The 72,089-nt window shown below is 34.4% G+C and overlaps 1 long non-coding RNA gene and 2 pseudogenes across 1 annotated transcript; 2 read left to right on the forward strand and 1 right to left on the reverse strand.

Moving 5' to 3' along the window:
• Nucleotides 1-746: 746 nt before the first annotated feature.
• LOC120193042 lies at nucleotides 747-20,792 on the forward strand. The gene is made up of 3 exons (XR_005522821.1): nucleotides 747-757; nucleotides 17,642-17,645; nucleotides 20,397-20,792. It is a non-coding gene; the product is annotated as an uncharacterized LOC120193042 (long non-coding RNA).
• Nucleotides 20,793-23,525: 2,733 nt separating this feature from the next.
• On the reverse strand, nucleotides 23,526-28,254 carry LOC120193029 (annotated as a pseudogene).
• Nucleotides 28,255-38,383: 10,129 nt separating this feature from the next.
• On the forward strand, nucleotides 38,384-42,034 carry LOC120192981 (annotated as a pseudogene).
• Nucleotides 42,035-72,089: the final 30,055 nt, after the last annotated feature.

The following is a 72,089-nucleotide window of genomic DNA, read 5'->3' on the forward strand; positions in this document are numbered from 1 at the left end:
CTTAGTTCAAGATTGAATTATCTAAGGGAAATTACATAGCCTAGAAAGTATGTCTTTCCTTCTCATTCCATTCAAAACTTTAAGGATTTAATTGAGTTAATTCTTGAGAAATTGGATTATTGAATAAATTTAAATTTTTGGCTTGTATGATACTATAGATTATGGTGGTCATGTTGAGTTAGATTTAAGTGATAAAGAACCTTGTTAAGTTGGGTAAAGTGTGAGATATCACCTTAAGGGTGATAATCGAAATAATTGTGCATGCATGTGACAAAATTAAGAAATACGAAAGGTTGTGTACTAAATTAGAACAATATATGTAGGATAAAGTTGCTGTAAATTTAAATTTATTAAAGATTTATGCTTTAAACAAGAGCAAATACTGTAAATTTTTAAGAATTTGACCTTAAAGTGAAACTAGTCACAATTGTTGCTATAGATCGATTAAGGATTGTTTTGAACAAGATAAGAAAATTAGGGATCCAATTGGACATAAATAAAAATTTGTAATGCTATATAAAAATAGGTTAGAGACTGAAATGAATGTAAAATAAATTGTAAGGCTTAAATTATAGAGGAATTGGTAGTTTGTAAATGGTATATTGGCAAAAAAAGGTAAAATTGTACAGTTCTGGATAATCTGTAAATTGGAGGACTTAATTGGAACAATAAAGGCAAAATTTGATATGAAAATACATGGAAAGGATGAAAATAAGAAACAGTAAGAATAGCTAAAACAAATTGATAAGAATTCTAGGTGAAGTAGTTCACCAAAGTGCATCGAATTGCAAGAGTGACAGATTGGTCACTGTAAAATTGTCAAACTTCAATTGTAAAATTGTAATTGTATATAACAAATTAAAATACAAACCATACATGGTTTGAAAAATAATTGAATTATATTTCTAAGTGTATAGATAAATTGAAAATCTGATGAGTAAATTAAAAATTATGATAAGATTTTTACAAGGTGTACAATCTGCCAAAATAGAATCTATTTAGTGTCAAATAGCTAATTGAGATAGAATTTCTATTGTATTGATTATAATAACCTCCCTATGTTGTGTATAAATTGATAGAGTAAGTAATTGAGGAAGTTTCTGAAGGAACTAAGGGAGGATCCACCAAAGATAGACTAAAAGGAATAGTAATTTAAGGCTAACTTGGAGTAATGTGAGCGTAACTATACTGGGTTGGGAATTAGGTCCCAACCACCGTTTATTTTTTTTATATGTTCAATTGTTTACAAAATAAGTATGCTAATAATAAAAATTAATCCATACTAGAACTTTAAATTAAGGTAAAGAGAGATTAATTAAAGGCTATAAGTTATTGAGTGCCATATGAAGTTAATTAGTAAATTGGTTACTGCTTCTTGTCTTGATTTAAATTGAATTAGTTTGTGAATTAATACATGTTATCATGATCTAATTGAATTGATATGTGAATAAATGTATGTTACCATGATCAAATCAAGTTGAATGGTGAATTATGGTATACTACCATGGTCGAATCATATTGAATGCTGAAGTATTGTATGCTGCCATGATTGAATTGAATTGACTGGTAAATTATTGCATGCTACCATGATCGAATCAAGTTGAATGATGAACTATTGTATGCTGCCATGATTGAATTGAATTGAATGGGGAATTATTGCATGCTACCATGATCGAATCAACTTAAATGATGAACTATTGTATGATGCCATGATTGAATTGAATCGAATGGTGAATTATTGAATGCTACCATGATCTACTCAAGTTGAATGATGAACTATTGCATACTTCCAAGACTGAACTTGATTGAATTAAAACATTGAATGAACAAATTGTTTCTTGCTTCCATGATCAAGTTGAAATTTAATGAATAATCTTGATATGGAATAATCCTTGATGGCAATGTTATGAAAAACAAAATAATGATTTCTTGGAAAATAAGATTCAATGTCCTTGGTTAATAGTTTATAAGATATGAGGGCATGACTTAGAGTCTAGAGCTCAATTGTGTATGGGGGACTACAGTCCAACACTACGGTGTTTATTGGCTACAGCCGGAGGGTACGTTATGTGGTCTTTAGCGACAGTAGAAGGGTTTACCAGCACTACGGTATGATTAAAGTGTATTGCGACAGTGGTTAGGACTTGATTATCTAGACCGAACTAGAAACCAAGGCTTAAATTGAATGATAAGATTAAATCGGAAGAATTATAATAATTACATGAATTGCATAGTTCGATTATACATATATATGTACGCATGTGGTGAAATGTTCTTGTTCGAAAATAGGGAAGAATATTATACATATTGAATTGTTTAATCCGAATGCCATATAGATTGCATGAGTACAAATGTGGTGAAAATTGTTCTAGTTCTAATGGAGGAAAGATTGAAATGTATGATTGCTTGGTTAGATTGATTGCTAAATTACATTTATATGATTATGATTTTTTTCTTATTGTTCGAAATTGATGCAAGATTAATTTGGAATGTTTTAAATTGAATGTGAATCTAGTAGATTGTATTGTGACTTATGAAACCAAAATGATAATTGAATGTTAAAGATAAATTAAATTTCGAAGGTCTAATAGAATTAAGTGTTAACTCACTAAGTACTTTATGTACTTATCACTCTTGTTATTTTCTTTCCCATACCATAGGCTCTAGAGTAGTCGAAGCTCCACCTCAATAGTTAATCAACCCAAAGGAAGAATTCAAGTATGGCTTATTTTGTTATCCTTATACTCCTAGTTGGTGGCTTATTTTTTAGTATAATAATTCAAATTTCGTGCATAGGGTAGGTAATTAAGTTGTATATAAAAATGTACCTAAAAACCTAATGAAATAGTATAGTCTATAGAGTTAATGGACCCTAATGTATAATCGTTAATGGCTCTTTTAGAATGTATATAACTTACTAGTATGTCATTTGGTATAATCCATTAAGGGTTTCTTTTGTAATATAAATGATCAGCCTGTTACTTCTCCTGTTGTACCAAATAAGGCTCATATCGACAAGCTGGCCCAACACGTGACATATACTTTCATTGGTGCCAATGAAGATAAACCCGAAGAGGTCTGGTATTGGCCTTATACTACCACCCAAATTCTGAATAAGCAATTGCAATGTTCGGTTGAGCATAAACTCGAGTGTGTTGTGGCCCTGTTGGCAAATGAGGCACTGAGTTGGTGGGAAACCACTGCCCTTACTGCTTCTAATGAATCCATTACTTGGAAGTTCTTTGTAGTAGAGTTTAACATGAAATATATTAGTGAGCAGTATTTGGCTGAACGTAAGAAGCGATTCTTGTACCTTAAATATGGTAGCTGACCCATCAAGCAGTATGTGAGTGACTTCTGCAAATATTGCAAGTACGGGTCAGAATACATCAAGAAGGAAAGCGAAAAATGTTGAATGTTTATCAACGGGCAAAATAACGAGCTAAATCCTGTATTTACTGTCCTAGATATTACCGAATTTCAGAGCTTGGTGAACTGAGCAAACGTTATTGAGGAGAAGATGAAAGCTTCTAAGAAACGCAAGAGTTACAATTCCTAGAAAAATAAACGATCTAGGAATGACGACAAGCCCCATTGGCAGTCCAAAAAATCCAAATACAGCCGGGAAAACTCGTCCAATTGAATTTCTACTCAGAAGAGCAACTATATTTCAAAGACTCATTCAGTTTCTAAGCCTGCAGTTCTGTTGTTTCTGAAGATACTATTTTTTTCTCCATTTTCTATTATTATTTATAATTATTATTATTATTTTATATATTATTATTATTATTATTTTATTTATTATTATTAAAATTATTATTATTACAAACAGGCCAAGTCCGGCCCAACCCAGACGAGCCCAGTTACAAGAGACCAGACCCAAACTTAGATGGCCCAACAGTAACCCTAAACCCATCTAGGATTTGTATCATCACCAGCAGCCGCCTCCACCTCAACCGTTGGATCTGGTAAGATCCAACGGTCCAGAAGCTTCCAGAGGAAACCCTAGGGTATCAAAACCCTAGGGCCACGTCCCAGCCGCCGCTGCTTCCAGAAGACCCCAGTTGTCGCCTCCAGATGTTTTCAGCCACCCCACATCGACGTTCCAGCTGCCGCCGCCCTCAAAGAAGCCTCCAGAAGTGCCACTGAGCCATCCACGTTGCTACCCTATGGTGAGTCACCACCATATTTCGGTGACTCACTGAGGGCCATTCCATTACCCGGTCCGATGAACGTCTCGACAAGGCTATAAAGCCTCGGTTCGCCTGAAAACAGAGGAGGAGAGCAAGAACAGAGAACAAAAAAGGGGGAAAATAGAAAGCAAACCACAAAACAAAAAGAGAAGAGCGAGAGAAACTTACAGGGGAAGACAACACCTCGATCGGAGTCACCACCGGCCTCCAAGCGTCACCAAAAACCTTCGAAAACAGAAGGTATTTTCCTAGATTTGCTCCGATCGGGAGCTATTTAAGAGAAAGGAACACCGAAACCGTCATTAGGACGGTCCGGTGGCCGGCGGTGGGGATTACGGCGGCAGACGGCTGCCGGCCGATGACCGGCTTCCCTCTGGTGAGGGAAGCTAGAGAGAGGCGAGAGAGAATTCTCTTATCTCTCAGTTAGAGAGAGAAGAGAAAGAAGAGAAATGGAAACGCTGGCCCTACGGGCCAGCTGGAAGGGGAGTATATACCCCTTCCCAAACGATGTCGTTTTGGAAAGGGGTATATCTGTAATTTCACTTTTGGCCAAACCCTTTCCGCAACCATCTTAGTTTTGTAACATTCCATTTTAGTCACTGAAATCAAATTCTAAATGTTTTAATTTGGTCTTCTAATTTTGTTTACTTTATAATTTAATCACTAATATATTTATATAAATATTTTAGATAAAATACAGATTTAGTCCTTTAATTTTAATAATTAATATTTTAATCCCGAGTACATATTTTTAATTTATTTTAATCTGATATTCGAATTTAATATAATTTTATTTTAGTCACCAAATTAATAAATGGATAAAATAACATGTTTAATCCCTGTAATTTTAAATAATTAATTACGAATTGGGTATTTAATTCTATTAAGTTATAATTTAGTCACTAATTTCAATTTTTATAAGTTTTATTTATTTTAAATATATAGTTTTAATTTTGTTCATTATATGTTAATTTTATATGTTTACTTTTAATTATTATTACTATTATTATTATTTAGCCATAAATATATATATATTTATAATATTTATTTTATTTATTAAAATCTTATTTAATTACTTTTAACTTATTTTAATATTGTTTTAATATTTATTTATTTTTCAATATTAAGAAAGGGCAGTCTTAAAACAACTGGATGTCCATTTTCTAATATTTTTAAATAAATAAATATCCTATTTTATAAATTATATATTAATTATTTTAATTATTTATTTATTTTTTAATATCGAGGAAAATAGCTATCTTAAGGCACCTAGAAGTCTTTTTCTGATATTTCTAAATAAATAAATATTTTATTTATAAATATATAAATTAATATATATTTTTCATAATTATAATTTTAAAATAATAGGATTATAAATTAAATATATTTTGAATTTTTAATTTCTAATAATAAGAGACAATTTATAATTAAAAAGTACCAATTTTGGGCGTTGTTGGGGTTCTAATCCTTCCCTAAACGTAACCGACCACGAATCCCTTTTTATTATTAAAAGAATGAATTTTTAGTTAAAACGCAGATCAGTTTATCTTTTAATCGATGTTTTCTTAAAAACTCTTTTAAAAGATGGTTTTTTAGGTATTCGACCTACCTAACCCAAAAGGCCGATGTCGACTCCCAAAATATTTTTTTTAAAAAAATCAAAATCATTAATTTATTCACATCACTTTTCCCGCCAAGTAAAAATTCGTGCCCGGACGAAAACCGGTTACGACAGCTTGGCGACTCCGCTGGGGATTGGTTAAACTTTAAAATCAATTATAAATTGTCTCTATTAATTATAAATTAAAAATTCATATATTTAATTTATAATTCTTTCTTTTCAAAATTTTTATATATATACTTATTATTTTCATAATATTTATATGTTATTTAATGCTTTATTTTCAAATATTAAATTTTATTATTTATTTGTTAGAGGTTTGAACATTTCTCCTCACACACAACACTTGCATTGAATAACATAAAGCTCTATAATTGAGTTTGTCCCTTTTAAGTGGGAGTGAAAGCGACGTATTCGTGAGAATTTATTCTCCGTGTCAGACCTAGCAAATAACTTTCGGGGTTCATATGCTCTATGTCTTCATGAGAATTTATTCTCCGTGTCATTCATAGAGAAATATGTCCCCTCGAATTGAACTCGATCCTCTTAAGTCTGTAATGGACTAGGGTTGAGGGTTTGACAGCCCAAGGGGGCATCAACAAGGACAGTTCGAGTACCTTTACTCCTAGAACTGAAAACCTGCATATAATAAACCCTAGAAATTCACCTGATCTAAGATAGTACTGAACCTCTGTTCATAGGTGTACACAAAGGAGAAATGAGTTTTAATTTTTTGTCTTTTAATGAATGCATGCGAACTAGAAATCATGCGGTTAGGTTAAATTTTCCAAACAAAGCATGGAACTAGAAAGCATGAGGTTAGGATTTATACCTTGATAAATAGAATTTTTCTTTCCATTAATTATTCTATTTTTGTTTTCTTATTTTTCCATGCATGTTATATTGTTCTAATTTGTTTATATTTCTTTTGTCTGCATTACATAATCATGACATAATCATGACATAATCATGACATAATCAAAAGGTGATCACTTGAAAGACTGTTCATCAAATTGGAAAGAAATCGTAAATGGACAAAAAGTTTTATGATCAAACAAAATATGATGCGGCCAAGGAAAGACATCCTGAGGAAACTTCGAGGATGGAAGCGAGCAATGCACACAGAGATCCTGTTATATTAATACCAAAAGTATTACACAAAGATCCTGCCAGATTGATACCAAAAGCAGTTTATGGTAAGAACATCAGTCAGGGCATTCAGAGTAATGGAGGTTTTTATGAAGCTCAAGCATGTTATTTGAAGGACTTGAACGACCAAAATAAGAAATTGAGCACAGAAATGAAAACCATGCATGAAGATTTTCAGAAGATCAGTCAAACTTTTCAAAATGCTGGCCTAGGAAGTACCCCAGAAGAGTGGATAACAAGGGTCACCAAGCTGAAAAAGAGCTGCAACATATATGAGGATCTTGTTCAAGAACTTCTTGGACAAAAAGGTTCTCTTACAAGGGAAAATGAGCAACTCCGAGAAATGACACAGAAGATGAAAGAGAATGTCATGGAAGAATTTGCAGTCCAGGCAAGCAATACGGTTCTTAAATAATAGATTTAGCTGATTTTACAAAGAGATAAAGCAGACTGAAGACTCAATTTTTTAGCATGAATGGAAACTAACTGGGCTTTGGAGAAGTTAGAAGTGAAAGATATCCTTATATGTAAAGTTTTGTTTGATGTACCGAAACTTTTGTGTTCAATGAAATCTGTTCTAAGATGATCACTCTTGAGTAAACACCTTTTCATACATGTATTTGCATTTTGCATCTTTGCATTTTTCATTGTGCATTTATACTTTTATATCTATTTTTGTACTATACAATTTGCATTTTTATTGTTACATTCACATATTTACATTTGCATTTGCATTTTGCATATTTGCATTTTTACGTTTGTATTTACATTTTCATGTTTGCATTTGCATCTTTGCATAATTACATTTCATTTTAAACTATCTTTCATGCATTTAATCATGACAACGTGGAATAATTCGTGGAGAATTCCATGACAGAATTTTTGAAATCAAAGTGGAGCTAACTTGGTCTTCCTAAAGAAGGATAATAGCCATGAATGAGATTTTAGCAAGGGTTGGTAGAATTAAGAAATTACAAGAGCAACTTATCAAGACTCAACAAGGAATGACTGATCATGCAAAAAAGTTTCAGGATGATTCAAAAGAGTAAATGACCAAGCTGATGAACCTGATGAATGTTGTGATACATGGAGAGAAACCCTTAGAGGATCTGGTTGTGAAAGATTTGAATAGGATTATGAATAATGTAGATGATACAATGGAAACAAATAACCAAAACTTTGCCAAGGAATGTGGAAATTCGATAAATCTCCAAAAATTGGGTATGACCCCAGAAGATGAGACAAAGATCAAGTTGAAGAGAAACATAGAAGAAATTTCAGTACCATTGAAGAAAGTTAAACAAAGCAAACATCTAGATCGTAAGTCACAAGGTCTTCAAGAAAGGAAAGAAAATAATTGTAATGTGACAGTGATGTCAGGGGAAATTCTACCCAAGTTTCCTTCAGTTTTATGCAGCAGGTTATATCCTGAGTTACTCAAAGCCCATCTTATTGGCCCATGTCAGGCTAAGCCTTTGTTACCTCCTTACCCGAGATGGTATAATGAGAAAGTCTTTTGTGAATATCATGCTGGAATCCGAGGACACTCCATCGAGAATTGTGGTAACTTCAAAAGACAAGTTCAAGACCTTTTGGTTCATAAAATCATAAGAGTGGATGTTAACAGTCAATCCATTTTGATCAAACAACCGGGATTCAAACCCCAAAATGAAATTAACATGGTCAAGGCAAATGAAGATCATACAGAAGAAGATATTGAAAAGGAAAAAGGCAAAATTAAGGAATATGAAGTATGTATGACAGATTCAACTCCTGATACTTCTCTGATACTAAAGAATGAAAAAGAAATGAGAAGAGATGTAATTCGAGATTGGCCCACCAGTTTAAGAATGAATGGGAAAAATGTAACTCTGAAGAAACCTCAAACATATGTATCATATGTTCTGAGGACAAGTGAAGCAATGGGAAATATAAAGAGTCTAGTGAATACTACTCCAATCACAGCTACAAGATGCATTCAGAATCAAAACAAAACTTTCATCACCAAAGGAAGCTGTTATGAATATAAAATTGAGCCCAATTTCCACTCGGGGAAGAAGAAGATGATGATAGAGAATGATCAGGAAGAAGCAAAGATTTGTGCATTTAAGAGTTTATACAAAGAATTTGACACAAAAGATGATCAAGAAATGGGGGGAAAATGAGGACAAAAAAACCTTAGTCCTATTACACACCTAACATTATAATGAGGGATGATAGATAAGCAAGTGGAAGACCACTGTAGTACCTTTCTACTTTCAGCATATTGTTTAAACTTGTTTTTTGTTCCTTTTCTACGCCCTTTGTACAATAAATAAATGTGTGTTGCTTTTATGGTTATGAGCAAGTAATTAAGTTTTAATCTTGAGATTATTGAGTATCAAGTAGATTAAATATTCTTTTAAAGTTTCAAGAGTTATAAATCTTTGGCAACTGGTAAAATTACATCTTCCATATCTCATTCAACGCCAATTACTCGACCCTTACCAAAACCAAATCCTGACACTACATTTATCTGAGACTCTGAAGTAATGTCTCCACCTGTTTTTGAGAGAGATCAACGTGAGCAATAGAATGAATCTGGGATGGTGAAGTTCTAACTTGTCTACCTTAGAGATAAGGAGTGAGTTTCAAACGACTAATAGGGATAGATGCTAGAGTAGGAGAAACAACGTCTATAGTTAATATCGAGAGGTATTAACATAGCAACCTTCCGAGAATACCTAGTAATCTTGTCGGGCAGCTTAGTATGTCATAATAATTCATTCTGGGCTTAAAATAATTGTTGCTAATATAATAGTTTAGCATCATATCTCTGTGGCACGTCTGAATATGTGAGGTTGTTTGCATTATATTTAAACCAATATTTATTTTATTTTGTTTATCAGACTGCATATTTTCTTTGTCTTGACCACACTTTTTTGAGATCATTGAATCTTTATTCTTAGCTCTTTAATATTAGTTCTTAGGTCCATTACTTCGTAGAATTTAGTTGGTGACATTAATCCTAGTTGTGGTGAAAATATATTTCTAATCCAATTTCTGTGGAGACGATACTCACTCACTACTATATTACTTGCATCGATTGTGTATACTTGCATAGATTTTCTTGCCTTAGCATATACATTTACAAGCGATCAGGTACACTCACATCAATGTCCGTCAGAATGATTTGAGCGATCTAAAAGAGATTTAGGGAAAGTGGAAAGCATCTAATAAGTAATTTTTTATCAAATCTATGGGGACATTCGTATCTCTTAGATGTTCCAATTGACTAAAATATATTTAGAGCTCTGGCATAGTTCTGGAACCCCGCCTATAGCTGTTTCACTTTTGGCCGAGTCGACATGACAACTACCATAGAGGAATATCGCGCTTTGATTCCATGTCCAAGATTCCAAGCAGACAAGGTGTACACCAAGCTGCAAAATACTCATTCCTTCAAGAAGAAGTTGTTTTTGATGACCGGAATGAGTGAAGAGTGGGTCCTAAGAGGCATAAAAAAAGGGAGATAGTGAGTGCATTACCTGGACCACTATGAGAGAAGTGAGCGAACATCATCCCAACATTAGAAAGAAAATTGACCTGTTTGCTTTGGGTATTTATGGGCTAGTCATATTCCCAAAGGTTCTGGGCATGTTGATGTATCAGTGGTTAACTTGTTTGAGAGACTAAACAGACATGGGGATCCTGTTTCGGCTAACTTGGAAGAAACCTTTCATTCCCTGAACTCTTACAGATGAGAAGGAGAAGGATACTTCATAGGGTGTGCACAGCTGTTGCTGGTCTAGATCCTCAATCACTTCAAACACGTCAAAAGGCCACCAGTTGAGTCTTCTTAGAAGAATTTCCTTTCTCAAGGGTGGCCTGGGGGTTTCACTGAGGATAAGTGGATGGTTATTTTTAAATACATCCGAGATAGTGATATATTATGGCACGCTTCATGGAATATTTCTTCGGACATACTTTATAGGTGCGGAGAAAGAGATTAGGTTTCGTTGCCAAGCATATGGGATTTTGTAAGGTATGCTCTGTTACTGGTTTTCAAGAAGAATGGATCGAGATAGTTTATTCTGGCAACATGGGATTTATTCAGGTCTAAGTTCGCATTTAGATGGGACCAGTATAAGAATAAAGTAAAAATGTTATCGATGCATAAAAGCATACTCGTAGAGTAAATCTCTTTACCTTTGACTTGAGGTTCTCATGAGAGTACTAGAAATGGAGAAGCAACAGAGTTAATTATAATATCTCGATGGTTAACCCTTAAAATACTCAACCTATGGAAGAACATCTTAGAGTGGTACCATCTCTGCTAGAACAAGCCATACTTGATTTTGAGGCTGAGAGGAAACAGTGGAAGGAGACGTTATAAAGATTGGAGGATGAGTCATACTAGAGAAGCTTAGTTATTGATATCTAAAAGGTTCAAGCTGAATGGATCGAAAAAGTAGACAATCAGCTCAGATTGGACTTTGATGACCTCCAATTTTCTTACCAACGAATGGTAAAAACTCAGGTGGCCACTAGCTCAAGTAAGTCTCCGGCTAAATGGAGACAGGAGGTGGCGAGTTTAAAAACAGATGTTGGGGAAAATAGTGAATAACTTAAGTAGAGTAGACATCGGGCAAAGCTACTTTTAAAATAAAATAGTGCATTAGAGCAATAGCTACAAGGGAGGTAGGCCTAGAATGAGAAATTGAAAGGCCAAATCTTGAATTTAGAGACAATTTTGTGACAGTACCAAAATTGAGAAAGCAGTTCAAATTGTGCGGAAGTCGAAAACATGAAGAAACGTGTGAATGAACTTGAAGCTATGGTTCAAAATTTTTAGAGAATGGAAAATGTGTTGCTGATAGTCTCCTATAAAAGAGTTATACAGTGGAGCCATCGTTGGGAATAGACTCAGTGGAGGGTTAAGCAAAGGATGACATCATCGCGAGCTACCTGCAGCATGCTCAACGAGTGGCTCAGCACTTGGTTGACTTATCACATGAAGTTGATGCTATAAGAGAAAGGTTGGAGTCCGAGACTGGAGAAGCTCAGAGGATTTTAGATTTATTGGGGCACATACAACAATTAAGAGAGATAGCTCAGATTTATCTATGATATGTTGAAGCCTTGTAACCGAACTTTATTTCTAATATAAAAAGTTATTCTAATGAATCATTCCATAATCATCACCATGCATTGTATTTACATTGCATTTACATGACATTTACTTTTTGCATTGCATTTTAATCATTAATAGTCATATTTTTCACATTCATTAATAAAAGGATATTGTGGAAGTGTTTCTGAAAGCCAATTAAAGTTATTGGGGGATGCTTCTAGAAAGATCGAAAATGATGAATGAAGTATTAACACGTGTTAGTAGGATCGAGAGAATCCATGAGCAATTCGTAAAGACAACAAGAAATGATTGATGAAACAAGAAAGTTCCAAGTTGAATCCAGGGAACAAATGTCCAAGTTGATGAGAATGATGATTACAATAATATATGGGGAGAAATCGTTAGAGGACCTTTTTATGTAAGAAAAGATTAAGACTTCGAGTGAAAATCTTAATGTTTGTAGTGCAGCCAATGCAGTGACAGAAAATGACAAAGAACATGTTGGGGAATGTGGTAATCCAAGTGAACTCCAAAAATACACGATTCCAGAAAATGTGAAAGAGATCATGCTGGGAAAAGTAAAAAATTGAGGGTGAAACTTCTAATACAAAAGTTGAGCCTGACTCAAAGAAAATAGGCATAGAGGAAGTTCAAATGCCAGTAAACAAGGCTAAAAAGAATAAAAAGAAAAAGAAGAGGAAACATTTTATTCTGATTCTAAGCTCATATTCAGACTTGTTACCCTTTATCTTTGAAAGTGGCCTCCTAACACCTATTCCTCCAAGGCCTAACACTTATTTATGTCCAGATTAGCTAGGTGTAAAGAATTCAAACGGCTATCATTTTGGAGATTTTAGCCACTCTACGGAAAGTTATGTGGTCATGAGATTAAAATCTCAAAACCTCATCACGGAAGGTTGTTATGCTTTAAAGATGGAAAACCTAAGCACCTCAAAAGCTAAAATCTTGTCGATAAAGTGAGATTTGAAAACCAATGTATCTTCCAATATATTAGATAAAAGTTAAACCTTAAAAACGAATATCTTGATGATTGGTCATAAGGTCTTCAAGATGGTCATAATAATGGCAAGGAGAAAGTGATGTCAAAAAAGCTTCTACTCAATTTTCCTTCATTTTTGTACAGCAAGTTATATCTCAAGTTTCTCAAAGCCCAATTAATTACTCTATGTCTAGCTAAGCTTCTGCTGCCCCCTTATCTAAGTTGGTATAATGAGAAAGTTTCCTGTGAATATAACGCCGGAGCCCGAGGACACTCCATCAAGAATTGTGGTAACTTCAAATGACAAGTCTAAGACCTTTTGGATCATGGAATTATAGAGGTGGATGTTAACAATCAGTTAGTTTTGGTCAGACAGTTGGGAATCAGATCCCATAATGGAGTAAGTGAGGTCGAAACAAATGATGTGTATACTGAAGAGGACGTGAAGAAATAAAAGAGCATAATCAAGGAAAGCGAGGTATGTGAGGCAGAGTTAAAGGATTCAACTTTTGAGAATTATCTGACGCTAAAAAAGAGAAAGAGGTGGGAAATGATGAGAAAAAAGTTAAAGGAGAGCTAATTCGAGACTGAATGCAAAACATGACTTGGAAAAATACGACCCTCAAGGTTTTTCAAGTGCCCATTTCTAACTTGTTATCCCCTTTAATCAAGAGTAAACACCTCACTCCAAGGCCTTTGAGCATGAAGACTAGCTCATTTACTTATGGCTATGACCCGAATAGTGCTTGTGATTTTCGTCTGGGGGCATTGGGCAATCACACTACAAGTGCATACAATTGATGGGAGAGATAGAAAAACTTGTTAATAAAGGAGTCCTGACAAAAGAAATGATCGAGAGATAGGGAGTAAGTGAGGGTAAAGACCCTAATATAATTGGAACCCACCATTCTAGGAGAAATAGGACATTCTGGCTGAACAAGTGAAGGTTGTGCTCCACCATAGTCACACTTTATGTTTTCAACATCTTGTTTGATATGTTTTTTGTATTTTCACAGCTTTCTTTTTGTAAGGATATTTAAATGAATATATGCTACTTTAAAAATAATGAACATTGAACCAAATTTGTAATCTTGAAATTCTTTGAATATCAACTAAACTAAAATCTCTTTAAACGATTAGAGTTATGGATCTTTGACAAAATGACAAGATTAAAAACTGATAAAACAAGGACCATTGACCTTATCCCAGAAGATACACTCGAATATCATACCCTTCTCTTGCAAGGACCAAGCTAGCATTCTCTCCACATTAAGGGACAATTAAGGGCTTGGAATTCATGTACGCAAGGATGTGGACAAATTGTTTCATCTTGTACATGAGATTGCAAAGTTGATTGGTTTCTACTTTTGTTAATGACATTCAATGATGATCATAATCTTCACATATGGAATAGTCGAGTAGGAGAATCTAGTTTAGGTCAGTTGCTTGGAAATTGAACTCTAAGGATGAGATTTTCTAACTTTCAACAACACCTGGACTATAACAGATTCTTCTTGACAAGCTTAAGAAATTAAATCTCTATACCCAAAATGTAATTATATATGTATACAATAAAGCTTGAGCTATCCCTCTAGAGCAATTGGTTAAATGTCCCGGCTTTATGGATAGATTCAGCTAATCCGATAAAGCTGAATTCAGTTAGCCAAACAATGGTCAATTAGATCGAATTTACTAAATAAGGAGTTTCAGTAAAAATGGACTAAGGGAGTTAAGGAACACCTATTATAGTTAATTTCACACGATCACTCAGGAATTTCCTTTTTATATGGATATCTCTGCACTGCCTTTGTTAGAGGATTCTACAAAGCTTGAACAAATGAAAGATTTCAGAGAATTGGCTTTGTTAGAGTATTCTAAAAGATTTAGCAATTAATTATGCTTGTTGCGACATTTTGTTTCATCCAATTAAATACCAAGCCAGAAATAAGGGTATGTATAACATTCTAAAGAGAATGGACAAGAAGAAAGAATTGATGGATGAAACCGTAGAAAATAGGAAGGCAACTTGAAACAACCCATCAATTTTGACACTTGTCAAAGAGCTATAACTTTAAAAATATTAAAGCGTTGTTGATTCTTTTGATATTCTATGAGCTCATGTTTATGATTTGATTCGATTGTGAGCCTTAATTAAGGGGAAAATTTTTTTAAAAAAATCTTCCATTATTTGATTACTAAAATAAAATAAAAGAGAAAAAGAACAGTCTCAAATGTGAAAGGTTCTCAAAGAAGATGAGGCTCATTCTACCTCTATTCGAGAAAAAGAATAAGTGATGCCAGAATAATGAAGCATTCCACAATCTTAAAAGCAAATGGTCCGAGAGATCAGAATAACTTGAGGATAGAACTTGTAACACTTTCTCGTAATGTTGTTAGTAATCCATCGAGAAATAGATGATTGCCTTATTAAAAAGGGAACATATCCTGGCTCATGGCATAATGCAAGAATGAGAACAGTCAATGATGAAATTTTAGCACTCAAATAGGGATGGGTCATGAAAATACCCACTTTGGAGCATGACTAGAAACCCAAATCATGTTGAGATAACAAGGTTCAGGCCAAGAAGACATTGTAAAACAAACTAGTTGAGTATCAATTAACTATAGAGTTCCAAAAAACAGCAACTCTAAAAGCGTATTTGAGCCAATAACAGAAAGAGGCGTCAAGATCATATTATTGACCGCAGTAAGAATTCGAGAGAGAAAACATTTCCTCCAAAATAAAGACAGAAAACAAAGACCACAAGATGATTGGGAAGATCTTCAGAAGTTGCAAGCTTAAAATTATGAGTTTCTACACCGATATATGAGTAAACCCTAGAGAAGAGTGATCAAGAGAAAAAGGCATGGTTCCCTACTTAGGAGTCAAAGAAAATTGAATCAACATTTATGCATACACGAGAACGTTATTGCATAAAAGAAAATACATTATATTGCATTCGTATTTCACACATAAACGTATGGTTTTTACAAATCTTTCAATGAAAAGAGAAGATTCATGATACTAAAATCTCAATAAGTGGAAGCTAGAATTCAAACCTAAAATACAGGGAATTAGGTTTAAGGAGGCAGTACATGAAAATAGGGTGGGCCAATCCATAGAGGAAGTATTACTTTGAAGTGGGGCATGTTCCTCGACCATTAAGTCGTTTTATAAGTTAAAAAATGAGAAAGGTTTATCATTTAAATCTAAAATGGAAATTGTTGAAAAGTATTAAAAGTTTCTTACCTAGTAAACTATTTCCAAAATTGGTAAGTCCTTTGGACCATCATTAAGTATTTTGAGTATGATACTTAAATCCTTCGAGTCATCTGTAAATCTTTTCGAGCAAGATGATAAACCCTTCGGGCCATCCACAAGACCTTTGGGAAGGATGTTTTCACATGTCTCTCGAAAATGAGAAAGGTTTCTCATTTAAATCTGAAAATTGAAATTTTTGAAAAGTAAGAAATTTCTTACCTAGTAAACTATTTCCAAAGTTGGTAAGCCTTCGGGCCATCAGTAAGTCTTTCTAGCATGATGCTTAAATCCTTTGGGTCTTCTGTAAGTCTTTTAAGCAATATGATAAGTCTTTTGGGCCATCCGTAAGACCTTTGGGCAGGAGGTTTCTACATGTCTCTCGAAAAATGAGAAAGGTTTCTCATTGAAATCTGAAAAGTAAGAAAAGTTTCTTACCTAGTAAACTATTTCCAAAATTTATAAGTCCTTCGGGCCATCAGTAAATCTTTCGAGCATGATACTTAAATCCTTCGGGTCATCTGTAAGTCTTTCGAGCAAGATGATAAGTCTTTGGGTCATCCATAAAACCTTCGGGCAGGAGTTTTCGCATGATTTTTCAAAAAATAAGAAACAATTTCCAAAGTTTCTCATTTAAATTTTTTTTTTAAATGAAATTTTTGAAAAAGTAACCGATTCAGAGTCCAAAAAAAGTGAGAGATTCAACTGACACTCAAGTCGTGACAGACTCCCATATTCAGTGGTTGCGAGACAAGTTTCCACAAGAAAAATCGGTTTTCAAAGATTATCTTGAAGTCCAAATCTTCATGTATGAGTTTTCAAATTTGCAAACACATACTAACAAGTGGTAATGTTTAATTTGCAGATTTGATATTCTCGAAGACAAGTCCGTCTCGATTCAATCTTCCTTGAGTAACAGTGAAATGAATCAACATCCCCATATCTGATTTTCCCTCAAGAAGAAGTGGAACAGATCCCTCTCTTTTAAGATTTGATATTCTCTTAGTAGCAGTGGAACAAGTCTGCCTCGATTCAATCTTCCCTGAAAAGCAGTGGATTGAATCAATGACCCCGGATATGATTTTCCCTCCAAGAAGCGGAACAGATCCCTCATCATATTCCAAAGCATGAAGTTGACTTGACGAAAACTCTTTGTCTCTTCGTCTTTGCCCTATTCTTGTTGACACAAGAATGGGCAAAGAGGGGCAGCTCTCGATAGCGGTTTTCGTCCTGACGTTTTATTATTATTATAATTAATTAGTTAATACTTTATTTTATTTAACATATCCAAATACAACAGCCCAAGTTGGGTCCCAATTACAAAGGGTCATCTGACCCAAACACGAAGCCCAACAGCTAACCCAACCTATCAGACCCGGAGCCCAGTAACCTACCTAGGTGAGACCCAAATCTGCTAGGGTTTCATCCTTAACATCTCAGCCGCCCTTCACCCTCAGCCATTAGATATGGAATGATCCAACGGTCCATATCGAGTCTCAACTACTCGTTTCACCCACTCTCCGGCCACCGACGCCTCTAGCAGTCCAAAGTCTTGCCATGTCAGAAACAAGTCAGCAATCAACCCCAACTAAATCCACATGCAATGACATTTTCTGTAATCATTTCATAGAAAAAAAATCAGCAAAATTCGTAAACTCGGGCTTATAAAACCCGAAACAAAAATGTAATAAGGGTTTTTCCTCTAAGTTTTCAGTTTCGAATAAAAGAAAAATGGAAACTTTAAAGGTATAATTTTTGTGTGTTTCTTTTTGTGTTTGAAAACAAAGCAAAAAAAAAGCCAAGCATTTCTGAAGTAGAAAGGAAACAAAAGAAAGGAAACAAAAGAGAAAGGGTTGATTCATACCTTAGTTAAGGGAGTCGATGGAGGGGAGTCGGTTCGTCTTCGTTGGTGGTCGGAGTGTGGAAACTGAAAGTTTGGGGGCTCATTTTTTGGTGTTTCGGGTAGTTTTAGCCTGAGGTAGGGGTATAGGGTTGTAGATCTAAACAACGACAGGGAGCGAGTTGTGGCGGCCGACAGTGGGCAGGTCGAGGGAAAAAGAGAGAGGAATTTTTTTAGAATCGGTTTAAAATGAAAAAAACAAATAAGTTTTATTATAGAGGAAATTTCGGAGCAAATTGCGTTTAGGTCTCCCGAACTTAGTCACATTTTGCAAAGTAACCATTGAAAGGGATAATTTTCATAATTTGCCCATTTATGTTTATGCTTTGCAATTTTTTTGTTTAATTTCTGTTTAGTCCCCCGACTTTTAGCACGTTTTGCATGTTAGTCACCTGTAGGAAATATTTTTCTAATTTACCCATTTTTATGTCTGTTATATATATTTTTTTGTTTAATTTCCGTTTAGTCTCTGCATGTTTGGCGTGTTTTTATAGTTTAGTCATGTGTAGATTAGGGACTGATTTTGTAATATCCCCTTTTTATTTCGAATGTATATTTTAGGCTAAAAAATGGAAAATTATTAAATAGCCCCTATAGTTTATGTATGGGTATATTTTGAACCTGAATGTGTTTTTATTATTTTAATTTTTCCATGCAATTTTAATTTACTGTAATTTAGTCTCCACGTTTTATTTTTTTTTTCTTCGCAATTTTCACTTAATATTGAAAATGCTCATTTTAGCCACTTGTATACTTTATTTGTTTTAATTTTGGCATGATGGTTTGATTGTTTATGTTTTAGTCCCATTTTTATTTTATTTAATTTTTACATGTTACTTCATTTAGTCCTAATTAATTTTTGCATGATACCCTCCTAAGCATCACTTGACTTGAATCGAAATAAATTGACTAAGGGTATATTTGATAATTTTAATATTGTCGTAAAGTGATTGTCTTAACGTATAAGAAAGTACTTTCGATAATTTTAAAATGAAAGTTTATCCCATTTAGTGACACTAATTAAATCGAATTCATTTTAAAATTCTGAGATCGAGAAAAAGATCATGTTCTTCTAATTAAATTCATAGAGAAAAGACTGTTAGATCGAATCTAAGGTCTCGTCTCAAGATATTTGAATAATTGAACATCCTTATTCTCATTAAATATTGGTAAATAAATAAATAATTATACTTGCTTGATATAGGCTTTTTTTAATTCACTTATTTTTGCATGTGTTTTCCCTATAGGTTTTCTAAATAAAAACATTCAAACCGATATTGAGAAAGTAAATCTTTTCATTTCGGTTGGAGTAATAATGATTGCTTTAAGGCATGAGAGGTTATTTATTCTCGATTGGAAATAATTTGATATTGATGTTTCTCTCGAATTAATATCGATTTTTAAGATGGAATAGTGATATCTCTTTATTTCGATTCGAGCAATAAATGGATGCTTTAAGGTATGAGATGTCATTTATTCTCGATTGTAAATCATTAGTTATCATCGTTTTTACTTGAATCGATATTGAATTTTAAGACGAAATAGTAATATCTTTTTATTTCAATTGGATAATAAATTACTGTTTAATACACAAAAGATCATTTATTCTTGATTGGAAATAAGTAGATATTATCGTTTTCATTCTTAAAATTATGTGTGTTTATTTTGAATTAATAGTGAACTTTATAATGAAATTTTAATATTTCTTTATTTCGATTGGAGTAAGAATTGATTGCTTCAATGTATGAGAGATCGATTATTCTCGATAGGAAAAAATTAATATTATTATGTTTTCATCCAAAAATTCAAAGAACATTGTTTTTTAGGGGATCTTAAATTACATTAGACTCGAACTCGTAAATTTCATTACAAAGATAATTAATTAATCGACTAGGTACCGATTTAGGACATTGTGATGATGTTAATCCTCCTCATACGTAACTGACTCCCGAACTCGAATTTTGGTCATGCAGACCGCAAGTTTATTGTTTTAATTAAAATTAATATTTTATTAAAATGACAAATAAATTTTTGGGTGCCCAATCACACCCTAATCAAGGATTAGTGGTGACTCCTCAAACCACGTTTTATCATTAATCAGTCATCAAAAATTATTCGAACGAGACCTCATTTTCCCCTTTGGAAGAAACCGTTTGGACAGAAAGGGTGGTTGTATACTAGGAAGAAATTTGTGTTGATGGTTTATCCCTTGGCCATGATGGTCTAGATCGGAATAGGAAGAGGGATTGGTCAGTTCTTCCTGCTTCGATCCTGAACACTTCCCAGCTTTCAAGTGCTTGTTTTGTAACACTTGCTGTACATGTGTGCCATACAAGACGAATCTGGGTTTTTCAGTATACATTTTCACTAGCTTCAACTGCTTTCTGACATGGAACAAGCTTTAATTGCCTTAAGATGGTATTGAGGATACGGGATTCATAAGGTTTATATGCAAGATCGCTCCAAGGTGTATAAAATACTAAAAAAGAACTGTGGTTGAAGAAATTATTGTGTAAAGATAGAGATGGAAATTGTAGACTGAGGTGGATTCGTAGAATTTTGGGCTCATTGTTCGCCAGCCGCGGTTCTAGTTCACCTGACATCAATTTATACATACTATCTGTTATAGACCATTCTGGGACAATATGGTATATGCAGCATCATGTGTTCTCTCGGTTCGGGCACTATGAAGCATAGCACTGTAGTTGGCAATCGCAGGTTTGCTACACTTAAGACTCATCCTGCTATAAAAATTAAAGTTCGACATATAAGTCAATTTTTTTTCCTTTCCTTCCTGTTCTGTTTTCTTTAAGTGTCAGCATTGTTCGTGTATGTGCAGATCAGCTGTTGTAGTGCCTGTCATTCTATGTACTTGAGATACTGAAAGAAACCCGGTGGTGCTAGAGATCCAAAGGAAGGTGATGGAGTTCTTTATTTTTCTATCCCTTTTAAAGTTTGGTAGTTCTTTATTTTCTTATCTTCCCTTTTAAAGTTTGGTAGCTCTTTGTTTTTGATTGTTTAATATTTTTGCATACCATTGTTTCCAACATTCTTGTTGTCTAATATATATATAATATATATATATATATATATATATATATATATATATATGTTCCATGGCCATTATTGTTATTTTCTGATTAATATACATTAAGGAATTTACTTATCATGAAAATTTTGAAAATATAATATCTTTTACTTACGTTTGTAGAATGCACTGTTTCGAATCTATTCGTTCACCCATTGTGCACCTTGATGAGTGCTGATTTAACAGTATGATTTGGTTTCAGGTTGAACAATATGTGCAGTTGCATAAGCAGCGAAAAGCTGGTTATGATCAACCATTGTAGCAAAATTGTGACTTTGTTCTTACCTTTTGTGTCATTATTGTTGCTATTCCACTGCAAAACTGTCTATATGCAACTCAAGATGTCATTTATATAACAAAATTTTGAACTTTTTTAACTGCTTTCTGCCTTTTTCTGTGTATATAGCAATGACATTTATTTCAACTCTGATCAATGAATTGGAGCTATTTTCGTTATTATTATTTCAGTTGCGAATAAAATAGGTAAAATACACCAGAGGTTACTAAATTATGTTTAAATGATTGTTAGGTCATTGAACATTAGAATGTTTTTTACTCTACGACTATTTATCTATTTTATATGCTGAAACATTTTTTAAGTTTTTCGGTAGTCACTATTTATGGTTTTATTCATACTTACTATTCAAGCATCAGAACTAAAGGAATAAGGTAATATTAAGTCTTAGGAGTATGAATTGCTTTGTATTATGAGTTCTTGATTTAATGCTTTTTTGTTGAAGCGTTGATACATAATGTAGAAAAGCATAAGCTAGTGTATTTAAGGATACAATGTTCCTATAGGTAATATAACAGAATAATTAGCAATAGAATTTCACTTCCTCTAATAAATTGAAAAAAAAAAAGTATTTTTTTCAGAAGACCAATTCCTACAAACAGGATTCTGATTAATAGATTTGATGATCAAAACAAAGAAGATGTTGAATATCAAAGTGACTCTTTCAAAAGTTTTTTCAAATTAAGTTCATAAAATTTGAACATTCCAAAGCTTTAAACACTTCGTGATTATTTATTAGAACTAAGAAAAGAGTACCTTTTCAAATTGAATTTAAAAACTTCAAATATCGATGAATTTAAGCAAAATACATTATCGATTTGGGTTAATTAAAGGAGTTAAAGCACTTAGTCATGAGGCAATAAAAATTGTTTTACTCTAATACCCAGAGATTATGTTCGGAGATCCCATATTGACAATATAGAAAAAATTTCATGTACAAGGCCAATTCGTTTTACTTATTTTTCAAATTTTCTTGTCTCTATGATAAGTAAAGTTTTAACACTTCAACTACATAATTAAAATTACAAAACGCACCCTAGAATGTAAGTCTTAACATTTTATAGATTTTATTAGAATATAATATATTCCGTTGTTAAACAAAAATATTGGTACACTTTATTGATCTACAAGGATGATGAAATTAACGATAGTTAATGATTTAATTTGTAAAAAGTAAATTACAATATACTTAAAAAACTTAACAAGTTGAAAATAAATGCTCAAACACCTAAAATTTTTAAATAACAATAATCCCTTAACCACTTAAATTTTTTTACAACATATTCTAATTATTAAATTTTTATATGTAAAAATTGAGATTTTTCTTTTTTTATATATTTATTTACTTATGTTGCATGATCATGATATGTCACTTTCTAATCACACCACATCATCTCTACATAATAAAGTGAACAGTGATAACCTTCAACTTTAGAGACCAAAGTACAAACTCAAAACCTAATGTCTTAAGTGAGAGAAGTTCCATTTTTTTTGGGGGGGTGGTTGGGGGCAAATATGCAGTTGAACTCCATTTTAAAACCACCTGGTTCAAAAGTAGTAGCTTCTCGACATATTGTGGGATTCCAAGGCTCATTGTTTCCATCTACACTCGCATGTAGCGATAAAAAATCACAGAGATTGAAACTTTAGGGTTCCTTGGAAAACGAAGGTGTACTCATAATATAGAAAATTTAGAGTAAATACTAACCAAATTCCAATACTTGAAACTAAAACTTCTTCAACTTTACATGCATCTGCTACTCCCGCAAATGAAAACAGAAGCTTTCCGCATTTCATTATTACCCCACCACATATCCTCAACTTATCATTTAAAACAAACCCCCATTTGCAAAAAAACTGACCAAATTTTAGGCCAAGTACCTAAACGTGTAAACTTCTTCAACTTTACATGCATCTGCTACTCCCGCAAATGAAAACAGAAGGCTTTCCGCATTTCATTATTACCCCACCACCATATCCTCAACTTATCATTTAAAACAAACCCCCATTTGCAAAAAAACTGACCAAATTTTAGGCCAAGTACCTAAACGTGTTGGGATCTCCTTGTCTCTCTCCAGATAGTCTCTTGTGATAGATCTTCTATCCTCTTCTTGATGGCTTTAATATCAGGCTGCGAATACCGAACCACATCCGCGTGTTTGATTAATTTATTACTAAGAATAAACTTTCTAATCTATTAATAATGACTATGGATAAAAGGGTTGGCATATATTTAATACCTTGAACATGACTCAACTGCTCAACATTCCGACACTAATTGTTGGTGGCCTAAAACCTTTCTACTCTTCATTATGCGCACGATTGCAGCATCAATGGCATAACGACGATCTTTATCAACATCTTCAACCACTCTCTTCCTTTCATCCACTGGTGGGAGAGGAATCTGCGTAGGATGAAATACAAAGTTATAATCTTGTCATACAAATAGATAGTAAAGGCAATATTAATGTAAAGAGAGGAGTTGCAAGACTGTTACATACCTTAATCCGCCTCAACTTGTCGGTGAACTTGGAGTGGAACTCGAAGTAGTCACTCTGCAAGATGGCTTTTGTGTTTGGCTCTTTACTTAGAATCTTATACTTACACACGATAGCGAATGTAGCAATCTAACCAAGTCATCATGGGTCAAATTCAACTGAGCCATAATCTCTGAATAGCTCAGACGATCAGAATCATTGAAGAGCAGAAGGACAGCAGCCTGTTTACATAGGCAACTGGAGATCAGATTCTACCATCGAAGTTGAACACCAGATATCATCAAGAGACAGACATGAATCCAAACAAGATCACAATTTTTTTTTTCACTTTAAAGTGTACCGAGTTCAGGAGTCTCTTTACCTGGTATGTTGAGACAATCAGTTCGATGTTTTTTTGTTCAAACTTTCCATTAACGTGGCAAGTACCCAGCGAGTATATCCATGTGAGCTTTCTGTGTTTTGTTTTTGTTTCATAAAATCCTTTGAAAACTTCTACACACTTTACCTGAAACAATGAAATTCCTAAATATAAATAAAACTTCCGATCACATTGTGGAGAAAGATTTTTAATACTGTCATCATGCAAATGACAATGTTTGAAATCATTACCATCTCAGAAGGGAGATTGAGATCAAAAGATTTATAACTTGGCCAGAAACCTGTAGTAAGAACAGTAACTGTTAAATCAATCCCAGGATGTGCAGCTGCATTGTTCCTAAGATAGTCCTCAAAGCTGGCTTGGTTTTCCCTTGCCAGTGTAATCCGTGACCTTTTAGAAAGGCAGAACACAAGTTTCATCACAATTTTTTATATGTAAAAAATAAATCCAAGCAGACAAATATTAAAATACAGAAACACAGGCCAACTCACCATGCCCTCCATCTTGAGGTGAACTGTCCACCACATGCTGCTTTAGCTTAGTCAGAATACTCCTTTCATGATCATCATTAGCACTACGATCAAAAGTAATCGGCGAGCGAGCTTCTTCCTGTCAATGATTGCACATCGTAAAAGTAAGATCAAAATGAAACATAAAAAGTTACAGCGTTACTTTTTTTTTTTTTTTGCATTCTTGACAAATGATATGAAACTAATTGACAAAAAAATAAATAGACTCGCCTGTAGAATTCGGCAAAAAGATCTTTATCACTAATATAGGCAAGTAGTTTAACCACCTAAAGAAAACAAACAGATAGTCAGGATCAATTCATATCACCCAATCACAATAATTTAACATCAAAATTGATAACTACCTTCTCAAGTGTCTCTTCAACGGCTTCATCATTAATTTCTCACTTCCACCCTTCTTGAGGATTATCACAGAAAGTAGCCAAAAGTTCTGCACTTGAGCTGCCAGTAACAGTTTTGCTGCAGAATACCTCAAAAGCCTCTTTCAAGGCCTATGAACACATTTCAATAAAACATTGGTCAGGAAATGATGCGACATGATCCATAATAGACGGTTAGGACTACAATTTACAACACTAACCTTGTGAAAGAGAGTATGGTTTTGAAAACAGTCGGTCACGTATGCCATATACTTATCATGAAGCTCAATTATTTTCCTGATAAGGGCCTGATAATAGCATACAAATTTTCAACATCTATGCTGTTTTCAAGAGAATTCATAGCAATAAAAGTTGGGATATTTACCTGTTCCTGTACACCTGAAGTACTTGAGGCCTGTGGATATGAGCAACTATTAGTACTTAAACAAGAAACAGGTGAGTATTAGAAACCATAAATTATCATCTATTTTTACTCTTGATGGTGGGGAAAATTAGTCTGTAGTTGCAGGGATTTTTCCCCCTTTCCACCAGAGAGAGATGATAAGGGAAAGTTGCAGTTGGTCGGTCAAAAAGGTATATAAAACTTAACCATTCAAAATCATAGTAACAGATAGATAAAAAAAAACACAAGACCTGACTGGCATACTTAAATGCTGCTCATGCAATCCTCTATTAGTTAACCAGAGAGATAATTCTATCCATAAAAGATCTTCATGAATTATCTAACCAACCTGGTTACTTGCTGCATCTTCAACCTGTTGAACCAAAGCGTTACCTTCAGCAGTAATGTGCTGCAAAAAAGGCACTCAGAAAGGTTCAGTAAAATCATGGAATACATAAAATGATGGCCATTGATCTTGCAGAATAGAATAAAAAGAAAATTCAGACCTGCTTGAATAATTGGCAACAGGATCCAAGCCTTGGGTATTTTACAATAAAGCCTACATTCTAGAAAGATCCACCACCTACAGAGTGTAAACAAAGTCAAATAAATATCTGACACATATATATTTGTTAAATCAAACAGCCAGAAGCTAAGCCTTGCAATCAAAGAAACGATGTTGAGCAATACCTTGTCATCTCTAAGCAAGGCCCTGCATCCCGAGTGCTCCTTTTCAAGCAGCCGATTTGCATAAGCGACCAACAACTCATGCTGCACTTTCTAGAAACATAATAATAGCTATTAATGGAATGATCTAGAAATTGTAGAATTGTCTTCATAGAACTCTATGTTAATTCTTATTACACTATTCCATGTCATGAAAGGTCAAATACGTGGAATCTCAATTAAATATATATGCCCCTAAAGAGAATTCACATAACTTCTGCTGTAAAATCTTAGTAACAACTTTCACACAAAAAAAATATCCATTTATGTCCTCTCTTATGGAGGACAATTAAGCAGATTCTCTAAAAGAGAAGTGCACACCTTAAAGCCAACTTAATCCCACAAAAAAATCTCTCCATTAACCTATAAATTTCCAAACATTCTACTGACCTCTGACAATTTTGTTTCACTGCTTGAATGCAGGTAGTGAGACACTCTGTCCCTTTCCTTTTTCAGGCATTCTTCAGACTGCAATTAGCGTTAAAATAAAAACTATCAGAACCATCTGTGTTAATCAGGGTAAAAATTTTATAACCTATGAAAAACAAAAAAAATGCTGGAAAACTTTAGCACTTGCCTTCAACATGTAATCTGGACAAGAATCTTCCTCAATCCAGCTTGATGCTTTCCGTGAATAGTAAGAACCAGTACCCTGAATCATGGCTCCTTCAAAATCATCCTCATAACGATCCATTTGTCCCATGCCAATCTCAACAAAAATATCTAAGACATTCTTCAGTAATGCTCGGTCTATCTGCTCTCCCTCACGTTCTTTATCAATCTAATAGACGTAACCATTCCTCTTAAGTCTTATATTCAAATGGAATAAAATACAGTTAACCAGAACAAAGTGATGTAAACTTACAAGGGCAATTACAGCATCTCTGACTTTTTCATGAACTTCCTGATATACCTGAGATATATTATATATAGTTAATTAAAAGTATATTGGAAATAATAGGCATCTAACTCTCAAAATCCAACTCATCATAGCAGAATCAGTATATATAGGTGTCATTTGAAGAACTAATAACAAACCAGATCACGGAAGCAGGTCAGCCCAACTTCATTAAGTGGAGGGAGAGATCTCCGGGCAATGAAATAGCGATCAAGGTAATGGAAGAAGCGTGATAGCCACCTGACCATTACTTTATGGTTTTTCCATCTTTTAACAAGCTCCTCAGCATGAACTCATCATGCTCTCTCTTAAAGATGGCAATACCTGATTTTAGATTAGGAGGAAATTTGAGAGAAATCCACACAAAAGTAAATAAATAGCCTTCATATTCTATTATTGGAGAAAACTACTAAAAACGAATTTAGAAAAGTATCCAACAGTAACACCAAATTCCTTACCGTTGAAGTAATATATTCTTCAAATGCCTCACGATATTTGTCATAAAGGTGCTGAGAATAATCATGAGGTGGCTTTTGAGTACACATGTTGTAGATGGTCCTATAGTGGTTTCAATAGAAATATGATGAGAATCAATAGACCAATAACTAAAGATAATAATCAGCTCAAAAGATAAATAAATCAGCAAAACTTAAAAAATAAGTAATGAGCAATACGTATAAGCATCATATATTCTTCGAGCTAAATGGCGGCTCCGGCAGTCCTTCCAAAATCCTCTTCAGCTTTGTGACCCCCTTATGCATATAATCCCATCCCTGATCCAATTCAATGATCTTGCGCTCCATTTTTCCAAAAAGTGGAGCAAAGACTTCTTCAAGTTAAAACCTGTGAAATCCATATCATTAACGAAAAACCATGGAAAATCAACAATCAAACCTAGCATCAATACTGGCAAATAAAATCCAGCCTTCCAGATTGATGAACCGAATAACAAAATCAAAAGATGAAGTCAAACATGGATGAAAAATACTACCAACTGAGCAAAAAATTAGAATTTCTACACAATGTCATCTCAAACGAAACGGTACCCACAAATAAAACATACTCACATAATCGATCCAGCAAAACAGATTTACATAAAAAAATCTAAATTGATATAGAAGTATTGAAAATTAATCGATCAGACAAATGTTTAAACCCTAACACCGTCGCTAAAGAAGAATCGAGTCGGAAAATGGGATTGGGGGACGTAATTATGTAGTAGACGAATTGAAGAAAGAATCCAATCAAATGAATTGTGAAGAAAAGAGGGCGAATTTTTTTTTGGAAATTATTAGATTTCGAACCTAATTGAAAAGTCTAGCCCTTTTCAGCTTTGACCTCCCGACGTTTCCCCTTCGCTACTTTGGTGCTCAAAAGCTTTGGGCTTTGATTTGAAGAAATTTTGGGTTCTGGTTTCATCCTACTTCTACACAGAATTAATAAGAGATGATATATATATATATATATTTGCTAAACTTTTAGTTTGTTTTTCTTTGATCACATAACTTTTAAAATGACAAAACTATTACAAAATGATTATTAAATTTTATCAAATAAGTTAAAAATTGTCATCAAATTTTATCAAACTTTTACAATTTTTATAACATAGTAGTTTTATTTATGACAATTCGATAACTTTAATGACAATTTTATAATTTTTGAAAGTTCGATGACCAAAATAATTCTTTGAACATAATATAATAACCTTTGATGTGCTCTAACCTAACAAAACCATTGCCACTGTAACCCTCACATCCAGTGGGACAGATGTCAAACGATAAGTTTATACTAGGAATTAGATAAGATGAATATATGTACAATTTCCTACGACTTACAATGATAAACACACGAGAACAAAATTATATTATGAATAAAAATAAAGAGTATATTAAATTATACGAATGAATCCCCACCATCTGGGAGCTGTTGTTGGAAAGGATTTAGCATTGGCAATCTATGATGTTGAAGGTGTTCTTCATGCAAATTGGTTGGTCTTCACCAGCAGAAATATGCAAACCTTGCATGGGGTTTTTAATAATTGCATGGGAGGCTTGGCAAGCTTAACTACTAGGCCAGGTTGTTTCTTCGCCACGTGGGGGGCATGTGAGGCCTTCTTGGAAGTCATTAACGCCTTTTCCTTGGATTTGGCTTTATCAGAGTGAGCAATCCTTGGGAGATTGGGATCATCAATCTTTGGGAAATTAGGATCAGCAATCACGGGAGCTGGTTGGGCCAAAGAAGTCTGCCCAGTTGTTTTTTCATGGATTACCCGAGAATCATTGATAAGCATTGATAAGTATTAGAGTATGTCCAAAGACCAATTATAAGATGATTGTAATGATACTTTTTCTTTATTATTTTTATTGAATAAAGGTATTTTCACTATTATTTTTTACTTGTATTTTTATGTCTAACATAAACTGAAAGATAATAAAGTCCTTATAATAATATGATTTTTATTAAAGATCCTTAGTCATGTATTAATATGGGCACGGACAATAATAATGTGTTTAAGACTAACATGGAGTTGATTGATGACAATGAGTTATCATTGGCAAAAAGATGTCGAAGTCAATACATGAGTATGTTGTTAGAGAACAATATATTTGATTGACCCGCTATAAGCATGTTTCTTGTATTATTATGTATTGTCATAACATTGCTCATGGTGATGATTATATGTATTATCCTCATACTTGAGATCATTACTATTTCAACATATATTGTTGTATGTTTTGATACAGTTAAACATCCTCTGTAACTAGTTGTACTATAAAGACTGATATTGAACATATTACAATATATGTAGTGAGATGTGAATGATCAAGATAATATTTTTCCTTCCTACATAATAGGAAATATATCACAGGCCACTTGATTGAGTGAGACTAGAAATGCATGACCATGCTCGAATAAGTTGATATGAGATATCACAAATTATTTGTTCATTATAGACTACTCTAGATATTAAGAAATAATATATGGACGATACAAGTGTGCCTATTCTAGATATAAAGGACAAAAGGATAAAATACATAAAAAGAGTTAGTCTCGAAGATGTTATGTCGAATCATGATTTCATGTAACTTAGATAACAATGATATATTGTTAGATGTCACTCATTGTTTGTAATATTAGAATAATTCTAATATTACTACTAATGTTATAGGAACCTACAAGGTCACACCTTATGGTTGAAAAGATCTATTTATATACAATTAAAATGTATAATTAATATTAATATATATATATGTGTGTATGTGTGTCTGTGATTTATATGCGTGTAATTTTAAATATACATAAAAACGTTGAATTTATATTAAAGAATATAATTATCCTAATTATATTCCTTTTATTGAATTCAAAATAACCCTAAGGGTTAGGGCAACACATTATAAATAGAATATGTTGGTCTAGAAGTCGCTTAATCTTCAAAAATGAAATTTCTCAAAATAGTTTTGAGAAAAAGAAATTGCTCTCGACTGCTTTCAACTAAGTGAACTGAGTAGAAGTCAAGAGGTTTTCGTGGAGGCTTAAGATTCGAACCATTCATGATCATGCCTATCAGTCTAAAAAACGGGGTTGATTGTAGTAGTGATCAGGTGGGTTTTATGGGTCGCTTGTTTAGCGGGATTATGATTCCTATAATTTCGATTTTTCCTTTCAACAAGCATCCAAGGCCCGAAATCGTCATCGGAGAGCAACGATTTAATTATTAGCGGCGGCGGCGGAACACTTTCGGTCGTCACTTGGACATTTTCAAAGGGAGGGAGCTTTGGACAAATGTCCTTGTGGTGGCCGTAAACACCGCAAGGAAAATAAACAATTGGGAGCGACTTGTCCGCTATAATCCGAAGATGACCATTAATCAGAGGTTTAGAAACTAGTGGCCGATGAAGACTGAGACTAACAACCAAACGAGAAAAACGCCCTCGGCAGCTGTTGTCTGTCTGAAAATCAATTTTTATATTAGAGCCAACCTGGTTTCTAATAGCTTCAATGAAACTTGTTTTGTAATGAGTAACTAGCACTACAGCAAAACTGATATGTAGCGGCGTTTGGAGAAGAAATGCCACAAAAGTTAAACATATAACAGCGTTTCCAATCGTAGCGCCATAAATTGATACTTTAGCGGCGTTTTTAGTACAAACGCTGCAATAGAGTTGACATATAGCGGCGTTTTTACAAAAAATGCCGCAATAGGGTGGTAAATTAGCGGCGTTTATACCACAAACGCCACAATAGAGTATAAAATTTGCGGCGATTGAGCCAAAACACCGCAATAGAGTGGTAAATTCGTGGCGTTTATACCACAAACGCCGTAATATATTACACATATAGTGTCGTTTATTCCTCAAACGCCGCAATAGTGATAATCAATAGTGGTGTTTTTAGACAAACGCCATAATAGTGTTAATCAATAATGGCGTTTTTAGAAAAACGCCGCAATAGTGATAATCAATAGTGGCGTTTTTTAACAAACGCCAGAATAGTGTAATCAATAGTGGCGTTTTTTTGTATAAACGCCGCAAAATGTTAAATATATAGTCCTCATTTTCTCTTACCCGAACCCTAAAATCATTTAAACTCTTCTTTCCTCAAAGATTCTTCTCTGGTACAACACAACTCTCAAACGATTTCAAGTGACGTCGTCATTTGTATGTCCCGGCGACCAAATTGGGCCTCTCACCGACGTACTATAACACAATTGCACGGTTTGATCCATATAGAGTTTACAAGGACGAAAAACTTAACGATGCGTCGTCAAACAAAGAAAACAACTTTCCTACATCCTTTCCCCACGAATGACCAAAACTAAATTCTACTGAACAATATAGCGAAGACTGTTTATACATAGCTTTAATGTTTCTAAATTGTAATGTATTATGTTGTTAAGCATTTTTATGCATACCTTATGTCTTAATTCAAATGTATGGTTGTTGTTATATAAAGCTACATATATCAGTGAATTTAGTAGATGTAGAGCATAAATGATTAGTTGTAAAATGAACTAATATTATGTAAATTAAATGTTATTAGCGACGTTTTTGATAGATTTACTTTTGCGGTATTTGTATCCAAAAATGCCGATAAAGAATAATATTTTAGTGGCGTTTTTGGATACAAACGCCGCAATAGAGTTGTTATTAGGGCTTTTTTACACCTCAATAGAATAGTTCCTTAGTGGCGTTTTCGTAAAAAAATGCAGCAATAAAATAGTTCCTTTGCGGCGTTTTTATTAAAAACGCCGCAATATTCTGATATATAGTGGCATTTGTATAAAAACGCCAGTATTGACATGTACAAACGCGGCGTTTATGTTAAAAGCGCAGCCATTACATGATACAGTAGCGGCGTTTGTATAAACAAACGCCGCAATAGTTAAACAATTTAATACCCATCATTCCAAATCCCTAATTTTCGTACCCATTTACTGAATATCGTTCATAACATTCTCTACCAGCGCAAACTTCTCCACCAGTGCAACCACCACCAGCGCAGCCTCACGTTGTCGTTGACCTTGCGTCCTTGACAACCCTTCTCCAATTTGCGTCCTACCAAAAGTTTCTCCACCAACGCAGCCTCAGAATCGAAACGGTTAGTCAACCTTGAACCATCGATCGACCGAATTAAGGGTTGATTGATTTATTTGTTTCAAATTTTATGACAATTGAGTTTTGTAGTTGGAGATTGAATACCTGCATTTGTTCAAAAAAATTATTCTTGCCCTCGTTCAAAACATATTAGGTTTCTTGTAAATTCAAAAACTTTACAAATGTAGAAAACAACTGAAAATTACAGAATAATTCTAATATTTCAAGTTCAAACTTCACAAAAACATGAAGTTACAGAGAATAAAACAGAGATATTAGTAACATCAGCAGTAAAAGTAGTTAATGTTCAGCAAAAGTTGCTACAATTAAACATTGTTACTGTTAGCATGAAAAAACCACAGGAGTATACACAATTTTGAAAGGAAATGTACAGATAAAAATTTGATGACATCACTGAAATCATAAATAAATAAAATGGCGTTTTTAAAAACAAAGAGAGAAGATCAAACCTTTGCCTCACTTTAGCATGTTGAACCAGTTTCATTATATGTTGTGAATTGTGTACAAAGAATTCAGCCGTGTGTGGAGGGGGTCTAAATCCCCAATCTGAAACTTGGATAAAAGCTTGGTAAGTGACATGTACCTTAGGAGTGGAGTAATGTGGTAGATAAGTATAGGACTTAAGTGTTATATTGTATAAATTGTAGTTTGCACAATGTTATATGTTTTAGTGTCAAGTATTCTATTTAAAATTTAGAGTTTATGATTTTAGGGTTTAAGGTTTAAATTTTAGGTTTTAGAATTTAAAGTTTTATATTGTAGTGTTTAGCATTAAAATAGACATATTATATAAATTATTTGTTACACAATATGTATATCAAATACTTTCTCTAAATTAAGACTCGATATGTCACTCAAATACAAAAAAAAATCAAATTTATTCAGTAAGAGTCTTTAGAATTTATTTAGCAATCTCAGTTAGAAATTGAGAAATCTTGTTAACTAGAAATCTTTGTACGGAAGAAGGAAAAGAGGGGTGGGGGTGAGAATCTGGAGCCTAGACAGTGAGAGCCTATATCGTGTTTGTATATGATCTAATTACTTTTCAATCTCAATACTTTTAAAAGATCTTATTGAATTGTTGAGTGGAATGTAATGTTTGTGTTAATTCAAATCAGTATAAAAGTCTAGTCTCTATAATGGTTCGTTCATATGTTCTGTTTTTGTTGAATTACACGTTTCAAATTACTACTGATTATACATTTGAATAAAATGTATTTACGTAGTATGTTGTTTTCTGTATAGGTTCTTGGGCAAGTTGAAGTCTTATTGTCGTAATAAGCGTTATCCGGAAGGATCAATTGCTGAAGGGTATTTGGCAGAGGAATGTATGACATTTTGCTCTAGATATTTGGAACATGTTGAAACAAGATGGAATAGACCAAATCGAAATGATGAGTTAGGTACTGATGACTTAACTCAACATTATTTGTTTGGAAGTTATGGTCAACCATTAGGGAAAGTTGAAATTGCACATTTAGATGACACGTCTTGGGTACAAGCACACCGATATGTTCTTTTCCATCACGATTCAATAGATCACTTTCGCACGTAAGTCTTTCGGACCCAATGCTAATGAAATCTCTTTATCTTTTATATATTTTTTTTTAACGACATAATATTCTTTATAGTGAGTTTAAAGAAGTATTGAGATCTCGAGCACGCTCCCGAAGATTAAATCAGCGAGAGCTACATAAGTTATTCACAGAAACTTTTCATGAATGGTTAGGCCAGACGGTAAGCAAATAAATCTTACGGAACACTTATAAATAATATATGTCTTGCTTTTTATATCGACATCAATGCAAATTAATTCACCATGTGTAATAGGTTTGGAGTGGGAGAGAAGTTAGTGAAGAAGTTAAATGGCTTTCTCAAGGTCCGAATAGAATAGTTAAAAGATATAATGCCTTCCTCATTAATGGGTTCAGGTTTCACACGAAATCTCGTGAAAGATTAAGGAGGACACAAATTGTGGAGTCGTAGTTACTTCATCAACTACAAGTTATGCTACTGTAAGGGACAATAATTCGCAGGATGGAGAGGTCGATTATTATGGAAATCTTACGGACATTATTGAGTTAGATTATTATGGAAAACAAAAGGTTGTGTTGTTTCGGTGTGACTGGGTTGATGTAAACAGATGTATAAAAAGAGATAAATTCGGGTTTTCAATGGTGAATTTCTCTCGATTAATTCACACGGGTCAACGTTTGATGGATGAACCATATGTATTTTTCTCAAGTGAAACAAGTATTTTATTGTCACGATCCAATGGATGACGGTTGGTATGTTGTGCTTCGAAATACTCCCAGAGACTTGATAGACATCGGGGATGGAAGTAGAGATGACATTGAAACAAGATCAGAGTGTTTACCTCTACTACCACAAACTTAGATGAAAATCAGTAAACACACAATTTCAATGGGTTCGGGAGGACGTTGATGAAGATATTTATGACAACTGACATTACATAAGACTGTTGTACGATTTTATATCTTCATTTATTTATTTATAATGTTATACCCTTAATATTGTCTTTCAATGTATTCATTAATTAAATCGTTTTTTATTACTCATGTTTGTTTATTACAGATATAATGCCGAGGAGAAAAATATCTGATTTGCGGGTTGTTCGAGATTCTGAAGACCATGTAGAAAGAAATAACGAGGAAACGAATGCACCTGAGTCTTTCGAAGTTCCTGAAACTGTTGAAGAAGTAGAAATTCAAGGTAATCTCGAAACTTTATTTACTACTTTGTTCATTTTCAAAACTGACATTTAATAATTTCTTATATAGTTGAAAATGCTGGAACGCGCAAGACTCGAGGACGTACCACTTTAAAGGAATTATACCAACTTCCTCCTGGGCATCGTGTCAAAGTTTCAAGAAACGATGCCGGTCAACCTATTGGCCCAGAATCACGTCTTCTAGCAGGTTACTTAGGCATAGTGGACGTAATGCGAATCTGTTACGATCAATTATGAGTCATGGCGCAAAATGCCTAATAGTAATAAAAATCAAGCGTTGGATTTTGTTAAGGTAATAATGTCATTATAATAGATACTCTATATAAATTCAATACTAATTTATACTTACGGTGCACACTATTTACTGTATAGGAGAAATTTGTTTTAGAGGTCTCTGACGATTATGTGAAGCAAGCGTTAGGGAAGAGATGGAGGGATCACAAGAGCTCCTTAAAGAAGAAATACTTCAAGAATGATCTCGCCTTGAAGAGAAGTTGCAAACAGTCCCACCAGGAATGCTCAGGTACCAATGGGAAGATGCAGTCAGATTTTGGAGTTCTCAAAAAGGACAGGTATGATGTTTTTCATAATACTTGTAACAAAATTTAAATCATCATTATAAGTGGTTGTTTGACATTGTAGGACCGAGAGCATGTTGGTGTTGCTAGTAGGCAACAACAAAAGTTTACGCACACGGCTGGATCGAAGAGCTTTGCTTGTATAGCTCATGAGGGGTATTATAGATTATTGAAATAGTTTTTTTTGTATTCCATGTACATACTAACTCATAGTAATACATTATGGTACATTGTAGGAAAATACATCCGGTTCTAAAGTTGGTCGAATCCAACTCTTCGACATGACACATACGAAGAAGGATGGCACTCCTATGACTGCTGACGTGCAGAAATTATGGTACGTTTATTGGGTAGATGTTTTAAATTTACCTGACTTTATTTATATTGTACCATGACATTTTTTATTTTAATTAATTATTCACTTATTATTAGGAAAAATTGAGGGAGAAAAGGGCAGAGTATCATGCTACTGCTTCGAGTCAAGGTATTGTTAATGATGATGACATTGAAAACCAAGCTATTAATGACGTTTTGGGTCCTGAAAGATATGGTCGGGTGCGCTGTCAAGGATCATTCGTTACTCCCACCAAATATTTTGGATCCAGTTCATCACAGTCTCGATCTTCCCAATTAGAAGTTGGTCGTTTAAAAGAAAAGTTGGCTGAGATGGATCAACAAATAGCTAACTTGAAAGCGGAAATGAAGCAAGGGAACAGAGAGAGCAGCAGCGGAAGCAGCTAGAGCAGCAGCGGAAGCAGAGAGAGAAGCAGCGGCAGCACAGAGAGAGGCAGCGGCAGAACAGAGAGAAGTATATATCAGCAGAGATGTAAAGAATTTGAAAAACGACTCAATGATATGATGCTGATGATACAAAAAACGCAACCTCAGAATCCACCATCGTAGCCTCATTTATGTTATGAGCATTATGTTAATGTTATTGAACCGTGTTTAACTTAACCTATATTACGTTAATGAAAACTTTTATTTATTATATTGGATTTGATGTTATTGTTGTTTTGTTTGTTAGATAATGGAACAGGTTGAAAAAACAGATTTGGGGTATTAAGTATAATTTTTAGAATTGTTAAATTCTGTGTTATTTAGCGGCGTTTGTAACAAAATGCTGCAATATACCATACATTTAGCGGCGTTTTTGATAAAAACGCCGCAAAATCTCAATACATATTCTGCGGCATTTTTAGGAAAACGCCGGTAAAAATAAAAATTTACTACGGCGTTTTTGAAGAAAACGCCGCTAAACATCAACGACTATTGCGGCGTTTGTCTACCAAATGCCGTTAAATATCAAAACCTATTGCGGCGTTTTAATGATAAACGCCGCTAAATATCAATACATTTTGCGGCGTTTGTTGAACAATCGCCGCTATATGTTGTAACCTATTGCGGCGTTTTTTTGTTGAAAAATGCCGCAAACTTTAGCGGCGCTATTTTTAGCGGCGCTTTTAGCGGCGTTTTTTTTACGCCGTATGTATTTTTAGCGGCGTTTAAAAACGCCGCTAGAAATAAAAAAAATGCCGCAATAAGCCACTTTTGCTGTAGTGTGGAAGACCTGGCAAGTGAATCCAAGCCATGAGACGGCTAGGGGAAGCTTGGGATGGTTGAAAGTTGATGGACCAAGGTTCAACAATCTGATAATGACTGAAAATGGTCCAAAAACCTTCTGTGAAGACCTTTAGATAATCGCCTTGATCACTCAACTTCACGAGAAATAAATCATTCTCGATATCGATAAGTTTGAGAGGATGCGAGGGCTTCTAGATGCCATAAATACGATTGTGAAGGGTGTTGTACCTTATTCTTCGCCTAAGAAATTTGACAACAAGAGTTAATTCCATGCTCTTAACAGCGATGCATTGGAAACGCTCAAAAAAAATCAATGGTGGGAATGCCATTGAGTCTCCAAAAATGACATTGACATCAAGGAGCCCATATCATCATCATCCATACCAACGTTTTTCGAGTCGGTAAGGGATTCAGAAGAACCTGTGACAATACCCTTGTAGAAAATGTTAGGCACGGAGTTTTCACAATCCATTTACGGGGAGGGAGATTGGCGAGGGCTGGCAGAAGGGTCGGGCGGAGCTTTATATCTTCATCGTTGTTTCTTGGGAAGCCTGGGATCGACGCTATTCCCTTCAGAGTGTTGTTCAATTGACAGCAATTAAAATGAAAACAATTTTATTAATTTATAGAACATCTCTCTTCACCATTTAACTCACCATTCAACATTCATCTTTTTAACATATGGACCCCACACTGTCCCATCACCAAAACAAATCCCATTAAAATTTAGGGTAAAGTATAGTAATGGTCACTAAATTTTTTTAAAGATTTTATTTAGGTCCCCCAACGTTTAAAACTTACAATATAATCCCCTGACATTTAGTCTGTTTGCAATATAGTTCCTCAACATTTAGTCCGTTTACAATATGGTCCCCGACGTAACTGTTGGAGGACCATATTACAAACAGACTAAATGTTAGGGACTTTATTGCAAGTTTTAAAAGTTAGAGACCTAAATGAAATCTTTAAAAAAGTTCAGTGACCATTACTATACTTTACCCAATTTAATATTCTTCTTATGCGCAGGCAAAAAATCGATGATCAAGAAGAGGTACATGTACTTAACGGAAGAGATACTAAAAGAGAATTCCAATATATGCGCATACATGGCACATTCACTCGATGCACGCCAAGACATGGTGGTGGCAGAGGTGCGAAAGCTCGGGAAAGAAGCCGCCATTCGAGCCATTAAAGAATGGGGCCAACCAAAGTCCAAGATCACCTATCTCGTGTTTTGTACGACCAATGGCGTCGACATGCCCGGGGCTGACTACCAGCTCAAACTTTTGGGTCTCCGCCCTTCCGTTAAGCGCCTCATGATGTATCAACAAGGTTGCTTCGCCGGCGACACGGTGTTGCGGTTGGCCAAGGACTTGGCTGAGAACAACAAAGGTGCTCGAGTCCTCGTTGTTTGCTAGGAGCAGGGATTTAAATAGCGGAACCCAACCGCAATAGCGTCCGCTATTTCGCAGTAGCGCCGCCGTCCGAAACCCGATATTCAAGAAAATTGCGGTGGGTAGCGGAATCATGACAATAACGGTCTGTTGCGGCCGCAATTTAGCGTTTAACGGTAAAGAGTGTCAATAACAGGACGCTATTCCCGTTATTAAACCGTGACTTGAAAAAAACACAGAACATGTAAAAAATGGAAGCAAAAGCTAATTGAAAATAAAGAAAACCAAAACAAAAAATTCTACAAAATTAGTACAAAAGAAAGAAATCCAAATTTCCAAACAAAAAGTTTTGTAAACTCAAAAAAAAAAAAAACAAAGAGGAATTGAGCAAGCAAGACTCACCATTCACCAAGACAAAGACCAAACCGGGAAGGGAACAAGCCTAGAAGATGTTGAGCAGACCAAGAACAAAGATTTGACTTTCATTTGACAAGGTAAGAAATCCCTAGATCTAAGTTCAGAAGAATTAGAAAAAAATCAGAACGCAAAAAAGAAGAAAAAAACAATAAGACGATAAGCTGTAAATATAAGAAAAAAAAATAGAAATAGTAGATGTAGATCAAATAAAAAATGCAAAACAGATAAAAAGAAAGCAAAACAGAGAAAATAAAGGAATAAGAAAAGTGGAAGAAGGAAGATGGTGGGTTGAAGAGAAGACTATCCCAAACCCAAGTCACAGTTAGATTTTTTAGAATAAACCAAAAAAATTAATATAAAAAACTAAAATATATATATGTCATATGTGTCAACAAAAGGGAGAATTAGAGTTTTTAATTATTTTAAATAATTTCTAGGATATATTTTTAAGGAATATGTTAATTTGTTATCCTTCCACCTTTAAAAATTTATAATTTAATCCTTATTTTAAAATGTAAACTTTAATTTTTATTTATTTAATCCTAATTGGTGAAACTATTACTACCCCATTTCTAAGGTATGTGTTGTTTTTCTTGCTTATAGTGTTGATATATATTATTAATTTATATGCCATTTTTCGTTTAGAAAACATTCTAAAAGCCATTAAAATGACTCATTTATAACTATAATTATTATGTTTTAGGATATATTGTGTGAAATTTAAAAAAATTCACGACTGCGACACCCGCAATGATCGCGATGGCATCCGTTATGTCCGCAACGGTGATAAACGCGACGCGACCGCGAACGCTATTTAAATCCCTGGCTAGGAGATCACCGCCGTCACCTTTCGTGGACCTACCGACACTCACCTAGATAGTCTTGTTGGCCAATCATTGTTCGGTGATGGCGCGGCTGCTGTTATAATTGGTTCAGACCCAGTGCTTCAAATCGAGAAGCCTTGGTTTGAAGTTGTTTCAGCAGCTCAAACGATCTTGTCAGACAGTGATGGTACCATCGATGGCCACCTTCGTGAAGTCGGGCTTACGTTTCATCTCCTCAAGGATGTTCCGGGGCTTATTTCTAAGAACATTGAGAAGAACCAAGTTGAGGCATTTCAACCATTGGGAATCACCGATTGGAACTCTCTTTTTTGGATAGCTCACCCAGGTGGTCCAGCTATATTAGACCAAGTGGAAGCCAAGTAAGCCCTTAAACCCGAAAAGCTTCGAGCCACAAGGCACGTTTTTTCAGAATACGGCAACATGTCGAGTGCCTGCGTGCTGTTCATCATGGATGAGATGAGAAAGAAATCAAAAGAAGATGCGGTCCGGACCACAGGGTGAAGGGTTAGAGTGGGGAGTCCTATTTGGGTTTGGACCAGGGCTCACAGTTGAGACTGTGGTGCTCCATAACATCCTACTTAAAAATGGCCTTGCATCATTGTTATTATTATCATCGTTGTCATCATGTTATCTAATAAGTTCCTTGCAATTTTATTTGAGTTTATATATTATTTCCTTTGAATTTATTGTTTCTTATAAAAGATTGATGATGTAGGTTTGCTTTAAGGCCAATGAAACTCTAGTACCAACTTATATTGTAACAATATATAGAAAGTTCCAATTTCATCATCGTATGTTGCCTAGACTTATCATGAGAAAAGGGAATGAAGCATAAATGAGAGGTAAATCAAACGAAACCAAACCAATTTCTATACAAGAGATAATTTATTAACATGTCAAATCTATATATACTCACCTATTTAAATATGACAATTAAATGGTATACCGATTGGGTATTAGTGCTGGATATTGTGTGTTGAAATGAGTATGGTCAGATTTTTCCTAGTTTTTCCATGTATTTGGAGGATACTTGGAGGTCATATTCAACACCAGTGTCAGACACAGGTATTTCAAGAAAAATAAAGCGTCCCAGTGACGTAGGTCTGTTTTTCCATTCAACGTGCTTGGGTGTTAGATGTAAAGCAGAAAAAAGGCCAGTTTTATTTTTTTCCTGCTTCCTTGATTGAGTGTTTGCCTCTAGATTCAGTTATCGTTCTATGGTGCCTACAATTTAACCTTATGCATATGTGTCACGCACAAGTTTGAATTGCAGAAGAAGAGCAACAAAGACAGTTCATGAGAAGTAAACACCACATTTCTTTGTACCTCTTTGTTAATACTGTTAAGATCTGATGAAAGATGTGGGTTTATTCGCAGATACAACTTTGATCCCGTGAACGACAAGCCACTCCCAGGATGTTCTGAATGGGGAAATTAAACTTGTAGATGACATCATGTTGCATAGGACTTACTTTCCTGCCAATTCTCACATGATTTCAAAGTTAGGCTACTTTCAACTAGCAGGAATAGTCTTTTAGCTGTAAAGGTGATGGTGTTAATTTCCATTTCCATCTCCATTAATTCACTTGTAAAGAAAGAATTAGGACTTAAAAAAAAACATGTAGACTAATGGTCTGTAACGTAACAGAGGTAATGAGTTACACAAACATTAAAAATCAAAGTCCTTTGTCTAACAGATCATCTAGGAAGAAGGGAAGGGAATGAAGGCAAAGGTTTAGAAAATTTTAGAACTTGCAGGTTCAGTTGATTTGGTACAGAATTTCTTATCTTTTGTACTGTATTTTGGAATAAAGATGTTTCCTTTTCCTTCTCATTATCTTTTCCTGTATCGTCTCTTATGATCTTCACAGGTAGGTTTTGGTTTTTTTTTCAAGTTTTCCTTGTCTTTGTGTGGGACAATGGAATTTTGATGACAATTTTCATCAACTTAAAAAAAGTTGTTGATATTCGAGTTCTAATTTAATATTTGAATAATATTTGAAAGATGGTTGAGGTATTTCAGGTAGTGGTGGGGTATGCTTTTGTTGGTGGTAATGTTTTGGAAGAATCTTGTGTTCTCTCTCTCTCATGTTTGTGTTCTCTCTCTCTCATGTCTACATTGCATTTCAAACTTCTGCCTGCAACTTTGTTCTGTGCTACAAAACTAAACTATTTAAATGAAAGCATATATATGGTTAAGTTGGTTAGTTGAATTGAATTTATTGATCGTTTTCAAAGTCCTCAATCACATATTTGCATGCAGACAAGATTGGTCTCTTTTGTTTCTATTAAATCTTAGGGTAAAGCATAGTAATAGTCACTGAACATTTCTAAAGCTTTCATTTAGGTCTCTCAACTTTTAAAAATTACAATACAGCCCCCTAACATTTAGTCCTTTTTCAATATGGTCCCCCAACAGTTACGTCGGGGACCATATTGCAAACGGACTAAATGTTGAAGAACCATATTGCAAACAGAATAAATGTTAGGAGATTATATTGAAAGTTTTAAAAGTTTAGGGACCTAAATGAAAGATTTAGAAAATTTTAGTAACCATTACTATACTTTACCCTAAAATTTAACCTCTTTATTTTTTTCATTAACCCATGTGTTCATTATTATCCCAAAAACTCTTTATTTTTTTTAAAAAACCCATTTGACCTTTACTTTACTCTCGTCTTTTCTATCCTGGGTCCCACCAAAATAAAATAATTCCCAGGTTTTAAAACATACCTCATCACATATATTTTAGTTTATTTCATTTTTTTATTTCTCAGTCGTGCTTTTCTTTAAACGCAACACAACCACTTCATTTAAAAACAAACCAGGATACACAATTACCTCACCCCACCATTTATTTTAGAGTAAAGTATAGTAATGGTCATTGAACTTTTTAAAAATTTTCATTTAGGTTCCTCAATTTTTAAAACTTGCAATACAATCCCCTAACCATTAGGACCCCAAATTCATTTTCGATCTCAAATTCCTTTTTTTGCTTCTCTTATCATTTTCAGCATAACTTTCAGTCGGGGATGCATGGAAAATTCTAATCTAACTTTGAATTATGTGGAGGTGTTGACTTGAATAAGGGTCCATTGAGAGAAGACCGACTAAGGGAGTATCGGGACCATCAATGATTCAAGGTATAATGTTAGATACTGGTCATCTCAGGTGAAGAATAGATGTTCGATGAAATGCTTGTGAGAAAAAAATGGGGTTAGAAATGTAGAGTTGACAAATACTACGAGATGAACTAAGTATCATTGTTGAAAGTCACAACAAAGCTGGAATTATTTTGTATAAGACATATAATATTTCTTCGTTTAATCCTGTTCTTAAAGATTTTCCAAGATGAAAAAATATAATGAAATCCCAAATAGCACAATTCTTCCTCCATTTTTCTTTGTAAATAAAAGCTGAAAGATAGAGCACTGCTTGGGTTTACAATTTTACATGGTGAAAATTGAAGAACAAAAACCAAACGAGAGGTGAATGCACTGTTTGGGATTCATTATATTTGATATCTGTTGGAAAATCTTTAAGTACAAGGATTTAAACGAAGAAATTATTATGTCTTTATACAAAATAATTACAGCTTGTTGGTGACTTTAGCAATGATATTTAGTTCATCTTAGTAGTATTTGTCAACTCTGCATTCTAACCCCATTTTTCTCACAAACATTTCATCGAACATTATGCTTCACCTGAGATGACCTGTATCTAACATTACACCTTGAATCATGATGATCCTTGGTCGGATCTTCTTCAGTGGACCCTTATTTTGAAATGAGAAAGAGAGAGAAGCGAAAAAGGAAATTTGAGATCGAAAAGGAATTTGGGGTTTATAATGAAATTTAGGATTGTGTTAAAAGTTTTAAAAGTTGGGGGACCTAAATGCAAGCACCTGAAAAGTTTAGTGACCATATTGCAAATGTACTAACGACAGTGTAACGGCGTCAAACGGGCGGGGACCATATTACAAACAGACTAAATGTTGGGGGACCATATTACAAATGGACTAAATGTTGAGAGATTGTATTGTAAGTTTTAAAAGTTGAGGGACCTAAATGAAAGCTTTAGAAAAGTTCAATAATATTACTATACTTTACCCTTTATTTTATTTTATTTATTTTTTCTTTTCATCATAACCCTAGCTCCTACCATCTTAATCTTTTATTTTCTTTTTCAGAAACCCCATAATTCCCAAATAGCCATACATTTTCTTCCCCCCAATCACGCCTCACGAACCAAACCAATCGTCCTTCACTACTCCATTCATCGCTCACCTTTCGTCTGATTATCATGACTGACCATTCTTACATCGCTCTTCCCCTGCGTACCTCTCTCACCGTGCCACGATGGATCGAATGAAGAACTTAAGTAGCCGACAATTACTTTTCCCCGGTTATCCGCAAACAACATTGCTCATTGCCAGATAAAAAAATTGAGGTAAATACTGAGTTTATTTTTATTACCCATTACTGATGTACTACCCTTTGGCTTTGCAGGAAACTTTGACATCAATCCGCACTCTAATAGTTTCACTTTTGAGCGATCGAACTTTAGTTGAGCACTCATCACACAAGTAGCACGCGGTCGACACTAAACATATGGAGTATCTCTTTTTCTTCTCTTGCTCTTTAATTTTTCATATTGGGAAAATACACTTTAAGGGAGAGTAGGATATTTATTTGAATTTTCCATTGCTTATCTTTATGCTTTAATTCTAGGATGCCTTTGTTGAATTTGTAGAAATTTACATTGAAAGTGTTCGTCTTTGTTGAATGTTTTGATATGCCATGCATGTCTGAGATCACAATATTGTTTGAATTTATATATAGATGATAGTGGATGGCATGAGTAGTGATTTAGTTAAACTTTTTCTCGATATTTCATGTCTTTCTTAGATGAAATATGCTTAAATCATTGCATGTATACACTTCGGTAAGATTTGAGCCTTTGCGAGCATATCCTTTATATTCTTGCTCTTATTCTTGTTTGATTAGGCATTGATATTCTAGAACCTGTACTTAAATGCATGTCGAGATTACATATGACCTTGATGCTTTAAAGTGATTAGGGCACTTAGGATTCACCTACTTTTTACCCTAAAATTGCTTACGCAATCATTCCCATTAGTTGATCAAATTTGAGTTATTCTCATTCTTTGTTATTAGGTCATTTTTAAAACTCGAGCCTTTTTTGTTCATCTCTCTTTTTCTACCCTTATCAGGATAAGAGAACGATTTACCTGATATATGTTCATGTTCAACGTAAAAAAAAACAAAATCAAAAGAAAAAAAGAAAAAAGAAAAAAGAAAGGGTTGTTTGATGTTTGTTTCATTTTTTTGCATCCCTTTTACTTTAATTTGTTTATTTCATGGAGTTTGATCTAATTATTTGTGAATCTCTTGCCTTTACCTAAGCTCTGTTACAACTCATTTAAGACCATTTGATTGTTGCATCTTGTTCTAATTAGTAGTAGAGATTTGATTTTCTTACAAGATTATGATAATATCACGTTCAGTTCCAACTTTGAGCATATTTGCACCCAAAAAACATTGAGTGATTTGAGAGAATATTGGTAAAGAATTGAGTTAGGATTGAGATTAATGGATGAATGGATAACATGATTTTGGTTGACTTAATTATAGTTTTGCCTTCCAATTGAATTATATCTTGATTTAGATTATTGATGTTTAACTTGACTTGCATGGATTTCTAGGATACGAGACGAGACGAAGAAAGGTAAATGAAAATTTTAACTTGTTTGATTGAAGCATGATTACGGACAAGCATGAGATAAGTGAGAGGAAATTTGATGAGTGTTTTATTTTGTTGGTAATTACTCCTTATTGTTTATTTATGCTTCTGATCTCGCCTATTTTCATTCATTTTTGTGTAGGAGCTAAATTTCCAGAAATCGCATTATAAGGAATGATTCTGCAGTTTTTTTATTATCTAGAATCATGGCTGGAAACATGGGCATGACTTGGGTCATGATGCAGACTAACGTGGTAGTTTCTATAAGATTCAGTCAACACGTTCTGGAAGGTGGACGACAGAGTTATTTTAAATTTATTTATATTAAAAATTAAGTTTGAATTTAAAATACTTTCAGGATTTATTTTTAGATTATCTTTTGATTTGTTTTTCATCTTTAGGCTTTTAGTAGACTATAAATGACCTTTGGGTATTGCTTGAGATGTACTTCATTTTCTTTTTCTTTCTATTTTATAAAAATTCTCCTTGGTTTTCTTTTATTTTCTATCTTTAAATTTTTCTTTAAGTTCTTACTTTTTTTTTTTTAAAAAATGCTAAGTATGATTTCAATCTTGCTTAGCTAAAATCTTATTTAGCCTATGGCTTAGCAATGACTCAATTCGTATAGTGAGAATTGAAACATAACTTAATATCTTCGGATATCATTCTAATTTTTCTAAAAACTAGGATTGACAATCGACCTTTCCTTAAAATCTTAAAAATTTTATTTCAATAGGTCGACGTTGGTCTGGATGTTGTTTGATTTAAAGTTGGGAAGAAGAATCGACTGGTAGAAAATTCAAATTTATAAGAACAAACTTAGTGGCGGTCCGCTTAAGGAAATTGAGATCGGATTCGATTCTCATTGAGAAAATATAATCTGAGTCAGACTTTTTCAGTGCTTTAATCTATTTTGGTTCTAACGGTGGTAGGCATAGTTAGTTCACTGAATTTCGAAGATTGCCTTGGAATTTTGGTTTACCAGAGTGAGAAAAATAAGTTACAAGAGTTGGTCCTTGTAGACTATAACCGACATGAATCCCGAAGTAAAATCTCTTTCGATGATCAAAACGAATTGAGGCAAAGCAAAGCTTGAGGCTAGTTATTCAATTGATTTCTTTCTCTAAAATTTACTTTTGTTATTTTTCTGGTTTAATTTTCATATTCTACTTTTTCGTATTTATTTTCTACTTCACTCTTTTAATTGAAATCACTCCTTTTTCTTTACTTTCTCATAAAATTCAGGATCAAAACTTCTCTATATCAGAAGCTCCTTAGTTCATGTGGATCGACCCTTGCTCTCTTTACTACATTTTATTTGAGATCAAGGATTATTTATTTGACAATATACGACACTTGTCACCTTGTTGTTCTCTTCAGTTAATGCATCACAGAAAGCTCTGTGTGACAAAGTTTGTCTCTTAAAGTTAAGAACATAAATTATATCTTTAGAAGATGGTTCCACAGTTACATTTGTGCTCCTTAGTACCACATGTCTTCTGATGATCTTTCCAATTTGATTGAACAGCATATTTCTTCGAACACTTGTCGCATTTCCACTTCTTATCGTTGTCTTACGGATGAAATGCTTCTTGATCCAGGTGAGGTCCCCAAGCGCACGAGCCGGGTTGTGGTGGACACAACTCGGCTCAGGGAATATGTAGACCCGTTTCTTCACCTCAGTCATCGTTCTTTTCTTCAACTTCAACGAAAGATTGTGACCTCTTCGATGCAACTGCAGGTTCTGGTCCCTTTGAAACCCTTTGTTTCATATCTCATATACAAATCGATTCGTGGTCATGAGCGTTGTTGGTGACAGATCAATAATTTCAGCATTGGGATCTGATTCAGAACCAAATCAAATTATAATCGTTTGTAATCGAGATTTAATAGCGGTCCACGATCGTGATAGAACTCGCTATATAATGATAGTGGTGCCCTCCATGATTGTTATTGTATGATCGCGATACCCGTAATCACCACAATGGTGTCTGATATGTCCGTAATAACATAAACATGACGCGACCGCACGTACTTTGAATCTGTGATCGTATCATAGTGTAAAACAGCCAATGGCCCCATATGCAACAGTCTAAAAACAAAAAGGGGAGTAAAAAGTACAATCAAACAAACAATTTCATGGCAATTATTGTAAACCTCATATCAATAATTGAACCCTTTTCTTCCAAAAATCCATTAGAAAAAAAGCACGTAACACCCAAAGCCATGAAAACAACGTAAAATCAGCATGAAATTGAGACATAATGGTGGAAAAAATGGGATTTTTACCTGGAGTTCCTTTTAAGTTTCTCTTCTTCTTAATTGGTTAGAGTGGTTCTTGAGAAGAAGAAGAGCCATTGCTATTTGAATCAGCTGGAAAGTTATCATTTTGAAGCTGTGGTTAAGCTGGACTTCATCTCCAGTGTTCCCTGAAGAGAAGCTTCCATCATCACCTGTAATACACACACACACACACAAAAAAACAATATTGTTGATGGTGGTGGTGGAGGGTCGCCCTAGAGGAAGACAAAAGGCAAGGGAATTGATGTCTCCTTCGCTTCTAGTGAAGCAACAGAAAGCAAAAGACAAACATTGGAATCGAGTCTCACTTGGCTTTGTATAAATGTATATGAACATGGCTAAAATTTGAAAAGGACAACACTACGATAATTGCCCTGAGATTTCTTTCTTTTTAATTCCATTGTCATTCATATATATATATATATATATATAGATAAAATATTTTAGTGGTGTCAACACACCTTTTCGTCCTACTAGGATTCAAAATCCTAAAAATAGGATAGAGTTATACTATTATTTAAACTCCTAAAGATAGGATCCACAAGCATTATAAATAGTCATTGTAACTCACTATTGTAACATTCGGAAGAGATATACGAAATACCAAGCAAAAAAATTACAAACAACTCGTAGCCATTTTTCGAAGCATTTATATTTTGAAAGGTAAAGTTCATACCTTCGCATGTTATTTTTCCTTACCCTTGTTGTATTTTGATTCGAAAGAAAATTGAGAGAAGTTTTTTTGGCCGATGAACGGGGTGTTTTCGAGATCTATTTTTGTAGATCTAGTCCCCGAGGCTTGTGTTTTTGAAAAACTATTCGGATTTTTATAAACAGGTCGTGTGAATCCGCGTGTTTTGTCTTTTTTTTTCTTCGATTGGCTTTTAATTTTGACCCCTAATTCATTTTTTATTTTAATTTAACACTTATTATATATATATATATATATATATATATATATATTTAATTATTTTTATTTATTTATTTATTATATTTTTCATTTTTCTTTGCGTTATATTATATTATTTTTCTATTATTATATATATATATATATATATATTATATTATTATTTTTTATCTATGTTTACTTATTTACTATGTTTTTTTACTATATTTTCCTAACGTTATATATATATATATTCTTACTTCATTTTATTTTATATTTCTATGATTACTATTTTTTAGTTAATATTATATGTATATTTATTTTTCATTTATTTATTATTATTGTTACTATTTATTATTTTATTATATTATACATACTGTTTTATATTTTTTTTATATTTTTATTTTATTTATACTATTTATTTATTTTCATTATGTTTTTAGTTTCTTTGTTTTTATTTTTTTATTCTTTTTTGTATATATATATTTTTTCTTCATTTATTTTATTTTATTCAATTTCATTTTTTTTTATATTTGTTTCTTCCAATTATTTTATGTTTATTATTATTGGTTTCATTTATTTCCTTGGTTTACTCTTTAGTTTTGTTACTTTCTTTTATTATTACTATTATTATTATTTTCTTTTAACATGTTATTTTAATTTTTTAAGGGTATTTCCGTAAACTCATTAAGGGTAAGTAATTCGGATCAAATTTTACATTTTAATTTAACTTGCAATTTTTTTAATCAAAGACAACTGGAAATTACGTAGTATCGAAAAGGCGGTTCAAGGGTGCTAATCATTCCTTGACCGTAATCGACTCTCGAACCCGACACATCTTTGGAAAGACGCAGATTAGGTAAGAAATAGGGTATCCGATCAACCCATTTGTTTAAAATAAATGATCGGTGGCGACTCCCAACCCACATTTTTCAAGTCGAAGCCTAATTCCGGGGCCCAACCGAAAGGCGGTTGCGACAGCTTGGCGACTCCACTGGGGACACAGGTAAGTGAGTCAGGCTAAGGTAATTTCCAGTTGTCTTTTTAACGAAAAGGGTAAGTTTAAATTTTAAGGTAATATTTCGATCCTTTTTACTTACTTTTGATTATATTTTCGAGTAAATAGTTGGACTAATCGTTTTCTCATGATTTCAGCCTTCAAAGTTTTTTTTTCATCTAAGGCTCTATACCCGAGCTCCAAACCCTGTTTTAAGTGAGAGTAAAAGTGACGCCTTCGTGTGAATTTTTTCACCGTGCGAGCCTAGCAAGTAGCCTTCGGGATTCATATACCTTATGTCTTCGTGTGAATTTATTCACCGTGCGGGCATAAGGGAATGTGTCCTCTCGAGTTTAACTTAGTCCACACAAGCCTGTGATGGGTTTAGGACTAAGGGTCTGGCAAGCCCAAGGGGGCACCGGCAAGGAGAACTCGAGTACTTTTTTTTAGAACCTAAACTCGAAGACTACAAGGAGTTAGGGCCCACCCCAAAACCTCGTTTTAAACCCTAGGATGCCGAAATTATTTTTTGCTTTACTTTTTGTTCAAAACATGTGAACTAGAAATTTATGCGGTTAGGACTTGTTCAAAATCAACTTGCGGGATAGAGATCATGTCCGGGAAGGAATAATAAGCACGTGGGGTATATATCATGTGGAGTAGGACTTTTATTTTCATGATTGCTTTGATTATTATCTTTACCTTACTAACTCTTTTCATTTTTTTTCCTCTCTTTTATTTTATTTCCATCATCTGCATCATTCAAAAGAGGTGTTGATCCACCAAAAAACGTGTTTGTTAACCATAAATAATCTGCATTAATGGACAAAGGTATTGTAATACAGGAGATTAAAAACCCCGAGGTACGATTATGGTCCGAGAAGACTCAGAAAGAAAAGGGAGACAGTCTTCAAGGAAGTTATGTGTCAGAGCTTGTTAGCTAAGCGTCTATCAGCCTAAAATAGAACAATGTGCAAGAACTTCGAGACATCTGAGATAGTTGAAAGAATGATCGAAAACAGAAGTTCAGTTAGCGCTATGGTGACATTGCACTTTTGCTTCATGTTAAGACCGGTGAGCCCTTAATCAGAGCCTTGGTTCAATTCTGGAACACGGGACACAGTTGCTTCACTTTTAACCAAGAGGACATGGTACCTACTATCGAGGAGTATACTACACTATTGCACTGTGAAAGCATTAAACTGGAGCGAGCCTACATCAAACACATCAAGAGTCAGCCTTTCAAGAATAGACTGGCCAAGATTGCAGGGGTTGATGAAAAGTGGGTGACTGACCGACTCCGAAACATAGGTAACGGGAAAGGAATTGAGTGGATCCACATAAGGAAACTAATGAATGACCACCCTGATGAATGGAAGACTATAGACCTTTTTTGCACTAGGTCTGTATGGCTTGATCATCTTTCCAAAGATTTTGCGATGCATTGATGCAACCGTGGTGGAACTGATTGAGCAACTTCCGAAACGAGTCAACCCAGCACCAACCATCTTAGCCGAGACCTTTCGGTCTCTCAACCATTGCCGAAGAGATGGCGGAGGTAGATTCATTGGATGTGTTCAGCTCCTTCAAGTCTGGATTCACAGCCACTTCTGGAAGACTAATGGGGTTGCCTAGCGCTGATTTAGCACTATGTATTCACCTTTGAGAGAGTTCATCACCATGAAATGGCTTGAAGGTGCTTCGAAAAAAAAATGGATGAAGGTCTTCACACATCTTCAGGATCGGGATATTACTTGGAGAGCCCCCTGGTTGTTCCTCAGTGACGTTCTTTTCTGATTTAGGGATTATGACACTATGACCTTACTTGGACTTTGGGGTGCAGTTGGGTATGCTCCGTTGTTGACACTTAGACAGTATGGGGCACGTCAGTTTGTCCCAGCAACATACGGATTATCTACATAAGAGTTTGTATATCACGATGACAGTTATAAGAAGAAGATCAAAGAGATAGTCGAGTCATGGAAGAAAGTATCTCGGATAGATGTTAAGCTGCTAGAGATATGCTCACTTCGGATTATGTGGAATGGCGAAGATTGAGAAAGAATGATAACATCCCGGTGCCAGACTGTGAAGACACACTGACCATGGAGGAGCATCTCAAGCATGTCCCTTCTGAACTTGAGATAGCTAAGGCAGAGTTTGAAGCTGTGAAAAATGAGTTAAAGCAGAAGGTTAGAGAACTTGAAGCCGAGCGCTATCAGTGGAAGCTAGATGCCGACTCTCAGAAAGATCGAGTAGATAAACTGGAAAGAGAGCAGAAAAGAGTCCGTTTTGAGCTCAAAGATCTGAGAAATGGGTATCAAGATGCTGTCAAGGATAACTCCAAGTTGAAAGTATCCTCTGAGTATTGGAAAGATGAAGCCCATAGCCTGAAAAGAAAATTCGAGGGGTCTGATGAGAGAACTTGGAAGGAACAGATGAAGACTTCCAGAGGCGCTTAGCAGACAGTCAGTATCAAAACCAACGCCTGAGAATCCAAATGGCTGATCTGGAGAAACAACATAAGAGAGATGGTGAAACAATAGCTGAGTTAGAACCTATTGTAGATGTATTCAAAAAGCAAGCGAGCGAGCTTCAGATAATGCCCTTCGACGGGGGTTTGCAGTGGCGTTTCCGTTGGGAGCAAACACAACAAAGGGTGAAGGCCAGAAATGCAGTCATCCGAGACTTCCTGGATCAAGTACAGAAGGCGAGCCTGACAAGGGAAGCTGGAATGGTTCGACAAGGTATACAACCAGTGACAGATGAAAACAGAAGACTTGTTAACCTGCTGGAAGCTGTTCGGGGTCTAGAGGATTTAGTCCGAATGTACCTTTGATTGTTTTTATGTCTCTTACAAGATAAAACATTTTTGTCAAAATAAGGATTATTTATAATAATGGACATTTTCTGGATCAATGCCTCAAACATTTCATGCATTTTTTTTCGTTTTGCGTTGTGCATCTACATTTCATTTTTAAGTATTTTCATAAACATGAAATTTCTTCATGGAGGATTCGATGAAGTGGTTTTAACCACATGACACCACATGGAAGCAAGATTGTAACATCAAAAGAAAAAACTGAAAACAATACAGTGGGAGCCTGATCAGCTGATTGTATGACAAAGCCTGCCAGGATGATCTAAGAAAAAAATCCCCATATCCTAAGAGCTACGATGTTGAAGCTGTTAGCTGTTACCACATAAGAAGCCCCAAACATTCCTCTAAAAACTGTAAGGCGCTTGTCGAAGAAGGGGGCATGGCATATACTATTTGCACTTAGAGGATTGTTTTGTTTGAACACGTCTTTGATCTTTCATGTTTGCTTAATCTTTTAAATGATTGAATTTATGCTGCTTTCTAAGGTGGAGCAATTGAACAAATTTTAATCTTTAGTTCTTCGAATATTAAATGAATTAATGATTCTTTTAATTCTTCAAGAAGACATATGAAAATATTAGACCTTTCTTACCCTGTCTCAAACCCCAGAATAAAATACCTTGATTCTTTGCCCAAAACAACTCGTGGTCATTACCAAAAGACGAAATTTTGACATTACCTCCTTTTGAAATTCTTGAACATTGCCTTTATCTTTTTGATACACTCATACCTTTCTTTGAGTCAATAAGATCACACCACTGTCTTTTTTAGACTAAAAAATAACCTTTCTTACCATTAAAACCCAAGGCATTGAGTTGTTCATTTTAACATGAGCATTCTTCTAAAGAACCAACTTGGGGCATCTCGCGGGGAGCTTGAACATTGAGACATCTGGGAAAAAAGAAGAAGAATTCATTCGAAATAATTATATTATACATTAATTATATTGTTTTCATGTGAATAGAATTAATCTTGAAAATCTATCCCCCTAGGATACCTCTTCTGTGAATATTTACATGTATGAAATGATGAACGGCTTTATTTCTTTATCCCTTCACAACAGGAGAAAAAATATCCCTTGTGTCTCCTTTTGAGCCTATAGTATTTTTCTTCTGATTCAACCCTAACCAAGGATCACCCTCCACACTGGGGGGCAAGGTGGAAGAAATATGCTCACATGAGCGAAGACATTGATTCAGGTGAGATACCAAAAGGTGAACCAAATGCCAAGTGCGAAGATTCAATAAGAACAAAAAGGGCAAAAAACAAAAAAGAAAACAAAAAAACAAAAAAAGGAAAGAATAAAAATCAAAAAGAAAAAGGGATAAAAAAACACATGCAAAGATTCCCTAAAGACAAATGGTACATCAAGCTTCAAACTATAAGATTGATTAAGCACAATCATTCCCGAATCACTGAATCACTTCACTCGAAGATCATAGAGCATCAAGAGAGAGAAACATTTTGAGCAAGATTGAAGGCATCAGAATGAATTGATCCTTGGTTCAACACCCTGAAACACTTGTTTGAGCCTATTTATCCTTTTCTTTCATAACCATGAACCCTGGCCTACATTACGTGCCTTAAAAGTCCCTTCTAATCATACATAGATTTCTAAACAGAAGAGAATATCTTCAGATTTCATCCCGCCCATCAGGATTAATCTTTGTTTGCAAAAAACAATGTAATTAATTCATGGTAGAGAAAAATAACAAAGGGGAGTTCAAGACGTAAATCCTGAATAACGTCTTAAAACCAAAGGAGGATTCGAGTTGAAAACCTGAAAAGGCGGCTCGAATATAAAAATTGTGCAACTGAGGCGATCATACAAATTCCTTGATAAGGCATCGCACAATCCAATGTGACTATAAAAGATGGAGTCGGAGAACACTTCCAGTAGAGGAGCATGCAAGCACCCCATCAAACCTTTAAGAATCAAATGCCAAACCTTTGAGCATCAAATGCCAAACCTTTGACCAAACACAATAACCTGAGACCTTTTTATCTTTTCCATACTTAACTATTTCCCAAAGATAGCTTTGATCTTGGCATGTGTCAAATAGCTATAATTTATTGAAGGATTAACATTGTAATTAAACATTTGATATCCAATGAACTCTAGTTTTATGATTCGTCTCAATTGTAAAACCGTGAAAGAGACAATATTTTCAAAACTTTTGATTAAACATTTTTCGAAACTCTTTATTGATATTTTCAGAACTTTGAAAATAAAAGAGAAAGAAAAACATTTTTTTTCAAACAAGACAGTCTCTCTAGAGTGGATCTTGCTAAATGACATGTGACTCTTAGACATAAAACTCATGCTCAGAATCAATGCTGAAGCAAGAAATGAGGAACATTTGGGGCATCTTTGGAGATTCAACATCAAATATTGGGGTATTTTTGGATATTGGGGCTTCATTTGGGGATTCAACATCCTAATGCAAATTATCAGACCTTTTTCAGGAGATAAAATATAACCAATTCATGTTACATGCATCTTATGCATACATTTTAGAGCATCATATTTATCATTTTCCACATACATAATTTTTTGCAGCTTTTAGAGTCAAGTTTCAACTTCAAGACGAAGGATACTCGATTCAAAAGCACCTTTAAAGATTCATGTTGGTTGCTTAACTCAGCAGCAAGAAGTTACACTTCGACCAACTTGACATATTGAAAGTTTCTCTCGAAACAACACAATTTGCTCGAGAGTGGATTTCAACTTCTCGACGAAGGATATCTAGCTCGAAGCCAAACTTTACAATACAGGGGTCTCCACGAATTCAACTTCACGGCGAAGGGAATTGTGTCCACCCGCAACATACAATACTTGGATTTCAACTTCACGACGAAGGATATTCAAGTCAAGGCTCAACTTCACAACGAAGTGGCCATCCGCAATTTCAACTCCACGACGGAGGATATCGTGCCACTCGAGACAACACAAGTTCAACTTCACAATGAAGGGATGACTGGTTGTCAACAAACAACTTCCCAAATTCAGAGCCAATTTCAACTTCACAGTGAAGGATATTGGACTCCAGAAAATACAAGTTCAACTTCACGACAAAGGGACCGCTGGTTGTCAACAAATAACTTCTCAATTTTAGAGCCAATTTCAACTTCACAACGAAGGATATTGGACTCCAGACAACGCAAGTTCAACTTCACGACGAAGGGACCGCTGGTTGTCAATAAATAATTTCCCAATTTCAGAGCCAATTTCAACTTCACAACGAAGGATATTGGACTCCAGACAACGCAAGTTCAACTTCACGAAGAAGGGACCGCTGGTTGTCAATAAACAATTTCCCAATTTCAGAGCCAATTTCAACTTCACAGCGAAGGATATTGGACTCAAGACAACACAAGTTCAACTTCATGACGAAGGGACCGCTGGTTGTCAATAAACAACTTCCCAATTTCAGAGCCAATTTCAACTTCACAGCGAAGGATATTGGACTCCAGACAACGCAAGTTCAACTTCACGAAGAAGGGACCGCTGGTTGTCAACAAACAACTTCTCAATTTCAGAGCCAATTTCAACTTCACAACGAAGGATATTGGACTCCAGACAACGCAAGTTCAACTTCACGACGAAGGGACTGCTGATTATCAATAAACAACTTCCCAATTTCAGAGCCAATTTCAACTTCACAACGAAGGATATTGGACTCGAGACAATGCAAGTTCAACTTCACGACGAAGGGATTGCTGGTTGTCAACAAACAATTTCCCAATTTCGGAGCCAATTTCAACTTCACAACGAAAGATATTGGACTCTAGACAACGCAAGTTCAACTTCACGACGAAGGGACCGCTGGTTGTCAACAAACAAATTCCCAATTTCGGAGCCAATTTCAACTTCACAGCGAAGGATATTGGACTCCAAACAACGCAAGTTCAACTTCACGATGAAGGGACCGTTGGTTGTCAACAAAAACTTCTCAATTTCAGAGCCAATTTCAACTTCACAGCGAAGGATATTGGACTCCAGACAACGCAAGTTCAACTTCACGAAGAAGGGACCGCTGGTTGTCAACAAACAACTTCTCAATTTCAGAGCCAATTTCAACTTCACAACGAAGGATATTGGACTCCAGAGAACGCAAGTTCAAATTCACGATGAAGGGACCGCTGGTTATCAATAAACAACTTCCCAATTTTAGAGCCAATTTCAACTTCACAGCGAAGGATATTGGACTCGAGACAATGCAAGTTCAACTTCACGACGAAGGGATTTCTGGTTGTCAACAAACAATTTCCCAATTTCGGAGCCAATTTCAACTTCACAACGAAAGATATTGGACTCTAGACAACGCAAGTTCAACTTCACGACGAAGGGACCGCTGGTTGTCAACAAACAATTTCCCAATTTCGGAGCCAATTTCAACTTCACAACGAAGGATATTGGACTCGAGACAACGCAAGTTCAACTTCACGACGAAGGGACCGCTGGTTGTCAACAAACAATTTCCCAATTTTGGAGCCAATATCAACTTCACAACAAAGGATATTGGACTCGAGACAACACATGTTCAACTTCACAACGAAGGGACGGCTAGTTGTCAACAAACAATTTCCCGATTCCAAAGCCAATTTCAACTTCACGATGGAGGATATTGGGCTCGAAACAATGCTACTTACTTGGATTTCAACTTCACAACGAAGGATATCCAATTCCAGGCTCAACTTCACGACGAAGGGACCACCCGCGGTTTCAACTTCACGACGAAGGGAATCGTGCACACAAGCATCATCCATCTTTAGATTGGATTTCAACTTCACGACGAGGGATATCCAACTCAAAGAAGGATTATCTATCAACAAAGACCTTCGAGTTCGACTACGCTCAGCTCCAAGGCACATCATTTACAGCATAACTCAAGGCTATAAGGGTTATCTGCCATCAAAATTGTCGAGTTCGATTCCATTCAGCTCGATGACACATCAATCGCACTACTTTACGATTGCAGTCGAGGTTTTCAAGTCGAGAAGAGGACCTGGGTTAGCCGTGCCTGAGTGACAAGCAACCATTTTCAAGCAGCATAGCTTAAGTCAAGAAAAAGCTATCTGTCAATGAAGATTTTTGAGTTCGATTCCGATCCAAGGTCTTTAAATCGATAAGAAGACTGAAGGGCAACAGGAAGCCACGTGCTGATTCAAATTCTGAACTACGGCTTCAATTTCATATCATTTCAAGATGAACTCGACTTTACGATGGAGGAGTCATCCGTAACTCAATTCGACAGGGAGTTATTTATCAGAGTCAATTTTCAACTCCATTGAACGAAAAGTGTGTCTTTTAATCTTTGCCCTATCCCCGTTACACGACTATGGGCAAAGAGGGGCAGCTGTCAACACACATTTTCGTCCTACTATGATTCAAACTCCTAAAAATAGGATAGAATTTTGCTAGGATTCAAACTCCTAAAAATAGGATAGAGTTCTACTATTATTTAAACTCCTAAAGATAGGATCCACAAGCATTATAAATAGTCATTGTAACTCACTATTGTAACATTCGGAAGAGATATACGAAATACCAAGCAAAAAAATTACAAGCAACTCGTAGCCATTTTTCGAAGCATTTATATTTTGAAAGGTAAAGTTCATACCTTCGCATGTTATTTTTCCTTACCCTTGCTGTGTTTTGATTCGAAAGAAAATTGAGAGAAGTGTTTTTGGCCGATGAACGGGGCGTTTTCGAGATATATTTTTGTAGATCTAGTCCCTGAGGCTTGTGTTTTTGAAAAACTATTCGGATTTTTATAAACGGGTCGTGTGGATCCACGTGTTTTGTCATTTTTTTTCTTCGATTGTCTTTTAATTTTGACCCCTAATTCATTTTTTATTTTAATTCAACCCTTATTATTTATATGTATATATATATTTAATTATATTTTATTTATTTATTTATTATAATTTTTTTCATTTATCTTTGCGTTATATTATATTATTTTCCTATTATATATATATATATATTATTTTTTATCTATATTTACTTATTTACTATGTTTTTTACTATATTTTCCTAACGTTATATATATATATATATTCTTACTTCATTTTATTTTATATTTCTATGATTACTATTTTTTTAGTTAATATTATATGTATATTTATTTTTCATTTATTTATTATTATTGTTACTATTTAGTATTTTATTATATTATACATACTTTTTTATATTTTTATATATATTTTTTTATTTTATATTTTATTTATACTATTTATTTATTTTCATTATGTTTTTAGTTTCTTTGCTCTTATTATTATTTTTCTTTTTTTAAAAAACACTTTACCTTTTTTATTCTTTTTTGTATATATATATATATTTTTCTTCATTTATTTTATTTTATTCAATTTCATTTTTTTATATTTGTTTCTTCCAATTATTTTATGTTTATTATTATTGGTTTTATTTATTTTCTTGGTTTACTCTTTAGTTTTGTTACTTTCTTTTATTATTATTATTTTCTTTTAACATCTTATTTTAATATTTTAGGGTATTTCCGTAAACTCATTAAGGGTAAGTAATTCGGATCAAATTTTAAATTTTAATTTAACTTGCAATTTTCTTAATCAAAGACAACTGGAAATTACGTAGTACCGAAAGTGCGGTTCAAGGGTGCTAATCCTTCCTTGACCGTAATCGACTCCTGAACCCGACACATCTTTGGAAAGACGCAGATCAGGTAAGAAATAGGGTATCCGATCAACCCATTTGTTTAAAATAAATGATCGGTGGCGACTCCCAATCCACATTTTTCAAGTCGAAGCCCAACCGAAAGACGGCTACGACAAGTGGAGAGTATGAACTTATAAAATTTTAAAATAATAAAATTAAAATTTAAATATAAAATATAATAAATAATTAAATCATATAAGAATTTTAAATTTTCAAAAATAATATAATTTCGAGCCCTTATGCCTAAATTTTTGACCATAAAGCTAAAAAAAGAAAAAAAATGTAAAAGGTTATCATATCAAGGATGTATTTATGAATTAATCTTGTTTGATGTTTAACTATTCAATGTAGTTACAGTTTCTTCTGCATGATTTGTATTAAAGATGGGTTGCTGCTTTGTTTTCTTGGTATTTTTCTTATGCCCCTACTATATGCAGGACACCTATAATTCTAAGGGTAAATTATGTATTTAGTACCTAAACTATCAATTTTGATTCATTTTAGTACCTAAACTTTTAATTTTTCAAGACCATACCGAATATTTAGTTTTTATTTCATTTTAGTATCTGTCGTTAAAACTTAACGTGTTTAGTACGTTAACAATCAGTTTTGGTCTATTTTAGTGCCTAAACTTTCAAAACAAATTCAAAACTTAAAGTTAAATTTTGAATGGAGTACTAAAATTAAACAAAAATAAATTTTTGAACGACGAGGTAGTAAAATCAAAACAAAAACTAAACTTTAGGTATTGTTTTGAAAAAAATTGAAAGTTTAGGTGCTAAAATAGACCAATACTGATAGTTTAGGTTGTAACTCCCTAATCTAATATGACCCGAAGACCAATGGATTAGCATGTCACACGGCACCATCGAAGTGGCTAACCCAAATTTTTTCTTTAAAAACTGATTTTGAAACCATTTGATAAAAGTCTATCCGAAGTAAATAAATAAAAATGTGATAATAATCTTAGTTTAAAAAATATGGGGAGCACTAAAAATATATCCAAAATAATACAATACTGAGTTTAAATCAAGGAGTTACGACTAAATACATAAGGGTCCATAAATAGTACATGCCCTCTAAGAATAACTCAAGACATACTTTGAATCGCTCGGCTGGACTGGAACTACTGTTGACAATAATGCTACGCTACTCGTCACCTAGAAACCTATGCACGAATACATATTCCGAACATTGAGCTTAAGAGCTCAGTGCCACACTAATAATTGTATTATACTACATTCATTCACGAAAACATATTCTAACTAATAACTGTACTATACTACATTCATTCACGAAAACATATTCTGAACGCTGAGCTTAAGAGCTCAGTGTCACACTAATAACTATATTATACTACATTCATTCACGAAAACATATTCCGAACGCTGAGCTTAAGAGCTCAGTGACATACTAATAACTGTACTATACTGATATAAAGTGTTGAGTAGGCATTATGGTGCGGCTGAGGGTTCTGCGTCTTTGTGCTCACACACCCTTCTAGCATTTCTAAAATACTCTTGGGTATTTTGGGTGAGATCCAAAGCTGCATCAAAAATATACACCCTTTAACTTACTCCATCGAGTCTTGGGGCATCTGCGCCCAGTTGGCTACTGAAGTTATTTGGCACTGACTGGGATATCCAACTAATTTTTGTATTCTGCTAAAGAGACTCAGGTGTCCTAGTCATTCCCCGAGTGTCAAACAAGGCTAGTTTTATGTAATCCTAGCTGTTACTATTTCTAATTGTTCTTATATTAGTTATTGTTTCCACTTTTAGTTTTATCTGCTGAGATACTGATGTTATTAAACCCTTAAGTCTAATCCCTTAACCTTTGGATTACTTATCAAAACTATCCATTGGTACCGATAATGGCCCTTCAGTATTGATACTGAACCCTGAGTATCAATATTATCCTTCTGGTATCGATACCTACAACCTGATGTATACTGATGAGGAAAGACAATATCGATCCTACTAGCTAGGTATCAATACTCTGGTGTTGGGTATCGATACTATCCTGATTATCAATACAAAAATTAGATTTGATGTTACCTCAGTATCGATACCCCTAGAGTATCGATACTCTACCATGGGTATCGATGCACTTGCGAGTACCAATATAAAAAATGGCTATTGGAATATGATTTTTGCCCTCGTATCTATACCACCCTCTAGGTATCCTAATCGGACCTACAAAATTGATAATCTCTAAATGAGTACCTCTATTCCCTTCCCAAAATCCTCATATTTTTACCATAACTGAAGAATAATATCGATACTCAAGCCCATAAATTCCTTGTTTTGGACATGAAGAATGTTATCTTTCTACCCCAAAGGTCCTATTGAGGTTCCAAACTATTATTTAAGTCTTATGTATAATTAAAGGGATAATAAAAGGGCTTTTTAACATGCTGAAACATCAAAAGATGCAAGGTACGATAAACATGCTTTATAACTCATGCAAACTACCAAAACTTATATAATGATCTACATGTGGTAGAGTTGAGTTAGAAGTGTGTAACTTGATGTTCTAAGATACTGAGAACTTCTAAAGGCTCAACCAAGAGTGAGCTTCTCCTTTCTCATTGCCTTGGAGTTTTCTTCCACTTCTCTCACTAAGAAAAAATCAACCACAGGTGTTACTAATGTGTTGGGAAATTTAGGAAAGTGTTTAAAACGTTTCTAGAGGTATAAATCTTCCAAAAATAGACTGGTTTCACTTAGGTCTCCAAAACCTCTACTAAACCCATATTTTGGTTTTCATTGTGAAAATGAGGAGGTTGAAGGCTTGAATTGAATCTCTAAAAATAAAGTTTAAGATTCTTACCTTTAAAATGTCAAACTGGGGTTGCAAGGCCACCAAGTTAACACCTTTGTCTAGGTTACCAAAGGGGAAGATGAAAACTTTTGGGAGTAGAATATGACAAGGAAAAGAGGGAAAAAGATGAGGGAGACAATGTGAGATTATCAACAATTAAAGGTTTTCAACTTTTGAAAATAAAAATGTCCTTCAAGCTTTAGTCAACTCTTAAAAATCCCATTTTTATCAACTATTGGGCTTAACCTTAGCTCATTTCCACCTCAATTTTGGTTATGGTTTCCTATAAGTTAAGGAATTCATCTAAGTCTCTAACGGTTAGCCATAAACTCTCTTAACCCAGGATTTGGGTTGTTGCACCTCTCTCTTCCTAGAAAGAAATTTCGACCTCAAAATTTACCTGGATAGAAGAGATGAAGATACTGAAGCTGCATGTCCTCATCGGTTTCCCAAGTTTCTTCCTCAAAGCCATGGTCCTCCAAAACACCTTAACAAGAGGGATTCTTTTGTTCCTTAGTTCCTTCACATATATTGTTAAGATTATAAACAATTTTTTTGTATAGGTCATGCATGGGCTAACCTCAATCTGCTCTAGGGGTATGACATGGGAAGGATCATAACGGTATCTCCTGAGCATAGATGCATGGAACACATTTTGGATGTGTTATATTTTTTGGTGAGGCTAACATGTAATGTAATATACCAAAATTTTGGTAAGTGACTAAAATGTAAAATTTGAAAGTTTGGAAGCAAAATAAAAACTTGGGAAAAGTTTAAGGACCAAAGTGGGAATTTTCCCAAAAATATTCCATAAATAAATAGTTCATATTTAAGAATGGATTTTATATGGAATTCATATTTTGACACAGAATTTGTGTAAAGAGCTATTATGTGATAAGTTCGGTAAAGTATATGGATTTAACATAGATTGAGTCGAAAGTTTACAAAAAATTGAAAGATGATAGTATGAGGTTAGTAATATTATATTTATATTTTTAATCATTAGAATTTAACACGGATCAGTGGATTTAAGTGGATTTTCAATATTAATGGGGAATAATGAAATTTAAATGACTAAATTGAAAAAAATAGAAAATTGAAAGGGCAAAGATGGAAATCAATAAATTTGATTTTTATATTTATTTAAGGTTATAAAAATGGTGATGAAAACATAACAAGGAGGTAATTATCTTGATTCATTAAGGGTAAAAATGACATTTGGACTAAAATGAATTTTAAATTCATTTTAAATTAGTTTAAAGCCATGTATAAGTTAGATTTTTTAAGGAGAATTTTCAAGAAACTCTTTCTCTTCTCCTTGCTACCGACGTGGGTCTCCAAGGTAAGGAAACAATTGTTTTGGGTCGTTTTAGTTGGATTTTGGGTTGAGGCATGAAATGTAAAAATAATCTACATTAAATTTTGTACAAGTTGGTATAATTATTTCATGTTTTCATGCTTGGATTGTGGATTTTATGAATATGATGGATGAAGGAGAAGTTGGAATTTTATGAAATAAGATTAGATTATGATGTTTGGAGTGTAGTATAATCTTATACAACTATGAAAAATGATTGGAAATCATTAGAATAGTTTAAAGGGAGACCATTATAAGAAATTATGAAGAAATGTTGAAATAGGTTTATTTTCTATTTGGAAATGATTAAGATTACTAGAAAATGATGTTAGGAGCTAGAATTCATGTTTTAATCAAAGTTAAAACCATGCTTCCATATCTTGGATAGGTTTGGCCATAGTAAGAAAATTAGAGAAAATTATACTAGAATTTCCTATCTGTTAGAATATATATAAGAATGATTCTACATGCTTTGGAATTGTGTTTTGGACCAAATTGGAACTTTGTTAAGTGTTATGGACCTTTTCGTATGGTTTGAAAAATTGTAGGATTAATATGCAAATGTTGGAAACTTAAGATACTATGCTGAAAATTAATGTTAGAAGATTGAATTGGATCAATTTGGAAAGTTGTATAAGATTGGGGACCATTTCGAAAGTTTGGAGAAAGTTGGTGGTGAAATGGAAAAAGTGTAATGTTGAGGTATTAAGTTGAAAATGTTGTTAGAGTGGTTGAACATGGTGATAGTATTGAATTTAATTGAAATAGCAAAGGACCATTTTGAAAAGTTTTTGAAATATTAGATATATTTTAAAGAAAACTTTATTAGGTGGTTAAATGTGGAATTGTTAAAAATTGAGTAATTTAAGTTAAGAATTATTATTTACAAGGACTTGGAATGCTATATTAATGGAATTAAAGTTAGTTTTGATCAAAGGGAAGAAAATTAGTATCAAATATGTATTATCTTAATTTTAGAATTTTTTTACACGAATATAAGCTTATTATTTTATTTAAAGTATTAACATGTGTTTGAAATTTTATATATCTGATAAATTAATTTTCGAATAGATTGTGATCGAAATCGAGACAAAAAAAAAAGAAAAAAGAAATGTCGGCTTGTGATGAACAAACCTCAAAAGTTTTCGAAAGGAACAAGTTTGAATTATTTTATGATATATTTTATATTGATTTATTAAATAATCTTTAAATGATTTTAGGTATGCATTACCCAATACATTTTATATGAATTTTATTACATGATATTTGAATGTTTTGGGTATGAAGTACCCAATACATGTTTTATTTATGATAATTTTTAATATTTTTATATGAGTGATTTTTACGTGTGAAATAGTATATGGTTTGATAAAGATCAATGCACAGTTTATAAGATTTTTTTTCTATATTCATCTATATGGATGTTTTATTTATGAAACGATAGATAATTTTAATAAAAGTCAAATGTATGTGACATTGAAGGTTAATAGTATAATTGGCATGTCATGAAGTGGAGTATTATTGATTGATCATAGGTACAGTGTTGTTGTGTTCTACAATACATGTACATTTCATTTTGCACCTATGGTTCAATTACATTTATAGGGTATTAAATGTGCTATACAGTTACATGTAATTTATATTACACACCATAAAACACTCATTTACTGACTCGCGTACCAAATATTTGCATGCTCATACATTGGGCTATAAAATGAACTAAAATGAATCATATAGGAAAAGAAAAAGTACAGGAAAGGAAACAATACATGAATACAGAACGGTGCAGGTTTGATTTTTATATTTTACAGTAAAGTTCTATTTACAAAGTTTGATTTAATACAACGTGATTTATAGACTAAAGATTAAAAAGTTAATTGCATATGAAATATATGAAAATGATTTTAATAAGTCCTATTTATTTTATAAATGATTTAATTTATAAATGATTTTATATGATATTTTTATATTTTATAGTAAAGTTCTATTTACAAAGTTTGATTTAATACAACGTGATTTATAGACGAAATATTAAAGTTAATCGCATATGAAATATATGAAAATGATTTTAACAAGTCCTATTTATTTTATAAATGATTTTATATGATATTTTTATGCTAAAACACATGTTTTATATATATTATCATAGAAATATTTTATTAGTTATACGAAATGCCTCACTAAATAGAGTGTGATTGTTTCACATGTAGGTATGAGCAAGTGAGCATAGTAGAGAGCGTGTAAGCTTCATTTCTGAAGAATCGAATCTGCCTCCAGAATTGGTAAAGACATCAAACATCATACAATATTACTTTTTGATTATATAGTGGCATGTATAATATAGAATTTTTAAATGCTATGATATGGAATTTATTTAGGTTGCAATTATTTTAAATTTAGAAATTTAAAGTATAATAAATAGTATAAAAGAATAATATTTTAATAAATTATGTTATAAGTGTTAAAAATTGATTTTTTTAATTAGGTAATTTTTAGGCACTATTAATTGTGAAATGAAACAATATAGAAATCAAAATATTATAATGATTTTATTTGATTAAACAGTTTTGTTACAAATGTTAAATAAGAGATTTTAAAAGAAACAAAATTGTACCAAATTTCTTATAGTAAATGTTTCATACGATTGATATGACATCATTAACTTATATACGGGTACATATACGGGTTAAGGGTGTTATATGTAAGCCCATTAGTCCGACCATCTCTAGTACCTCATAAGGTTTTATGAAGCACGGGGACAACTTTCCCTCGTGCCCGAAGCGAAGCACCTTATTCCATTGGGAAAACCTGAGGAATACGTTGTCCCCTATTGTGAACTCGATATCTTTGTGCTTCAAGTCTGTGTAAGACCTCTGCTTGTCTGAAGCCTCCTTTAGCCAGTTCTGATTCAATTGAACTTTATCTTTTATTTCTTTGATCAAGTATGGACCCACTATCTTACCCTCACCGTGTTCTGTCCAACATAGCATAGTCCTATATTTGCACCTATACAGTGCCTCAAACGAAGCCATCTGAATGCTCGACTGAAATATGTTATTGTAAGCAAACTCCACTAAAGGCAAATGGTCCTCTCAACTATCCTCTAGATCTATAATGGTACACGTGAGCATGTCCTCTAAAATCTGAATAACTCACCATGACTGTTTGTCTTTCTGAGTATGGAAAGTTGTGTTGAAGTGTAGTTTGGTGCCTAAAGATTCATGAAGGGTTTTCCATAAACGGGAAGTGAATCGAGGGTCTATGTCTGATATGATGGAAGTTGGTACCTCGTACAACCTCACCATCTCACGGATGTATAAATGAGCTAACTTTTCTAAGGTATAATATATACGAACTAGAAGGAAATGGGCTGATTTAGTTAAACGGTCTACTATGACACAAACTACATCATGTCTTTGTCTGGTCATCGGTAACCCAGGTACAAAGTCCATGGTCACCCTGCCTCATTTCCACTGATTTATCTGAATAGGCTATAGTAATCATGAGGGATCCTGGTGTTTCACTTTAACCTGTTGACACACTAGACACCTAGAGATAAACTTTGATAGATCTCTTTCCATGGCCGACCACCAAAATAATTGGAAAAGCTCCTGGTACATCTTATTACTGCCTGAGTGAACTGAGAGTGGACTGTAATATGCTTCATTGAGAATCTTACTATGCAACAGAGCATCTACGAGTATGCACAATCGACTCCTGAACTACAACATGTCTCTATCACCCAACTCAAAACATAGGGCCTCGTTTTAGAGAACATACTCAACCCGAGTCCTTAACCAGTCAATTAAACTCTGCAACCTCTTGGTTGCAACTCGGCTGACATCTACATTCACTGTTTAAATTAAATGTGCTAGGAGGGTTCACAACTCTATTATTGACTTTCTGTTCAAGGCTTCTGCTACTACATTAGCCTTTTTTGGGTGAAAGTCAATCACACAGTTGTAATCCTTAAGCAACTCAACCCATCTATATTGTATGAGGTTTAGCTCATTCTGAGTGAGAAAGTACTTTAGGCTCTTGTGATCAGTGAAGATATGACATTTCTCACTGAACAGGTAATGTCACCAAATCTTCAAGGCAAACACTACTGCTACTAGCTCGAGGTCATAGGTGGGGTAATTACGCTCATGAGTTTTAAACTGACAAGATACGCAAGCTATGACCTTCCCTTCATACATAAAAACGCATCCAAGACCATTCAACTAAGTGTCACTAAAAACTGTGGAGTCCTTACCCGACTCTTGTTAAATCAACACTGGGGCCTGAGTTAATATGACTTTCAACTATTCAAAACTCTTCTGTAACTTCTTATCCCAAATGAAGGGGACTCGTTTATGAAGCAACTTGGTTAGTGGGACAGCTATCATATAGAATTCCTGGATGAATCGATGATAGTACCCTACTAAACCGAGGAAATTGCATACCTCGACACATTCTTAGGTGGCTCCCACTCAACTATGGCTTGAATTTTTTGAGGGTTGACTTGGAAGCCATTTGTCCCAAGATTAAAACCTCTAGAAGCCAAAACTCACACTTCAAAAACTTGGCATACAACTGTCTGTACCAGAGTGCCAGAAGGATAATACGGAGATACAGATCACGTTCCTCCTCTGATTGGGAGTACATTAAGATGTCCTATATGAACACCACCACAAATTGATATAACTATGAAAGACTCAATTCATTAGGTCTATGAATGTCGCCGGGGCATTAGTAAGTACAAACGATATTACCAAGAGCTTATAATGACCATATATTGTTTTGAAAGCTATCTTTACTACATCTATATCCTTGACTTTCAACTGGTAGTAACATGACCGTAAGTCAATATTTGAGAATACTCACGATCCTCTAAGCTAGTTGAAGATGTCATCTATCCTAGAAAGTGGATAATGGTTCTTGATGGTTAACATATTCAACTACCGGTAGTTGATGCACAGCCTCTTCTACCCATATTTCTTCTTAACAAACAAGACCAGTTCTTCCCATAGAGTGATGCTCAGCCAGATGAAGCCCTTCTCTAGAAACTCCTAAATATGAGCTTTTAACTTATTTAGTTATATTGGTTCCATGTGATAAGGAGCAATTGACACTAGAGCTGAACCAAATATTACTTCATTGGTAAACTTTAACTCACGCTCGAGGAGTAACCCGACAATTCTTCTGGGAACACTAGGAAAATCCTGCACATGTTGGATATCCTCGAGTACTAGAACTGAAATTCAAGTATCAACCACATGAACTAAAAAGGTCTTATATCCCCGGTCGATCAACCACTAGACTTTTATGGCTGACACTATCTTAGACTGGCCTGATGTTCCACTCGACCTTACAAGCTTAGAACCACTGCCTGCTCTGAGCTTAAGTTTTCTAGACTTGCACTTCAAACTGGTATCGTGCTCGATTAATCAATCTATACCTAAGATCATGTCAAACTTTTTGAAGGGTAATTCCATCAAGTATGCTAGAAAAGTCTGTTCCTGAATTTCTACTAGGCATCGTCTGTGAATCTTGTCTACTAGAACTTCTAGACATAGGGCGTTTGATACTTGAATACATATCTCTTGGTCCTCTATTGGAATTTTTGTTTCCTAAAATAGGTCAGAGTAGATATACGAGTGGGTGGAACCATGCTCTATTAATGCAATAATTGGAATGGAGAATATTGTCAAGGTACTTGATATAACATAAACTACATAACACTTCTCGGGGGGCTCACACTACGTATTGATTGAAGGCTACCTTGGGCTCTGTATTGGTCCCTGATATGGTTGTCCCTCCGTTTTGCTACTTGAACACGATACTGTCACCCCTCACTTTCTCTTGACCCATCTGTACCAACAGTGCTGACCTCTGAGTCACTGTTGTTGATGCTCTCTGAACCTCTAGGAAATCTTGGATGAAGTAGTCTAAGGAACCACAACTGAAGAAACCCCTCGAACCCTACTAAAATGTCCATGGGCGGCTTTAAGCTTTAGTTAACTTTGAAGATTAAGGTTAAGATTCTTACTTTTAAAATGTCAAACTAGGGTTGTAATTCCACCAAGTTAACACCTTTTTCTAGGTTATCAAAAGGTAAAACGAAAGCTTTTGGGAGAAGAAAATGACATAGAAGAGTAGGGAAAAAGAGGAGTAAGGCAACGTGAGATCATCAACAATTAAATGTTTTAAGCTTTTGAAAATGAAAATGGTATAACTACATCCTTGGTCCTTCAAACTTTAGTCAACTCTAAAAAATCCCCTCTTTTATTAACTATTGGACCAACCCAAGCCCAATTATACCTCAATTTGGATAAAGGCTTCCTACAACTTAAGGAATTCATCTAAACCCTATTAGGTTAGCCCGAAACTCTTGACCTGGGATTTGGGGTGTTAGAATTCTCTTCTTCTAGAAAGAATTTTGTCCTTAAAATTTATCTAGATAGAATAGGTAAAGATACTGAAGCTACATGTCCTCCTTGGTTTCCCAAGTTGCTTCCTCAATGCCATAGTTCCTCCACAACACCTTTACTAGAGGGATTCTTTTGTTCCTTAGCTCTTTCATGTCTCTTACTAGGATTCTGACATGTTTTTCTATATAGGTCATGTATGGGCTGACCTTAATCTGCTCTAGGGGGTAAGACATGAGAAGGATCAGAATGGTATCTCTTGAGCATGGATACATGGAACACATTATGGATGTGTTCTAGTTTTGGTCGTAATGCTAACCTATAAGCCACTAGTCCGACCCTTTCTAGTACCTTGTAAGGTTATATGAAGCATGAGGTCAACTTTCCCTTGTTCTCGAAGTGAAATACCTTCTTCCATGGGGTAACCTTGAGGAATATGTTGTCCCCTGTTGTGAACTTCATATCTTTATACTTCAAGTCTATGTAATACCTTTGACTTTCTGAAGCCTATTTTAGCTAGTTCTGAATAAATCAAACTTTCTCTTCTATTCTCTGATCAAGTATGAACCTACTATTTTACCCTCACTAAGTTCTATCCAACATAGCAGAGTCTTACAGTTGCACCCGTACAAGGCCTTATACGAAGCCATCTAAATGCTCGACTGAAAACTATTATTGTAGGCAAACTCCACTAAAGGCAAGTGGTCTTCCCAACTACCCTCTAGATCTATAATGGTACTCCTGATAATGTCATCTAAAAATCTGAATAACTCGGTCTGACTAGTCCTTTATCTGAAGATAGAAAGTTGTGTTGACGTGTAGTTTGGTGCCTAAAGATTCATGAAGGGCTTTCCAGAAGTGGGAAGTGAATCCAGGGTATATGTTCGATATGATGGAAGTTGGTACCATGTGCAACCTTGCTATATCACGAATGTACGACTGAACTAACCTCTCTAAGGTATAATTCATACGAACTAGAAGAAAATGGGCTGATTTGGTTTAACGATTTAATATGACCCTAACTGCGTCATATATCTATCTAGTCATCAATAATTTGGTCACAAAGTCAATGGTCACCTTATCCCATTTCCACTGAGGTATTTGAAAATATTATAGAAATCCTGAGAGAACCTACTTTTATGCTTTAACCTATTGACACACTATGCACTTAGCAACAAACTCTAACACTTTTCTTTTCATGACCGACCACAAAAACAATTGGCGAAACTCCTGCTACATCTTATTATTGCCTAGGTAAACTAAGATTGGACTACAATGCTCTTCATGGACAATCTTACTATGTAACTAAGCATCTGCAGGTACGCACAATTGACCACTAAAATACAACACATCTCCATCATGCAACTCAAAACATGAA

Source organism: Hibiscus syriacus, unplaced genomic scaffold (genome assembly GCF_006381635.1).
Source record: "Hibiscus syriacus cultivar Baekdansim isolate YM2019G1 unplaced genomic scaffold, ASM638163v2 tig00116984_pilon, whole genome shotgun sequence".
Taxonomy (NCBI): domain Eukaryota; kingdom Viridiplantae; phylum Streptophyta; class Magnoliopsida; order Malvales; family Malvaceae; genus Hibiscus; species Hibiscus syriacus.